Source organism: Mustela lutreola, chromosome 8 (genome assembly GCF_030435805.1).
Source record: "Mustela lutreola isolate mMusLut2 chromosome 8, mMusLut2.pri, whole genome shotgun sequence".
In the NCBI taxonomy this organism is placed as follows: domain Eukaryota; kingdom Metazoa; phylum Chordata; class Mammalia; order Carnivora; family Mustelidae; genus Mustela; species Mustela lutreola.
In genome coordinates, this window is record NC_081297.1 from 87,396,563 (window position 1) to 87,468,051 (window position 71,489).

General features: G+C 43.9%; 2 protein-coding genes across 4 annotated transcripts; both read left to right on the top strand.

Annotated features, from left to right (window-relative positions):
• Positions 1-3,483: 3,483 nt before the first annotated feature.
• Positions 3,484-5,443, top strand: LOC131838972 (cationic amino acid transporter 3-like). The gene is made up of 2 exons (XM_059185900.1): positions 3,484-4,839; positions 4,936-5,443. Exons 1-2 carry the CDS (start codon positions 3,484-3,486, stop codon positions 5,347-5,349), a joined length of 1,770 nt encoding a protein of 589 aa, XP_059041883.1. The 3' UTR covers positions 5,350-5,443.
• Positions 5,444-19,237: 13,794 nt separating this feature from the next.
• On the top strand, positions 19,238-58,957 carry LOC131838970 (cationic amino acid transporter 3-like). 3 transcript variants are annotated; one of them, XM_059185896.1, is made up of 3 exons: positions 19,238-19,350; positions 21,398-21,480; positions 56,597-58,957. In XM_059185896.1, the coding sequence occupies exon 3, from the start codon at positions 56,784-56,786 to the stop codon at positions 58,647-58,649; it is 1,866 nt and encodes a 621-aa protein (XP_059041879.1). In that variant the 5' UTR covers positions 19,238-19,350; positions 21,398-21,480; positions 56,597-56,783; the 3' UTR covers positions 58,650-58,957. The 3 variants fall into 3 exon arrangements, with proteins under 3 accessions (XP_059041879.1, XP_059041880.1, XP_059041881.1); XM_059185897.1 differs by having other exon boundaries at positions 21,402-21,480; XM_059185898.1 differs by lacking the exons at positions 19,238-19,350; positions 21,398-21,480 and adding an exon at positions 30,944-31,037.
• Positions 58,958-71,489: the final 12,532 nt, after the last annotated feature.

Consider the following 71,489-nt stretch of genomic DNA (forward strand, 5'->3'; position numbering starts at 1 on the left):
AGCTTGCATTCCCACCAACAGTGTAGGAGGGTTCCCCTTTCTCCACATCCTCGCCGGCATCTGTCATTTTCTGACTTGTTGATTTTAGCCATTCTGACTGGTGTGAGGTGATATCGCATTGTGGTTTTGATTTGTATTTCCCTGATGGCTAAAGATGGGGAACATATTTTCATGTGTTTGTTGGCCATTTGTGTGTTTTCTTTGGAGAAGTGTCTATTCATGTCTTCTGCCCATTTTTTGATGTGATTATCTGTTTTTTGAGCATTGAGTTTGAAGAGTTCTTTATAGATCTTGGATATCAGCCCTTTGTCTTTAGTGTCATTTGAAACTATCTTAATTCCACTAAGATTGTGCTTCAGGATGGTGCCCCAGTGACACTCCCACCAGGAGTGTGTGATAATTTATATATTCTTATGGAATTCTCATGTTGATCCAGTGAGGGAAGTCAAGTGAGGATCCTAGTGGATGAGAAGATGGAGGCTTAGAGTTTAAGCAAATTACCCAAGTTCCTGTCATCACAAGGAAGGGTCAGGGCTCACATCCAGCATTTTAAACCAATGCTTATTGTTCTTATCTCTATAGTACCCAGATGAGGCATCTTTAGAAAAAGATCTTATTATTGTTATTGTATTGAGTCTTGCATTTCTAGATGCCTGGTCTAACTCAGTAAGCCTAGGAACCACCATGTGTTAGCAACAGCTTGAATGAGGGTGTCTAATTATAGTCCTAACATTTCAGTGTGAATCATATGGGATAAAATTGTTTGTTTGCATTGTCTCATGAAGGGTAGAAGTTTTAGTGGATGATTTTGAGTGTGCATCTTTATAAAGACTGACTTATTTTCAGTGTTTTGTTTACTTTGGACCGTTTTCAGTATTAAGTACTAGGTAGAAGATACTAAGTCTACATTATTTGTTAGGCACTGAGCTACATACTTACAGACATCATTTCACTTACTTCTCACAGCTGCCTGTGAGAGATTTGTTTTTACTCCCATTTGACTCTTGTGGAAACTACAGCTTAGTGAGGAAAACTAATTTTTCCAGAGTCACCGGGTGTGAGATTGAGGTATGATTTGAACCTGTATAGTCTACCTGCAGAACCTTACTCTTCACTAATCAACTCTGCTGCCTTTCTGTGAAGGAAGGTTTTAGAATCTCTTCCCCTTGAACTAGAGGACAATTTTTTGTCAGTTGGGTGGTTGAGAGCAGTCACAGAAAGTACAGGGTTTGTAGACAAGTCTCCAGAGGGAGAGAATCTAACATTTGAAAGTGTCCCCAGATATATACATTATGGGAGATACATACAAAGGGAGCTTTGTCCCCCAGAGTGAGAAACTCTGACTTAGGATATCCTATATGGATTGTTGGGCCTGAGCATGATGCCTTCAAAAAGTAGGGATTCTCTGACTGGGTGTGGGTGGTTGGTTGCCCATAACTCCAGGCAGCCTGATTTTTTTTAAAAATGATTTTATTTATTTATTTGAGAGAGAGAGAGAGAGAGAGAGAGAGATCACAAGGAGACAGAGAGGCAGGCAGAGAGAGAGGGAGAAGCAGGCTCCCTGCTGAGCAGAGAGCCTTACGCAGGGCTCCATCCCAGGATCCTGAGATCATGACCTGAGTCAGAGGCAGAGGCTTGGGGTGCCTGGGTGGCTCAGTGGGTTAAAGCCTCTGCCTTTGGCTCAGGTCATGATCTCATGGTCCTGGAATCAAGCCCAGCATTGGGCTCTCCACTCAGCGGGAAGCTTGCTTCCTCCTCTCTCTGTCTCACTCTCTGCCCGCCTCTCTGTCTGCTTGTGATTTATCTGTCAAATAAATAAATAAAAGTCTTAAAAAAAAAAAAGGCAGAGGCTTAACCCACTAAGCCACCCAAGTGCCCCTGGCCTGATATTTTTAAACAAGCATCCTCAAAGGCAAATGATTCTTTATCACCCTGTGTGACTCATACCTGCCATGAATTGTGTGCAGTCAAGGTTTTATCACAGTTGGTTTTCCCTTCACACTATCCATTTTGCTTACCTTCCACAAGGAAGGTAATACCATGTATATCTCTACCTAAGCCTGAATTATAAAGATTGCTTGGCTACAAATTATGTACCTCAATGTCCACTAGATCATAATTCTGGATTATGGCCTCTTTCAGCTTTCTTTTCTCAGCATGGTCATTTGTTCAACAAACATTCATTGAGTATTTACTTTACAGTCTGATGGAGGAGACTAGCAGCTAACCTAGAATTCTGACACATTAGGATCAATGGCACATGGGGGAAACCTAGTGCTAGGAGAGCACATAGAAAGGGCACCATAAACACCAGGGAAGGCTTCCTGAGGAAGCAACTGCTGATCTGTGAACTGAAAGAGAAGTGGGGTAGCTACATGAAGGGGCCAAAAAGGCAGTAGAGGCAAGGGAACATTGTGAGTGTCAAATTCCACAGCTGGAGCAGGAATTGGGCAGGGGATGAGGCTGGAGGAATTAGTGCAGGTCATATTATGAACAAAGGAAGAACTATGAAGGAAGGACAGTGTGGAACCATGGAATGGTATGAAGCCTGATTGTGGGTTGGGGACACCTCACATAGTGTAGAAAGATTCCGTAAATTAAGAATTGACACTCATTATCCATCTCCTGTGCTTGTTGGTAAATCATAGCATTGGAACTGGTGAGTAGCGAATAAGGAGTCTAGATGGATTTGTAGACAGAAAGTCTGGCCCATAACCCAGGAGTTCTTTCTCATCATCCATAAAGTAGACTTTCCAATTTTGACTTGATATTTCTGCCTTTAAAAACTTCTGAGAGCATGTCTTAAAACCCTCTTAAAATTGAAGCCTAAGTAGGGAGGAGAATGGGGCCTGCCTGAGTTTGTTTTCTCTCTTCTCCTCTTTTCATTTCCTGGGCATTGCTGTGAATTTTTCATCCAGAGCCTTGCTCCCCTTGTGGAGGGAGCCATTTGAAGAGAAGAAGTGGGGGAGGGGTAAGAGGGAATCACACAAACTGTTTCACAAACAACTCATTCAAACTGTTGTCTGAATGCTTTCTTAATGAAGGAATTCAGTGTGTGGGTTGGGGACACCTCAAATAGTGTAGAAAGATTCCATAACTTAAGAATTGATAGTCATTACCTATCTCCTGTTCTTGTTGGTAAATCATACAACAAGCACACAATCCTGTGTGTGATTCCCTCTTACCCCTGGTGTAAGTTTCTATGATTTTTGGGATGCGACAAGTTACATGTGGCCTTTGATTTTCGGTTGTTTGGTTGAACACCATTGTTCAGTAAATATGTATTGTTTTCATAGGCATTCTGAAATGATAGCATGTACCGAAAGAAATAGGAAGCAGCAGCTTTGAAGCCTGAGCAACGGACCTCGGCAACCCCAATCCAACTTGGCTTAACTCAGCCTCACTGATCCAGATCCAACACTCTTGGCTCCAGGGGCTTTCTAAAGCTCCCTAATCCTTAGAATCTTCTTCAATTCCTCTAGAATGCTGCGTCAGGCACTTCGCAGGTTTGGTCAAAAGCTGGTAAGCAGACGTCAACTGGAGAAAGAAGTGTATGAGTTTGAAACTGACAAAAAACTAAGGACTCTGGATTTAGTGGCCCTGGGTGTGGGCAATACAGTGCGTGTTGGTATGTACTTCCTGGCTAATGAGGTGGCCAGGAATCAAGCAGGACCATCCATTGTGATCTGCATTTTGGTGGCAGGTTTAACATCACTGTTGCCTGGGCTGTGCTATGCGGAGTTTAGTGTCCGGATTCCCCATTCTGGCTCTGCATATCTCTACAGCTACATCACTGTAGGTGAACTCTGGGCTTTCATCACTGGCTGGAATTTCATCCTCTCCTTTATTGCTCATGCATTCATTGTGGCCCAGGTCTGGATCTTAACTTTTGACATCTTCGTTGGGAACCGGATCTCTGAGACCCAGCAAGAGACCATCTCACAGTATGTTCCCCAAGTCATTGCAGAAAATCTACGCTACTTTTTTGTCATCTTTCTGGTTTTGTTCATGGAACTGCAATCTATGAGTTGGAGTGGGTTCGTCATAATTTTCAAAGTGTTCACATTGGTGAAGGTTTTGGTTCTCAGCTTTTTCATCATCTCAGGCTTCATTAAGGGAGATCTGCACAACTGGAAACTTACAGAAGAGAACTACATACATGCTGGATTCAATGGCACCTCTAGCTTGGGCCCTCTGGGCTCTGGAGGATTTGTCCCTTTTGGCTTTGTGGGCATTCTCCGTGGATCAGCTACCTGTTTCTATGCATTTACAGGTTTTGGCATTATTGTTACCAGAGTCAAAGGATCACACAATCCCCAGCGTTCCATACCCATGGGCATTGTGATTTCACAGCTCATCTGCTTCTTGCTGTATTTTGGTATCTCTGTGGCACTTACACTCATGGTTCCTTATTACCAGCTTCAACCTGGGAGCACCTTGCCTGAGGCATTTCTCCATATTGGCTGGGTCCCTGCCTATTATGTTGTAGCTTTTGCAATTTTCTGTAGTATTCTTGACGACACCTATTTGGGCTTTATATTCCCAATATATTGGATGATACGCATGATGGCAGAGGACAACATCTTGTTCCCTTTTCTTGCCAGGATCCATACTGGCACATATGCCCGTATCATATCCACTGTGATCTTTGGCATTATTGCGACAATCATGGTATTCTACTTTGGACTCACTAATCTTCTGGACTTCAGGTCATTTGGGGCCTTGATATCTTATTCGCTGGTAGCTCTTTGTGTTCTTATCATCAGGTATCAGCCTGAGAGGAGGAAGGAGGAAAATCAACCAGAAGTGCAGGAAGAGAATGGGCAAACTGAAACAAAAGTACAGGAAGAGAATGAGGAAAATGAAACAGAGGTGCAGCAGGAGAATGGGGGAAATGAAATACAGGTGCAGGGGAAAACTGCACATGCAATAGAGAAGCTGACTCTCAGAAGACTATTTTTTCCAGGCAGCTCCACCCCCACTCCACTCTCTGGCCAGATTGTCTATGTTTGCTCCTCACTGCTTGTTCTGCTGCTGATTCTCCTCTGCCTGGTGCTGGCCCACTGGCCAAGTCTGCTTTCTGGAGACCCAGTGCCGGTTACCATGGTTGTGCTGCTCCTGGTGCTCATCACTGGGATCACTGGGGTCATCTGGAGACAGCCACAGAGCTCCACTCGCCTTCAATTTAAGGTCCCTGCTGTGCCTCTCCTCCCACTCTTGAGCATCTTTGTGAATGTTTGCCTTATGATGCAGATGTCAGCTGTCACCTGGGCCTGGTTTGGTGTCTGGATGCTGATTGGGTTTGCTCTCTACTTTGGCTATGGGATCCAGCAAAGCCTGGTTACTTGATCCCACTTAAAGGCCCAAACTGTAGGCTCAACAGTGAACTCAGAAGTACCAGTACATATTTGGCTTGACATCATCACCGGTGAATGCAGACTGGCTCCCCTAGCACATGGAAAGCTAGGGATCCTATGAGATACTGGTGGGGGAACACTAACAGAGCTTTGTATTTATGATATAGTAAAGGATGTGTCTTTGGTCTTCCCCCTCCTTTTTTTTACATTCTACTTAAAAAAATAATTTATTTATTGATCTGATAGAGAGAGACACAGCTATAGAGGGAGCATAAGCAGGGGACATAGCAGGCAGAGGGAGAAGCAGGCTTCCCACAGAGCAGAGAGCCTAATGCAGGGATCAAGCCCATGACCTGGGATCATGAACTGAACTGAAGGCAGATGCTTAACTAACTGAGCCAACCAGGCACCTGTAATTTCTACTTTGCCTTTGTGTCCATAGTTGCTCACTGGCTCTTACAAAAGTATTATTAAAAGAAACTTGAAACACATGTTTTCATTTTCCTTGGTTAAATATCCACAGGGAAGGAGGTGGCTAGCTGGCTTAATCAGTAGAGTATGCCTCTTGCTCTGAGGCTGGTGAGTTTGAGCTCCTTATTGGCTGTAGAGATCAGTTAAGAAAATATTCAGTAGCAGAATTACTGGATCATAAGGTAGTGCTGTGTTAAATTTTTTGAGGACTCTCCACACTGTTTCCCACAATGCCTGCTCCAATTGACTGCCACCAGCAGTGAATGGGGATTTCCTTTTCTCCATAACTTTGGCAACACTTGTTATTCTTGTCTTTTTGATTTTAGCCATCTTGACAGGTATAATGTCAAATCTGGTTGCACTTTTAAAAAAGAGTTTAATAGGTTTAATTTTTTAATGTTCAGTTAGCTAACATATAGTACATTTCTATTTCCCTGATGATTAGTAATACTAAGCGTCTTTTCATGTGTCTGTTGGCCATCTGTATATCTCCTTCAGAAAAGTATCTATTCAGGTCCTCTGCTCATTTTTTAATCAGATTTTTTGTTTTTTGGTTTTGAGTTGTGTATATTCTTTACATACTTTGAGTATTAACCCCTTACTGTAAATCATTCGCAAATATCTTCTCCTATTCAGTAGGTTGCCTTTTTTTGTTATTGATGGTTTCCTTTTCTGTACAAAAGCATTTTTGTTTCATGAGTTTGAAAAGACATATGCACCCCATGTTTATTGCAGCATTATTTCCAATAGCCAGGATATGGAAGCCACCCAAAGTTGCACTAATAGATGAATGGATAAAGAAGATGTGGTCTATATGTATATCCAATGGACTATTACTCAGCCATAAAGAGGAATGGAATCTTGCCATTTATAACAACATGGATGGACTGGATGGGTATAATGCTTATTGAAATATGTCAGTCTGAGAAAAGCAAATGCCGTATGTTTTCACTCTTATGTAGAATTAAAGAAATAAGAAAATTAAGATGAAAAAGGAAAAAGGACAAATAGCAATACCAAAATACAAACAAACCAAAACCACAACAACCTAGTTCCCTAAATAAAGGGAACAAACTCATGGTTGCCAAAAGGGAGATGGGTTGGGGAATGAGTGATTTAAATAAAGGGAATTAAGAGTACACTAATCTTGATGAGTCCTGAGAAATGTGTGGAATTGTTGAACCATTGTATTGTGCACCTGTGAGTAATAATATATCAACATTGCATGTTCATTATACTTACATTTAAAAAAAAGAAACTAGAAAAAGATACCCCCCAAATAGATGAAATATGACCCCTGCCCTTAAGATGCTTATATTGGAATACAAGGGGTAAAGCATAGCTGTCACACAAAGTAGAATGTTGTCATAGGTAATATACAAATAGAGTGTCTTGGGAATTCAGAGTGGAGGATGATCAGTGTGGCTGGCACAGAAGTGAGAGTTGATGGTAAAATCAGAGAACACTTTATAGAGGAATGGCTATTGAGTTGGGATTTGCCACATCTGGGCAGCAGGGAGAGATTGTAGGCAGTGAGAACACCAGGATGAAAAGCACAGGAAAATGAAGCTGTGTTCAGAGCACACTGAGTAGGCTGTGTAGCTGGAGTCTTGGCTGTGTGAGGGGACAACAGAGCATACACAGGTGGATTGGAAACCAGAGCTTTCCCCTGAGCACAGTGCACTTAGGGTGCTGAAAATGGAATGCAGAAAAAGTATTTTGATACTTCTTTTAGCAACTTCTACATTCTTGGACTTTAAAGTTTCTCTACTGTTGTCTGCTTAGTCCACCTGCTCAGAGAGTACACAGCTGAGAGCCACGTCCTGGATTCTCATCCTGTTTCCACCACTAAGTAACAACGTGACCTTGAACAAGGTGCTCAGGTTTTTTTCTAGGCTCTGCTTCTTTATGTGTAGCGGGAGAGGTCACAGCTTGTTATTTCTCATGTTCCCATTCCTTAAACAATTGTAAGGATTTCCTCTGGTTCTTCTGTCCTGTTATTCTCTTAACTAGGTCTCCTTACTGCATATGATCCAAACCAGCATCCTGCCTACTTTTCACTACAACCCATTGTTGGAGCTGTAGAGGTTCAATAAATAACATCCGATCTCCCTCTCCTGTGTTTGGAACTTATTGATAATCATGACATCAGTGACATAGCTGATTAAACCATCAGCTGTAGATGTGCAGCTTACTTGGCTTGCTAATGTGTCATCACTGCCTTTGACAGTCTTCTCATCACAAGAAGTGCTGAGTATCCCTGGTATACCACCACAGGAAAGAGTCTGTTTTATTAATTCTCCTGTATGAGCATGCTGGATTGCGTGTGTCCAGTGGGCAGGTTCATTGTGGACAAAAAAAGAAAACCAACAAAATATTGGAAGAAGGTAACCAGGTATGCTCAGTGTTATGTCTTCACTTCAATAAGCATTCATTAATCATTAATCATTCATTAATCATATCAAGGTCCCAGTTAGAGAGAGCCCTGTGGAGAGTGGACAGGAATAGTACTCTGCTCAGAGGTGCTCAAACCTCAGGGGATGCCATGACACCCATAGGGCTTGTGGAGACAGATTGCTGGGCACCGTCCCCAGTGTTTGGAATTCAGGAGGTCTGGGTGGGGCCCAGAACTTGAACTTCTAACAAGTTCCCAGGTGATGCTGATACTGCTGGTCCAGGGACCACCCGTTGAAAACCAGAGCTCCAGCTAAAACTCTTCACGTGTAAAGCTGAAGTGAGGGAAACAAAGGCACCCTTTGTACACTCACCTTCATTTAATGAAGATTTAGATTAAAATACCATTGTTAATACTGTCATAGTGGGGAAATCATAATGAATCATTTCATAATTATATGTATAGCGAATTCACACCATGTGCACTTAAATATCTTACAATTTTTATGACAATTTTCCCTCAGTAATTATGAAATTTAAATAGCATATCACAGTTAACTGTGTCTTTTTTTTTTTTTTTGCTCCCGATTATAGACCCTAGGCAAGTAGTGTATCTTGTTCACTCCCAGAGCCTCCAGCCAGGGGCCAGGCATCTATTGAGCATTTAATAAACTCACGTTAAATTGAATTGAGACTGACGTATTTCCTTGGTTCAGAAAATTCTGCTTTTCTTCAGGCTAACAGCGTACTATTCCTTTAAAACTCTTTTTTGGAAGATGTCCTCAACAGACAGCATTTCTCTTTTATCCATAAAGCTGCCTGCATCCAGCATCTAAAACTTTGCCCAGGCATTTCTAGTTTTGCCATTGGGTGGCTACGCTTGAATGCTGATGCCTGTCCTGTCTGTTCCATCCCTGTGGGAATAGGTTCTACATTTTTCTCTTGATCCAATAGTAAGAACAGTGTTGTTCATTTAAAGAGCAACAGAGAAATTACATCTCTGGGGCAGGAGAATGCATGACATGACCCGCCCTGGCCCTGCTCCATCTCTTGCCATAGAATGTGGGGAGGGGATGGAAGGAGTGAAATCGATAGAAGGCCCAACCAGCTCTACCTAATTCCAGGGAATCCCTAAAGATAGACTGGCTCCAGTGAGGGCACAAGAGGCATCCTTCTCGATGCAGTCAGTTTTATGTTTTGGTATAGGAGGGTCAGTGTTTTTCTACTGTAATTATACATGAGCCTGACCTGGGAGGGAGAGAGGGAAGATACTATTTTACTTGGTGGATTTCTCATCTTCCCAAAGGATGCAGGTGGCTCCAGGGAAGCCTGCCAGAGGCAAGATTCCCCATATACTTACCCATTCATTTAGATGCTTTTTTGAGGGACTGGTACAAAAACCTTCTGAAAGCACCTACAATTCTTTGGGGAGAGAGAATTGATACCCTTACATGGGGAGGAAAATGGACTGAAATAGGAGGATTCATAACTGGATTGAAATTGAGGCATTGTTATTCTGGAAGAGAAGGTATGAGTTGAAACTGAGAAAGAGGTATTTATCAAGAAACACTTCCTGGAGAAGGTTGTCTATGGAGGAATTTGGGAAATAAAAGACAGGTGTGCTGGAAAAGAAATGGGACAGTAATTCTAGGCACATGGAACTTTAAGAGTTGTGAAAGAATGAGACTCTTATGAAGCAGGTGTTTATACATTTGAAGGGAAGTTAAGAGTCCAGTTTGTATTATGTGTTGCATATTGTGCCACAGAGTGACATTCTTGAATCAGCAAGTGATAAGATAGGATTCTCATTGTCACTAGAAGATAGAAGGGTGTGGACAGATGTACTCTTCCTGGGAGACAGTCGTAGCACCTGCTGCAGTCATCTATACATGCTCTTCAAAGTGTGGTCCATGGATCAGCAGCCAGGATGTCCCCTGGGAACTTCTTAGAAATGCAGACTCCTAAGCCCCCATACAATGTGCTGAATCAGAATCTGCATTTTTAACAGGCTCCAAGTGATTGGTAAGGTCTTTTAGGTTTGAGAAATATCTACAGGTGTCTGGCCTCAGATGGGCACTATGGAAGGTGTAAGAACTTTGGAACTGGGAACACAAGAGAAAGGGCCTATGCTGGGGAGTTGAATTTGGGGAAGTTGGAGAAGTGTGGGGTCTGAATGCCTGCCTGTCTCCAGGAATCCCATACCAGTCACTATGGCAGGGTTTAGCACTCTGCCCACTGTGGATAAAAAGCTTGTGGTGCCGTCAATCACGTCTGCCTGGTTCTCAGGTCTCCTCTGGGGCAAACATTGGGTGGGTGGTGACTGCTGCCAATTCTACCTCCCCTCCTTCATATGATGGCCTGAAAGGGCCTAGGGAGATCATATTAGTCATGCTCTGACTCACAGTTGTACTGTCCCTTAATCAAATGAGTGATAACCTGATGATACTAATTGAGGAGGCTGTGGAGGTTGGGGGATGAAGTATGAATTCCTAACTATCTGTCCCAGAAATTAAGCAACTTTCATCTTTCAAAAGATTTCAGGAGAGACAAGATGTTTACATAAGGGGCTATACCATACTAGGGACAAAATTATTCTTTTTAAGGGATCATTGATGATTTTTAATCGGTTAATAACAAAGTATATGAGATCAGTAATTCCAGACACCTGGATTAATGGGCAGTAGAACAATGTTACCAGGTAGGCATTGGAGAATTTTCTTTTCTTCTTTTAATTTTTTTTTTTTTTTTTGATAGAGAGAAAACAAACAAGTTGGGGGCGAAGGGTCAGAGAGGGAGAAGCAGACCTCCCACTGAGCATGGAGCCCGATGTGGGTCTCAGTCCCAGGACCCCATGATCATGACCTGAACCAAAACCAGTTGACTGAACCACCCAGGTGCCTCCACTGGAGAATTTTCTTAGCCTTTCAAGGGTTTGTGTACCTCATCCCCAAAAAGAAGAGGCCAGTATTAATAATAATAAACAATAAAAAAATAATAATAAAAATAATGAATAATAAATAAATAATAATAAACAGAAGCCAGTATTAAAGGAAAATAGATGGAGATTGAACATAAGGAAGAATTTTCTGAGATCAGAGGGTGATGGGGGACATGGGAGGGCTCAGGCTCTGTGGCCTTGTGCATGGCTGTCTCACTTGGTTGTGGAATGCCTCTGATGGGCTCCTGCCCAGAAACAGGGAACTAGACACAATGAATCTCAAAATCTTTGTTATCCCACAAATTATCCAGTCAACTTCTTAAATGAGAGAATGGGGTAGATGTGTAGAGTATGTAGGTGGTGAAACATGGGGGTGATGAATGACAGAAGAAAAAACACAGTCTTCTTAGAATACTGAATTCTGCCACCAGTTCTCCTAACACTCCTAAAGAATATATTGAACATTAGGACTCAAACAGACTTTGAGGGTTACCGGTCCTTCCTCTCTCCCTGTATTCATCTTGTGTCATAGGAGATTGTAAAAGCTCCTAAGGGTAAGGAACATCTCTCTCATGCATTACTTCTTCTATGTCCACAGCCCCAGAGTGATGATGATGATTATATAGCTACAATTTGCTGAGTACTCCAAGCACTTTATGTAATTACTTATTTTATACAATGTTGAATGACATGAGTAGTGTTGTGCTCATTCTACAAAAGTTGAAACTAAGGCTCAGAGAGGTTCAGTCATTTGTGCAAAGTGAATAGTGAAGCTTGGATTTGTACAAAATTTGAGCAAAGTCTTGTACCTGCAATCCCTGAGCTATACTCTGCATGGAGTATCAGCTCAGTGAGGGCTTGCTGATCGCTGAAACTTGATGGCATAGAGGTAACTGAAAGACTGTGGATAATTCCCAATAGTGAATAATGAGAAAACAATCTCTATGTGTTTTGTGGCATGTAGTCAGAGAAACATTTGGTGACACATGCAGCTCATACTCAGACAATCTCTCCTGTGCCCGCCCCTGTGGTCAGGAGCCTGGAAAGGGGACAATGCTGGGTACATATCATCATAAATTTCCTCATTGAAAGTCATGTTTGTGCCAACTATGTGGACATTTTTGTTTGAAATTTGAGTAGAAATATGCATCAAGGAGTGGGTATGTTTTTCTTGGTATGTCTATAGATATGAGCATATTTTTAGACTTAGTGAGTATCATGAGTGTGTGTGTGTGTAGATGTGTGTATGTGTGTTTGTGCAGGTACACAAACCCTGAAGGTTCAACCAGCACTAAGGAACCAGGAGTCTTCCAACCCTGGCCATGCTTGGTGTGTTTCTCCCAAACCCTGATATTTATTTTCCATCACCTCTCAAGGAAACCCCAATAAGTTTCCTTCTGAGAAGTTCATGGCTAAGATGCTGGGTTACTGTGGAGCCCTAACCATTTGCTACAGTTAGAAGAGGTTCATAGAGAAAGCGCAATAGCAACCGCAAGGAAACCGCTCCTGTGTTTTACCCTTTAACTTCATACACAGCTGCAGTTACAGGCACACTCCCCACATGAACACCTCCTCTCCCCTACAACTTCCTCAGGGAAAGTCCTGGGAGAAGCCACTGTATTTACCTCTTCCCTTCCAAATGGGACTCTCTCTTGGAGCCACACCAGGAAGAGGACAATTAAAAATTGTGCTCATTAAGGAATAGAGTGGAGATTCTGAGAAACTGGTCATTTGTGGAGCTAATTTCATAAAATGCAGTGAGCTCCGACAGAAACAATGACAGTAAGAGGAGTTGAATGTCTCTGTTTCCTTCTTGAGAAACCTGAAGCAAAGCTCCTAGAAGCAGGAGGCAGGACCTGCATGTGGTTTGAAGGCAGACACAGCCCAAGAAGCCCCTCCTCCACCTGCCCCCACCAGTGCTTGGCAGATTGTTTTGTGAGCGATTTTTATGACAAACTTTACTTTATATCCTACACTCTTGTCCAGAGAAGGAGGAAATATAGATATTTATGGACATCTTGTGTCAGAAGATCTAGGAAAATTGACTATGAAGATGGAAGGAGGAGGGGTGTCTCCTTTTCCCTGGGTATGCAAATTACTTAAGTTAATTTGTGTAGCATGTGCTTTTCTGTGCTTTGTGCTCTTCTCAGGAATGAGATTAAGAAATCCTTTCATTCTTACTAAAGAAGTCAGTGGGGGGAAAGAGGAGATGAAAGTTATATAGATGGAGGCATAATGGGTACCCTCTTCTATCTGAACCATTGCTCCTTCAGTAAGATCAGGTGCAAGAGAAGTGAGGAGATATGGACCCTGAGCTGGGACCCAGGTCCTGCCTCCTCTCTTCTATATTCAAAGCCTCCAGATCCTGTAGTTTTATCTTAAGTTTCACGGATCCTTGCATTTCACTCTCTCATGATAAACAGAAGTTTAATATCAACTGATGCCCAAAGTCAAGAAATCCTTCTCAGTAGCAATGTCTTTCTTTGGAATTCTGTCCTCCCAATCTCTGACTACTGAAATCATCAATCATCAATCAGTCTTCAAGGTCCACTATAAATGTTACCTCTGCCTACGCCTTCCTGGATTATCTGCCTCCGAAAAAATTTATTACTTTTGATTTCTCCTACTCCTTTGTGTCACTCTCACCATAGTGGTCTCTCTGCACATTGTGTTCAGCTGTAGTTACCCTGCATCTTCTCTTTCTCCCTGACTCACCTGTAAGCTTCTGGAGTGGGGAGACTGTGCCCTGTATATTTTTATATTCTCTCCATTCAGCGTAACACATACCTATAGAATTACTAAATAACTTTCAGGTATGGCATAAAATGGGGAAAGTGCCCATGAAGGGATGTGTGGAAGGAGAGGTACTATGAAAACTGAGAAAGGATAATTACTGTGACTGTAGGTCCGCACATGATGCTTTCAGGTATGGATCATCTTATTAGGAATATGTTATGTGGGATTTATTCCCACATAACAGATTTAGTCCTTGTTCATTCTTTCTCCCATTGAAATATAGAGCTTTTCCCAGAGGGATATAGACAGTAAGCTAGAAAACAAATATAATGTTCAATAATTCCAGAGTGTGATAAACCCTCAAAGGAAATCAACAGGGCCTCGTGAACAAGAGTAACAGGGAATTTTGTTTAGACAGTGAGGCTAGGACCATCCTTTATAGTCACTGTCATGTATTTACCCTACTATGATTATGAGTTAATTCAGTTTCTAACCCGAAGAACAATAACAATAAAATCTGAAGGAGAATAAAAGCCCTCCCACCAGGGTGTGTATTTGTCAACCCAATCTTAGGATTGGTTCCTTCTTTGGTCCAACTCCCAACCTCTCCCTTGTTTTGGGAAGAGAGGAAGTCAGGGCCTTCCCCTTGCCTCAGGATGGACCCTGTCCCCTCTTCTCCAGCCTAGGAGTCTGCAGACAAAACAGGCGTTAAGGGGTTTGGTCTTGCTGGAGACTTGGAGACAGATCAAGATAGAGGCCTCTAAAATAATGCCCCAGGATGCGAGGAGCTGGGCAAGAGATGGAGGCAGAAGTTCACAAAGAGACTAACTGTTGTCACAGAGACTCCCTCTCACCTCCCAGCACAGTCTCAGTGGGTTCTGGGCTCTGTTCTTGGGGAGCTGCTCAGGCTTTTGGGCTTGACTTTAGAGACCACCTGACCCTGGTCATCCCTGGTTCCCTGTTCCAAGGCTGAAGTCAACCCAGGCTGTGAGGAGCAGACAGTCCCCCAGTATCCCAGCAACCTCAGCTAACTCGTTCATTATCTGCGGCTGAGGTGTAAGGGACAGAGACTTAAATAAAATTGGTTAGATTAAGGGGTCAAGAAGCCATATTTATCTGATGTCTTCCCTTAACAATATCCTAATTATAAGGAATCACTGGCAAGTGGGAGAAGATTCATCTGTGGATATGGGCATCCACAAGTGCATCCTCTATCCATTCATAAGGAAAGTGCTGCCATCCACTACTTCCACAAGTTCATAGTTAACCTCATGCAATGGGATATGCTCCAGCTTTTAAGGGGTGATTTTAGTATCCCAGCCCCTAACATGTTGTAGAACAGCATGTTAAAGGTGACAGTTGAATTATACAATTATTGGGGAGTCCTGACTATTGTTCAGTCTACGGCCATACCACCCTGAACACGCCCGATCTCGTCTGACTATTGTTCAGTTGGTCAAGTAATCAGATGCCCTTGGGGTCCTGTTACCATCCCCGTATTGTGTCAAGCAAGAAGATTGTCTATACATGAGCTATAGGGGCAAATTCTCTAAAGGTTACCTCAAATTGTCTAGCTAAGCAAACTACAAGCATTCAAAGGCAATTAACCAGGACTAGAATATAGCATCCACATATGAGTGTTATGGAAGCATAATTTTTCTCTCTAAAATCACCCTAATTTCCAAAGAGAACCAAATCAGGACCAATTCACTTAAGAAAACAGCTCCAATTTTAGCAGAGTTTCCCTACATATTTATATAAGCTCAGGAAGAATAGTGGTTGACCTTATAACTTTAGAACTTAAAGTTACTTTGTTGGAATGAACTTTTAATAGCCTCTTTAGGCCAGAAACCACCCAATACCAGCCATTAGAGTTGCTTGTAATACCTGTAGATTTGGGTGAATTCCTCTTCTCCAGGTCCCCCAAATATCCTGAGGTATCTTGTACCTCACAGGAAGTGACATTCTTTACTTTATTCTTTACTGGTAAGGCTGCTGGGAACTCTGTAAGCAAGGGATCGGGCCAACATTTTCAATGGGTTTTATTAGCCCCATAAAGTCTACCTTAGTTCCTCAAAGTTATATGGTCCTATCTGAGTCTCTATCAAACATGACATTCAAGTGAAAGCCTTGGCCAAATAACCAATGTTTCCAGCTGTGTCCTGTGACAAGGAAAACAGATGCTTACTGAACTTGTGAAAACAACCAAAATTGCCATGAAGGAAAGAATGCTCTCACTGACAGTAGTTTCTGAATCTGGATGGTTCAGTAAGAGGGGAAAGTTAAATGTTCCTATTTGTTCACAAAGCAATATTTCATCATGTTTTTGTAGGCCATAGATATCATAAGAGAAAGTTTCCTTAAATCTGGAAGAGCCAACATAAGAAAGCCGGCAAAGTTGCAAAGAAGAGTCATAAAAGTATAATCATGTCCCTCCATTCATTCAGATCCCTGTTAGTCATTCATGTTTCTGTTTGAATGAACCTTTTTCATTCATTCCAGAAATTCTTACCCAGTTTAGTTTTCTTCTTTTAAAGATATCTAAACCCTGTATTTGTCAAAAGTCCTTTCCATGAATCTCCTTGGAGATGAGTCATATTTTGCAAGAACATCAGAGTAATCATCTGTAAAAGATGAAGACTCCAGAATGGTCATGGCTCAAGATCTGATGAGAATTCACTCTAATGCAGTTGACAAGGAAAACTTGTTATTTCTGTGACCTATAGCACTCCAGTAATGAGAGTGTCAAGTGATGACCCTATATCAGGACATATTAAAACTTTGGGAATTTCTTCTGTTTCCTAGAAGAGTTATAGCATGTATCCCTGCAGAACGAACTGAGAAAGTTTATCATCATCGTGTTTGATAACACTTCCCATGTAATTTATCATACCAACTACACAAGCCTAATTAGTGAAAAATATTTTATTGAGAATTCAAATCTTGGGAATTTTGTTCAAAACCTTAGAAAATTCTTGAGAACACATTTAAATAGGATTTAGATATTTAATTACCTATTTAACCAAGCTGGTAGTAAGATATTCTACAGAAGGTTGTATAGTTGTTATTAAAAGTTAGCTCTTTTATTTATTTTTTAAAGATTTTTAAAATTTATTTGATAGAGAGAGTGTGTGTTTGCATGACGGGTAGGGGGCCGATAGAGAGCGGGGACCAGACTCCCCAGTGAGCAGCAAGCACAGCCTGCGGCTGGATGCCAGGACCCCGAAATCATGATCTGAGCCACAGGCAGATGTTTAACTGACAGAACCGCTCAGGCACCTGAACTTAGCTTTTTCACTATTGAAAACTTAGTTCTCTTAAGTAATCGATGACCAGATAAAGACAAAACATAGAAACTTTGGTTTCTGGAAAGACAAAACAATAGCAACAACAACAAACAAATGAAGAAACAAACCAAAACATTCCTTGAAAAGCCAATACTCAGGAGACAAGTTTTGATTGGACAGGAAGCCTGCCAACTGGGGAGAAGCAGACTCTTGTCCAAGGGCCAACTCCCAGGTTTCTGCCTGGCGGGGGGTCAGGGCGAGGGTGTTAAGGGAGCTTAGGGCAGTTCATCAGTAAAGGGAGTCCAGAGGCCCCTAACATTTCGTGATTACATCCAGACTCCAAGGTACCAGCTACAGACATTATCTCCGTTCTGGGAGGTTGTATAATGGGATCTGGTTCCTTGCTGCAGGGTAGGGGCATGTGCAGGAGTCTGTGGATTCTCTTTTCATTATGTGCAGGAGGACTCTGTTCTGTTCTAGGTAAACATGCATGATCTACAGAAATACAAAGAAAGGTTAATCAGTCTTGTGGGCTCAGGGTGCTGGCTAAAACTGAAAGACTAAGAGGCTGATTTTCTCTGACATGGCTCCCTGGGGGTGATTAGCACTCCTGTCCATCTCATGCTCAGGCTTAGGGCTCCGTTGCGAATATTTGGGCCATGGTCAACTGCATTACTGTTACTTTGGAAAACTCAGTCTACAAATGGGTGAGAAGTATGATGGATCTGAAGGGGCAGGGATTGGGGAAGGGGAGTCCTGTGTAGTCAGCTAATCAGAGATCAAATTTCCCCAGGTGTGCACAACAGAGGGTCTAAGGCTGAAGGAGACTGGGTTTCTGTTTTAGGAACAGCAGGACTGGAAGGGTATTGGGGAGATACTCACTACAGGGGCTGTTAAGTAGAAGGGGTCACTTCCCATGGGTGGACATTGCTCCTGGAAACTTTACCTGTCTTTTAATCCTCACATAATTATTAGGTCCATTTTTAAACATCATTAATAGTGATGAAACTGAGGCTTAGAGAGGTTATGTCAGGGGCCCAAAGTAACACAACATATGAAAAGACAAAAGTAGGATTTGAACTCAGGTCTTTGACTTATGAGTTCTGGCTCTTTGCACCACACCATAAGAGTCTTACTCTTTTTTTAAAAAAATTTTTTAATGATTTCACTTATTTAAGGACACCTGCATGGTTCAGTGGGTTAACCATTGCCTTCAGTTCAGGTCATGATCTCAGGGCCCTGAGATGGGGCCCACATTGGCTCCTTGCTCAGGAGTGAGTCTGCTTCTCCTTTTCCCTCTGCCTGTAGCTCCAGGCTTGTGCTTTCTCTTGCACTCTCTGTATCAATTAAATAAATTCTTTAAGAAAGTATTTTACTTATTTGAGAGAGAGAAGGAGAAAGAGAGAGAGAGAGAGAGAAGAGGGAGGAAGGGAAGGGGGAGAGACCAAGAGGGAGATGCAGACTCCCCACTGAGCAGGGAACCTGATGGGGGGCTAGAGTCTGAGACCATGACCTGAGCCAAAGGCAGATGCTTAACCAACTGAGGCACGAATCTTCCCTGAGTTCTTTCTCCTTCTTGTGTCTGCCTCAGCCGCAGGCCTCTGGGTGGGGCCAGGGTGGGGGATGGCAGGTAGGTGCTCTAAAATGTTTCTTGTGTGAAGGACTGAGTTATCTCTGCAGGTGGCACTCCCACAGTGTGGGTCACAGTCCTAAAGACCCTGGTGGCAGGAGGAGAGATAGAGTAGAGGGGCTCCAGTGTGGGCCACGAAAACGGAAATAGCATTTCTATGGGTTTCCCTGCTTTCCCCGACGTTTTAGATCTCTAGGATCTAGAGGACTGGGCTCTGGATCCTTAGAAGAAAGGACTAGAGTGGTGTGTATGCGTGCACAAGTGTGTTTGATGAGTGTGTGAGAGTGTTTAAGTCTGGGTTTGCATGTCTGTCTGTCAATGAGTTTGTCTGTGTCTTTGTGTTGCATACACATAAGAATGTTTGGACGAGGGGAGGAGTCAAGATGGCGGAGAAGTAGCAGGCTGAGACTACTTGAGCTAGCCGGAGATCAGCTAGATAGCTTATCTAAAGATTGCAAACACCTGAAAATCCATCGGCAGATCAAAGAGAAGAAGAACAGCAATTCTGGAAACAGAAAAACAATCACTTTCTGAAAGGTAGGACTGGTGGAGACGTGAATCCAAAGCAACGGGAAGATAGACCCCGGGGGGAGGGGCCGGCTCCCGGCAAAAATCAGGACTTTTAGAAGTCTGTTCCGCTGAGGGACATCGCTCCAGAGGCTAAACCGGGGCGAAGCCCACGCGGGGTCAGCGTGGCCTCAGGTCCCGCAGGGTCACAGAAGGATGGGGGTGTCTGAGTGTCGCAGAGCTTGCGGGTATTGGAACCGGAAAGCCGGCTACAGAGACAGAGCCGACAGTAAGCTCGCAGCTCGGTGTTACCTTGAACCGGTCGCAGGCTCGGTGAGCTCGCAGCGCGGCCCGGAGGTCAGGCAGATGGGAGTAACTGGGCGCTGTTTTCTGAGGGCACACTGAGGAGTGGGGCCCTGGGCTCTCGGCTCCTCCGGGCCGGAGACCAGGAGGCCGCCATTTGTATTCCCGTCCTCCGGAACTCTACGGAAAGCGCTCAGGGAACAAAAGCTCCTGAAAGCAAACCCGAGCAGATTACTCACCCCGGCCCCGGGTAAGGGCGGTGCAATTCCGCCTGGGGCAAAGACACTTGAGAATCACTACACCAGGCCCCTCCCCCAGAAGATCAACAAGAAATCCAGCCAAGACCAAGTTCACCTACTAAGGAGTGCGGTTTCAATACCAAGGAGAGCAGCAGAATTCCAGAGGAGAAGAAAGCAAAGCACAGAACTCATGGCTTTTTCCCTGTGATGTTTTTTAGTCTTGCAGTTAATTTAATTTAATTTTTTTCTTTTTCATTTTTTGTTTTTTTTCTCGCCTTCTGGTAAAAATTTTTTTTAACTTTTACCTTTTTCTTTTTTAACGTTTTTTAACCCGTTAATCTAATATATATATATTTTTTCTTTTTTATATTTTTCTTATTTGTTTTCTTTTTTTTAAAATTCTTTTCTTTTTTTTTTTCTTTCTTTTTTCTTTTTTTTTTTCTTTCTTCCTTTTTGAACCTCTTTTTATCCCCTTTCTCCCCCCTCACGATTTGGGATCTCTTCTAATTTGGTTAAAGCATATTTTCCTGGGGTTGTTGCCACCCTTTTAGTATTTTACTTGCTCCTTCATATACTCTTATCTGGACAAAATGACAAGAAGGAAAAATTCAACACAAAAAAAAAAAGAACAAGAGGCAGTACCGAAGGCTAGGGACCTAATCAATACAGACATTGGTAATATGTCAGAACTAGAGTTCAGAAGAATGTTTGGACGAATGGGTGTGTATGTGTATATTTTGAGGGCATGTGTCTGTGTTTGTATGAGTGTGAGTGTGTGTGTATGAGTGTGAGTGTGCATGTGTGTGCTGTCCCAGGTGTGAGCATGTGTACGTGTGTGAGTTTGCGTGTGTGCACACGTGCACTGTCTCAGCGGAGCCTGAAGACCCATAGTGGCAGATGTCTTTGAGTTGTGCACATTTCCAGCATGTTCCAGGCTGTGGGGATGGGAGGAGGGAGGGAGCCAGGAGAGGAAGGCTGTTAGTGCTGGGGTGTGGGGGATGAGGAGCCTGAGCAGTGAGTGTCTCTGCCCTGCCAGCTCACAGCGGGATGGCAGCAGGGTCCTTGGTCAGAGGCTGGGTGGAGCCTGGGTCCTGAGGCCTGCTCTCAGGGCTGCACTGCAGGAGCTCAGAGGTCCTGCTCTGACCAGAGAGGGTGATGTAAAGGTGGGGCCAGCGTGGGAGGGAGGCCAGACTGTGTAGTGTTTGGCCTGCATTCCCCAGCTCCACCCCAGGATTCAGGAATGTTGTAAGCAGGCTGCAGTTCCTAACTCTAGGCGCCACCCATTCTGCCTGAGGTCCTGAGAGTCCCCATAAGTCCCTGTGTGCCCCCTGCTGAGGCTGGCATGACCAGAGTCACACTGACAACCTCTGTCTCTAGTTGGGATTACCCAGACACGTCCAGAACAAGTCCTTGTCTCCTGGAGGTGTCTGGTGAGGCCATGGGTGCATTCTTACTGAAGGTCACAGTGGCTGAGGCTCTCAGACCCCTTGTACTGGAAAGTTCTGACTGCTTCTAACTCATTCCTTTTGTTGCAGTTAGTGCCCAAGCCCAGGCTGAGTTTGTGAAGTTGGAGTCATGCTCCCCCTCCCCCAAGGATGGAAGTGTTTCTTCTGGATAGGTAAGTGGGTCAGTGGGTCCTTTAGGGCAGGCCCAGTGTTCTCTGAGGCTGGAGAAGGTGTTGAGGACCCTGCTGAGAAGCACTATTACCAGAGGAAAACCAGGTAGATATGGGAAGACACAATGGAGGTCCTGCTTCCTCCTGCATGGTTCTAAAGGTCATTATAAAGGTAACACTTGTAGCCTGTGACAGAAAGGACCTTCTTTGTGGCTGTGGCAGTCCCAGTGTCATTTTTCTGTGTGTTTGTTACAACCAGGTAGCAGAATGCCCAGGAACATGCCCAGCTTGGTGCTGGTGGGGGAGGGCTGGCATTTGCCTGAAATACTGGGTCAAGGGGTCCTGCCCTTGGGGAGCTGACAGTCCCCCTCCCTGCCCATTCCTATGCAGAGTAACCTGGTGACACTTACCCAGCACACACCCACAGGTGTTTAGGACCAGGAAAATTTCAGAATCAGAGCCAGTGAGTTCATCAGGGAAGGCTGCCTGGAGGAAGAGAGTCAGGAGGGGGTGTAGAAGGAGAAACCCAGCAGGGCAGGGATGGAGGACAAGAGGAGGAGAAGCTCTCTGTGTTGTTTCTGAAGCAGGATGGGCCAACCCTACGCTAGGCAGGAGATAGCTGAGCTGGGCGAGAATCAGCAGCTGGACTGGGGCACCAGCAGGTAGGGGAGAGGAGGGAGGCAGATACTCACTGCCAGGCTGGGGATCTGAAGTTGCTGGAATTGGAACTGAGCCACTGGAGGGAGCCCTGAGATGTGTCAGGCAGTGATGTGTGTGTGCACAGTCCTCTGGAGAAGTGGGTGTCCAAGTGTGCATATTCCCTGTGTGTGTATGTGTGTGTGTGTGTGTGTGTGTGTCTACATTTGTTGAGGCAAGTGAGGGGCACATCCAGGGAGCTTTGTGTGTCCAGGCTGTTGTGTGTCCATCTGTGTGGGTGATGGCCTATTGGTCTGTCTGAACGCCTGTGTGCACTTGTGTGTCTCATGAGTGAGTGGTGTCTTGGCTGCTTTTGTGTACTTCATTTGGCTGCATGGGGTGGAAGGCAGCATGTGTGTGTGTGCACGCGCGCATGTACTTTGTCTGTTGTGTGTGTGTGCCCTACCTTCACTCATTCCCCAGCCTTGCCACCCTACCCGCCTTTTGGCCAGACTCCAGCTCCCCCTCTCAGTGCACCCTGCCTCTGACCCTGGGCTCCTCCATTGGCCTCAGGCCCACATCTCCTCCACAGGCTCCCTCCCTCCCTCCTGTTTCCATCCTTTCCCCTGGCCTTTATCTTTCCTCCCCATGCCGACCCTCTGCAGCAGGCCTGGTGCCTCCACATCGTTGCCCTTCTGCTCTGCCCACACCCGCCTTGGCCTCCCCTGAAAATTCTCCTTTTACCCTCCCAGGCTCTGCCCTTGGCTGCTGCCCCCTCTAGGCTCCTCCCTGCCCTCTGTGTGTTTCTGCCCAGGTTCTCTTATCCAGCTGGGTTACAGGTGTGCTCCCCGGGCTTTGCCCTCACCCCTGCCATGGGGCTCTTCTGCCCCTGCCCCTGAGATGCAGTGTGGCCTGTTTCCTCCCCTCCCTTCCTGTCCTGAAGCTGCAGGCAGTGCCTTCTGGTTCCCGGGCTCTGCCAGGACTTCCCTGGTGGTGGGGGGCAGTGGGGAAACAGAAAATTTAGGCTAATTTGGATCCCAGCCCTGTTCCTCCCCGTGTAGCCTCCTCACCTGGACTCACTCACCTGTACCAGGTGGGGAATGCCTGTTGGGGCTGCGGGAAATCCTTCATGGGGCTGTGGTGGGACGGCCACAGCCTCGGCACCCAGTGTGTGCCAGTGTCTATGAGCTCTTCGTGTCTGCCCTTCCTCACTCCGCTCCCCTGGCCCTTCGCCGGGAGGTAAAATAAAATGTTTAGAAAAGACAATAACTAAAGGAACAGATTGAGTAAGAAAATATTAACTATCAGGAATTCCATATAGTTCAGCCTAAATTATGGTCTAAGCTCTGAACACAGGAGATGCTGTGCGTGTGGACAAGAGGGTAAGATGAGCCTGGATTGAACTGCAGGACCCAGGAAACCATGTGAATGAGCCAACTCACACCCAGAGCGGAAGGAGGCATTGCCCAAAGTCCAACCTGGATCCATCCTGCGGTGGCCGCGCTGGCTGCCCTCTGTCCCTGTGGTCATGGGACCTTGTGTGTGGGAGCAGCAGGGGGTCTGGGACTCCCCAGTCCCCCAGGACTCTCCTCTCCAAACAGGACCTGCACTCCTGGAGCCTCAGACCCACAGCCTCCTCTTCCCTCCCTGTGTGTCAGGTATACACACACACACACACACACACACACACACACACACACACACGCAGGTGTCCTGGGGTTTCTAAAGGAAAGCAGTGCCCCCTAGACTTGGATTCCCTCCAGCCCCTGCTGCCCTGACACTGAGCTCGCAGGGCCGTGCAGGCTCAGGTGCTGTCCCCGCTTGGGCTCCTTTCTCAGTTCCCTCCTTTCTCCCTGGGAGCAGAAGCAGTGAGCCCCACACTCCACCCTGTCTGTGTGTGCTGGACACCCGCGGGAGGCCCAGATGGAGGACCAGGGGCCCTGGCCTAGGGGAGCTCCCTGACATTGGAGAAGAGGAGGCTGACTGCAGGACAGACAGACACAGTGCTCTGGGCTCTCCCTCAGCAAATGTATGTGAGCTGAGTGCATCAAGGGCAGCTGGACTGGACCCCATGAGTCAGATGATGGGAGACTGACAATGACCACAGGAGCGAATGTGGAGAAAGACACAGAAGTCTAGACGGTTTCCTAGGAGACAAGGAGAATGAGAGTAAGAGAGAGGAGAGAATCTGAGAATTCAGAGCTCTTACTAAGTAGATGACCTTGAGGGAGGGAATGTGAACCCAGGAGACAGATGCGGAGGGAATGTGTACACACGTGTGTGTGTGTGTGTGTGTGTGTGTATGTGTGTGTGTGTGTTGGGAATGTGAGGGAGGCAAGGGGATGGGAGAGGCAGGGTCTGCTGGATGCAGGGCCTCAAAGTAAAATGTGCCAGGGTTGTAGCTCCACAGTGAGCCTGGGCTAGGAATGCTGGGAACAGGGCTGACTGCTGGTCTTGATGTCTCCTGCTAGGTTGTGAGGATGATAAGCCTGGACCACATAGCCTAGGGAGCCATGGCTGGGGGATTCAGCAAGCAGGGCCTGGACAGGTGGGGAGGAGGCCCTGAGACTCAGGAGATAGGAAGAGGAAAAGGGAGACAGGGGTGGGGTGGGGAGGGGTCGTGGGAAGACTGAAGGCTCTGAGACCTATCTCCAGGCTCTCCCCTCCCCCCATCCCTTCCATGGATGGAATTCTGTGTTTAAAGTTCGAAGATCTTCCATAAATGATGTGGTTCAGGCCCTCATCTGCAGAGGGTTAGATATTCCTCCCCCCCTACCCAGCTGAGGTCTAAACATGGCAGAGCACTCCTGGGCAGGACAAGCTCAGAAGGGCCCCAAGAAGCAGGTCTTTGGTCCTCTGGGGAGTCCCTTCTCCCTTCCCCACCTGGGCCCTGAGCCTGGCTGCTTCCCAGGGCAGAGTCTGCAGGAGGGCCACACTGTGCAGCCATGTGGTTCTCTGCTCTGCCCCTCACCTGTTCTGTGACTTGAGGGCTGTTAATTAGCCTCGCTGTGCCTTAGTTTTATTATCTCTAAAATAGCAGCATTAATACCTGCTTCTGTAGCCTCTTGTCTTCCAACCCTTAGCACCCCCAGCCTCTCAATGTGCGTGTCCTTCCCTCTGATCTTGCTTAACGTTCTCCATCTCTGCGCCCATCCTCCTTTCCACAGTCAGCACTGGAGGACCTGGCTAAAAACTCTTAGTGCATGCCTTTATTTTTTTAACTTCATGTTTCTTGTGTTCTCTCTTCTCACATCCTATAGAACAGGGCCCTGTCTTCTCTTCCCTTGGGGTACAGGAACTCCAAGAGAGGGAGGCCTTGGGAGACAGGACAGCAAACTGGACATTTGCATGTGGGGTCTTCCCTCCGGGCTGTGTCATGCTTCCTCAGAATGTTTGTCATGACGGGGGGAGGGCAACAGTTATCTCCACTCTAGAGCTCAGGGTCAGAGGGGAATTTATTTCTCCCCGTTATAGATACTGCATTATGTTTTCTGGTGTGGGAAAAGTCATCCGGACTCCCATCCCACAGGCAAATAAATAGCAGTCAATGAAGGCTTTCCTTTCCTGTTCACGTGTGGTAAGAGTGTGTGTGGCTGTGTATTTCTCTGGTTATAACATTTACCAAACATGCTCTAAGGAAATCTTTTCTAATGTGTGCTCGAAATGTTATTGCTAAAATTAAATCTATTTCTTTAGTTGAGGCAGTGTCTGAAGTCCCGAGTCTGGTGCCATGTGTTTCATAAAAGATGTGTGTCCATGGGCGACAAGGAGAGTAGCTGGTAGAACTTGGAGAAGAAATGTAATTACCAGCTCCTGGATTTAATTACATGGAAGCCCTGGACATTCTGAACTTTATTACACTTCTCTGTGCCCGTGGGAGTGGGATGAACCTGGTAGGATTTGATCCCAGGTCGTCTCTGCTGAACTTCTCTGGAAGGTTCCCTCTCCACCCTCCCTCCTGCTGCTACAGAGACTCCTTGGGCTCTAGGTGTCACCAGACATTGGCCTCTGGGACCTTCAAATATTGCTGCAGCGAAGGGGGTGGGTGAACAATCCCTTTTAGATTGCTTGAGTTAATGTTCTTAGGGTCTCCCCTGCCCAGAGAGGAGCTGGGGGAGCTGGTCTTTGCAGAATACCAAGAAAGCCTGGGGGAAAAGGCAGAGTCCAGCTTCACATGCTAAGTCTTAGGTCTATGCACTTGGCTGATTTCTCCATCACTGGTCCCTTAAAACCTAGATTTAAGCATGTACACTGATCTCAAGGTCACTATTCGCTGCCTCAGTTTATCCTTTTGTGGACTTCATATGTGTATTTGTGGGGGCCCTTTAGTGAGGAGCTGCTTGAGGTCATGGATGATGACTGCTCAGAAGGCGGTCTACAATGTTTTCTACACTGTTGACTCCAAATTAATGGACAGTCACTAGTAAGGTTATTTGCTCATACTGTGCGTGGTCCTTCAGCTCTCCATGCAGACCCAGTCCCAGACCTCCACCTCTCCTCCCTCTCCTCCATGGTTTCCCTAACCAGTCTGTCCCAGCACCATCTCCAGACCTTGTCAGCCTCCCTTGCCTGCCTCAGTTTCTCTTTCTCCTTAGCCCCCACTCCCCTGGGAGTGTCAGGCTGCATGAACCCTGAGAAATGAGGGCTGAGCTCAGGCCTCTTAGCATGGCAGCACTGGATGGGGGGGTTACTCGGGGTCCATACTCATGCAGAGCCTCTGGGACCCCAGGTGGACACTGGGAGGCAGCCCCACCCAATTAGCTTTCTGGACCCTTCCAGCAGCAGCAGCAGCAGCAGCACCTGAGAGGGGCCAGGGCTTGGAATGAGCCAGGTGAGAGGAAAGAGGCTCCTCGAGTATCTATGCAGCCCCCTCCCTGTCTGGCTTCTCACCTCCTGCTGACCCCCTGCCTCCTACTCTCTCTCTGCTCCTCCCACCCTCCTCCCTGCAGCCCTGTCTGCTTCCTTCCAGCTTGGCCTCCTTCACCTTCACCCCATCAGCACGTCTGTCTGTCTGGTCCTGTTTGTCTGTCTGTCTGACTGCAGATATTCTGTGGTCTGAGATGTCCCAGGACTGGGTCTGGCCTCAGCTCTCCCTTCTGGCTGTCCCTCTCCCCGCATCCCTTCCTCAGAGTCTGAGGGTCTCTCTTCCCATCACATCTGTCTGAGTCTCACCCTGTGAGCTTCAGTGTCTGCCCTGCATCTCCTCTTGTCTGTGTCCTGTGCTGCCCCCGCCCCTCTGGTCCCTCTCTGCTCTGCCTCCCATTTCTCTCCCTGCTTCTCCTATCTCTGTGACTCTCAGCCTCTCCCCCTGTCTCTGCCTCACATCCCTGCCTCTTCTCCTCTTTCCTCCTCCCCTCCTGAAGGTGCAGACACTTCCTGTGACATCATCTGGTTGGGCTCCACCTGCAAGTTCCCCCCATTCTGCCCCCCATGGAGAGACTTCGGGCCCCACCTCTGATTCCTCTGCATTCCCCCAACCCTGGACCAGTTATTGTAATAGGTCCATGCAATCAGAGAGAAGAGAGGGAACATGCAGGGCACACCGGAACAAGGTGACTTGGCCAGGGCCACAGCTTGTCTCCTGTGAGAACTGGATGAAAAGAAGTGGTCAGGGATGGAGTTTGGGGGACAAGGGATGGGGGTCACTGCGGGTCTAGTCCATCCACTTCCAGGATATCCTATAGTGACTGGTTCCCTTGGTTACCCTGCTGCCTTAAAATTACATCTCTTATCCTGCCTCTGGCTCTGGCGGTTCCTTATTTTTCTCCCATGACTTGTTTTACCCTGATGGATCTTAAGTAGGATGATGTTTAGAGCCTGAACCCAAACATCCCCACCTTGTGAAGGTTGTACCCTTGTGTTCCCTGCTTCTCTCCTTCTCTAATCTTACCCCTTCCCCACTTTGGGTAGACTTTTTGATTCCCCTCTTTCTTCCCCTGTCTCCCCCTGGTAAAAAACAAATACAGTAATGGGGGGCGATGTATTGAGGAACCACAGACAGTAGTGGGAGGGGTGAGGAAGGAGGGGAGCAAGGAGCATCGTGGAGAAGGCTCACAGACCTGGAAGGGCAGGGCAGAGGTACAGAGAAGAGGTCACTGTGGAGCATGACTGCTGAAGGGATCTTGAGAAGGAAGCTCTGGCCACATTGGGAGCAGCTGTAGGTCTTGTGCACTGTGCCTCCTGTCCTGAGCACATGCGGTAGCTTATGGGGTCCTTGTGCTTGCCGCGTCGCAGGCACACCGGGCAAGGGCAGGGCTCCTAGTCCCAGCGGCACAGCTCCTCTAGATTCAGATGGAAGACACCATGGAAGGCCTTGCTGCACCTCACAGGTGTGCTACCCAAGGTGCACCCTCCTGAGATGGTCCCTGTCCCCTGCCACCAGCTACCTGTGGTCCTGTACCCCTGCGGCCTCTCTGCCCCCTCAACTGCTTCTGCCCCTCCCCTAGTGGCTCCACTCAGCTGGGGATGCTCAGGAGGTCAGGGGCACCACAGTGGGCATCTCCATAGCACGTGGGGGACTTCGACAGCCTTGGCTCCTGTGCAGATGGCCTCTGCCTCCTGAGTTTGTAGCTGTTCTGGAACTCCTTGGTGCTCAGGGCACACATGTAGGACCCCTTGTTCTTCGTCTTCTTCTCCCAGATGGATGACACCCAGTCATGGCCACCATTGAAGTTGTCGTTACTACGGCAGCAGTGGTGGCCGCAGAGATGGTGGTGGCAGAGGTGGACGCGGCCTATGCACTGGGCGACACCACCAATGGGGGTGGCAGGGGGTACTACAGAGCCGCTGTGTCCTCTGTTGGCATGGCTGGGCAGAGGCACAGCAGCAAGGGCAGCAGAGGTCGCGTTGAACTCTTGGGGTACAGCAGGAAGAGGGAGCAAGTCCACCTCGATGGGCAGGGCCGGGGGCTGGAGCATGGCTAAGGGCTCTGGCACCAGCTGGAATGGACACTGGGAGGCAAAGAAGGGGAATGCAGCTTAGGCTGGACTTGCACGGGGTCGGGGCCTGACCTGGAAGTGGCTAGAAGGAGTTCAGGGGGCTTCCCTCTCCACTGGGCAAGTAGGGTGGACAGTAGCATACAAGGGAACAGAGGGAACATAGCCTCGTCCATGATGGGGTATCTGGAGACAACAGGGGCTGGAGGCACGAGGCCTGTAGTGGCCAGGCTCAAGGTACCACCCCTGAACCTTTGGGCTGGGCCATGCCTAATGCAAGGCCCTAGGGCCTCCAGGCTGCCAGCCCACAGCAGCTGGCCAGAGGGAGATAGGGAAAGAAGGGCCTGAGCCAGTTCTTTTCCTTACCTGGGGGCCCTGGGCTTCCCCCTAGCGTCCCACCCTCTACCCAGCAGACAGCGAATTGCATGGAGAGAAAGGAGTTGCTCTGGGGACAAGATGTACAGATAGACAGACCCTCCCCTGCACCTGCCCTTCCTGTACTCAAGCAGGTGCCCATCTGGGGAAATCCCTGCTAAGGCAGGGGAGACAGCCCAGGACTGCTGGAATAGACATAGATCAAACATCCAGATGCCTCTTCCCTACTCTTATATCATGATAGCCATCCTTCCAGTCCTACCTGCCCTTTTGCCTCTAGGAATTCTGGCTCTGTAGTCTTGGTTGGGCCACTCCTCTCCTACCCAGCAAAGCATCTGGAACACAAGAGGTGCTCAGTTAGTGTCCTTGGCCCATGCCTCCTGCAGATGTGTTAGGGCAGGACCAGTGTGATTCGTAGGAGGTTCTTCCTGAGATCTGGAGCAATTCTTTCTGCTCCAAGTTCAGTGCTCTATCTTAGTATAGACTCAGTCTCTTTAGGGACCTACTGTTACCTTCCTCTTTCCTCGCTCCACCTCCACCCCAAGTCCTTAAGGCACATAATTGAGGGTTTAGAGGCATGTCAGCAGTACTAAGTAGAGGCAGTGGTGCTCATTTTCCTTGTGACCCATGGCTTGTGGAGCCATCACTTGTGCATTCAGCTCTGGGTCTCAAAGCACTTAGGTCCCACCTTCTCCTCCTCTGAGAAGTCTTGCCTTTGTTTGAAGATTAATGTTCTGGGAAGATCAAGTCACCTTCTTTTGGTCACTGTTTCAGAGCCTTGGAAGTGCTACATTTTGAATGTCTAGAATAGGAAGCTCTATAACTAAGCACCATATCCTTACTTCCTCCAGCACAAGGCTCAATGCTCATTCAGTCAGAATATGCTGTGAACACTGAGTGACTGTCTCAGGAAATCCCTTGTGATAAAGCTTGAACCAGTTCCCTTTTAGTTTTGTTCCTGGCATGATTGGAAATATGGTTGAGGGCCAGGATGGATGGTGGTGGTGGAGGAACCTGTAGAAGATTCTGGAATAGGCAGCTGAGTGAGGGTGGTGCTTCTGTCCTTGGTTACAGGACTGCTGAGTGGGCTCTTTCACTGGATCTGGGATTGGCCTCCAAATGCCACAGCCTGAGCTCTACTAGGCTCCCCACACTCTCCTCCTACCAGCTAGACCTCCTTCATACCCAGGACCTTGGAAAGCTTGTTTACATCTAAATTCACCTCTTGCTCCCAACAAAGTCTCAGCAAAGCCCCATTTGAGCCCTTGGTCACCTCCTCACCCATGCAGGGCCCCACTGGTCTTCCATTGCCCACCTTTATCCTTCCTCCAGAATTCCAGCTAAATTATCTCCTTCCTACTGTCACATCCTTCCTAGGCCACTTCTGAAGTGCTTTGGTCCCAATTTCCCGGGGCCCAGCCTTATCAGTACTCACACTCCCGAGGCTCCTACTCCAGGAGGGCCCCACATATCCAGGACCTCAATATCCTGAGGGCACCTTGTTAGATCCACTCCTACTCCTGACTCTGTCTGGTCCAGCTCCTTCCCTCTTCCTGGGTTTGGCTTGCCCTTCCTTCTTAAGTGTTTCTCCTCTGAGGCAGAAGAAGCCCATTGGTAAGTGATTTCTCCTGTTTGTAGAGTTGGCAGGAAAGTTGAGACAGAGCCGGGAAGAAAGAAGACTGGGCTTGGAATGTCTCCAGCTATCGAAGCTGTGTGGGGTTGGAGTGCAGGGTTCTTCATCGTACCAGAGCTAGACCTTGGCTTGGGGATGTAGACTAGTACCTTGTGAGTTTGGGAAGGGCAGGTAGGTTTACTGGGGTCAGAGTGATATGGAGGTCTACACTCTGTTCTCCTCCCGCCCAGAAAGGTTCTCAGCTCTGATGAGCAAACTATGAGTTAGGGGAGGTTATTCCTTGCAGCTTCTCCTCTGGGGTCCTCCCCACTTCTAGGCCCTGTCCTCCTGCCTAGTCTTTCCTTTCTGAGCTGGTGCAGAGCTTGCTTTCTTCATCCTTGTCTTTCCCACAGGCTTACACGTGTTTCTGGAATGAATGAAGATTTTTTCCACGGGGCTTTGCTGCCTCCTTCATGTTTTGCCTCATTTCTCAGTGGAGAGTTTGAAAGTGTCTGTGGGTAGACATCGATGTGCACTTTGCAGAATAGCAGATCCAATGTGATGAGGGGGTTCCCATCACCAAAGAGGATTTGCGGTCTTCTCTCTCTAGGCTCAAGGAACTAAATATCTATTTTTATAACCGCTGAAGGTGTATCTTCCCGCCTTTCTTATCTAATTTAAAAATGTTATGGTGGGGATTCATTATAGGCCAGGTCATGCTGTAGGAGGAAAGATACCATGGTCTCCAGGGGTGTGGCTGCCTGGTGGTCATTAAAATGCTAAGTTACCAAGAGGCAGTTTGCTGTTATCACAAAACACATTTATTGTGTTTAATTTGGAAGGCCCTTCACCCTTAAGCTGTTCTCTATCCTGTCCACCTCCCTACTGCCATGGATACTCTGGGTAGCACCCCAACACCAGAAGCCCAGACAACTCTTATCCATGCAGGACACCTGTTTTTTTTTTTGATTACATGTGGCAAATGTTGATTTCTAGGTTGTCTTTCTCCTGCCCTCTAGCAGTTCTTGGTCTAGTTCTCTTCATTATCAAGTGATATGTGTTATGTGCCTCCAGAGGGCAGATTCATTTTCACTTTAGTCGAAACAAAACACTTGGAAAGGCCAATTTCTTCACTAAGTATATTCCAAATTGATAAATATGATTTTTGGTTAATATTCATTTAGTTTATCCTTGTCCCTTTTTTTCTTTGATTGTTATAGAAATTGCAAAAAAAGAGTGGTGATGAGAAAGAACTAGGAAGAGGGATACAAGAGTGTCCCTTAAAAAGAAGAGGAGGTTGGAGGGATGGGGCAGCTGGGGGATAGACACTAGGGAGGGTATGTGCTATGGTGAGAGCTGTGAATTGTGTAATACTGATGAATCACAGACCTGTACCCCGAAGGAAATAATACATTATATTTTAATTTAAAAAAAGTAGTGGCAGAGATTCTTCCTTGTAGATTATGTTGCCTGAGCTGGGGTGAGGCAGGTGTATCTTGGCAGAGAAGTTGTATGGATCTATTTGGAGAAGAGCTCAGGACTTTGAGGCAGGATACAACTTTCATATGACTGAGATCATCTGGTATCTTTCCTGCAACAAAACAAAACAATTAACTTTCCAGGGGAGATGGTGGTGTGGAGCAGCCACCGAGGGCTATTTCAGGGACCAAGCCAAGCCTGGTGATATAGGATGGAGAGACAGAGATGGGTGAGTTTTTTCACAATAGGTTAGAAGGACACGTTGAAGGTATGAAGGAAGATATCCAGAGAGACAGTTGGCCTTTCCTAAGTCACCTTGTATGCAGTGTATTACTGAGGGGGTGTATTGGGAGAAGCTATATGAAGGAAGGAGCCATGGGCACTGACCACACATAACCACTAGTCTCAAAGTACAGACAGAATATAGTGATTGATGGGACAACTGGATGGATTTCTGGATTCTGTTCTTACAAAGAAAGGAAGGATTTGGGGGAAAAAATCTGTTTAGTAAGGCTTCTTGGAAAAAAAAGACTGTATCAGTACTCTCCTACATTATAGTTATAGTTTGGAAAATGAGATGGGCACACGATGGATTATGTTCTACTGCTTTCTCCTGAGGACTTTTGTTAGGTGCTCTGTGTTAGCAAGATTCAGGATTGAGAAAACGGAGCAGAGAATCATAGGAGGAAATAGAAAAGATAGAGATTTTCACTGTTGATATCCATGTATCCCATCACTTTCTAATCCCTTAATTGAATGCCCTTCCTGGCTTTCCCAGCTCTTTCTGCTTGGAAAATCTCATTCTGGTTCTTGCTGGTAACCCGTCTAGTTTCTGAAGACCTCTAGAAGCAGCAGCTCAGGCTCATCTGATTTGTCAATTTGGTCTCTTGTTTTGGCCTGATGGAAATGTGAAGAATTTCCAGAACTGGATTCTGACTGAAACTAATCCTGTAAATGTATCAAATCATGAATGAGGAACACTACTTTTCACTCTGTCTTTTCTGATGCTATCCCAGAAGGACTAAGAAAAGGTACCTGTTCATAACATCCCAGAATGATATTGGATAATATGAAGTCTACAGAGCCTCTAGAGAACTTCTGGCTATCTGACTGCTTACTCACATAATGGTGCAATGATACCAGCCTACTGTTGCTGCCAGCAGAGCCTTCATATGATTTTGTAGGCTGGAGGTAAAATGTTTGTGTCTACACCTACATTGATTTGGGTCTACATTGGGGTGGATGGATTTAGTGTGCATACAGTTGGTGTGGAGCATGTTAGTCTCCCTCGTGATGGGTTTTCAGTGACTTGGCATTCAGCTTCTGCCAGCCTGGGTGGGATTTGAGATGTGTAGGGGTGGTACAGGTTAGGGTTGTACAGTTCGTGGGGGTGGTAAGGTAGGTAGGTGAGTTGGAGGAAGTGGCCGTGTTTCCTCTTGGTCTAATGCATTGGCAGACAGTTTGGGGGCTGCCATGCCTTCAGGTTCAAGTCTTGGTTGCCCCTAGTAAGTATTACTTGCAGAATTTGGGTTTCTGGCCTCATGGAGAGAACATGAAGCAGGTTCTAACCTAAGGAGTTTTTACTTTAGAGAGGGAGACAAAGGATTCTTCCAAGTAACATGGAAACAGAATATAGTACAAAGTAGGGTCCTAGGTGGGAGGGTGCCTGGTAAGTGAGGTTGTTTTTAGAAGACTCCTGAGAGGTAAGTTGGGATATTTATTTTCTTTAGCATGGGTTGAATTTGGTTACTTTAGCTTTTTTTCATCTGTTCTGGAAAATTATCTGACCTTTACTTCTTTTTTGCTAGGAAGGAAGTTACACATTTATTATTATTGCAGTGGTTCATATCTTCCTTTTGTGCACATACCTGAACTGAGAATTATTAATATTATCATTATTATTAATATTATATCTTAGGATCTTGATCTGTATTAGTATGTGTAGCAAATACTTACCTGGATCCATCTAGTTGGCAAACTGTATTTACTGGCTTAAGGTGTGGTGGAGTTTTGTGATTTTGGTGAGGGGCATGGAAAGAAGGCTTAAAGAGGCTCTATTTATTGGATCATGGCCAAGATGAAGACCTGATGTTTTCTGAGGAAACAGTTATACACAATGTCTCAATGGGGTAATTCCTGCCTCTTCCACGCAGACTTCTCAGGCTGACCCATGATGCACAGAAGATTCTCACTGGTCTTGCCAACACTGGAGAATGCTGTCCTTAGTACTTTTACTTTTCATCAGCTAGTAAGCCATGTAGGATCTTGAGGTGCCCTTGTCTTGACTGATCATTTATTACTTAGGAATATTTGTCCTGGTTTACAGTTTGTGTATCTTTTACTTATTTTGGCAGGTGGAGAGATATTCATGCAGCACTAAATTTTAAGTTCCCAGAGAGGAGAATTCTGTATATGCCACCATTGTCTTGCACTGTGTATAACTGAGTCTGTGATGATTTGGGAGTAATGGTGGTGATGTTGATATATTGAGGGAAGAGAAATGGTGCTTTTGCTTGAATTGTTTTGCACAAAGAATCTCTGTAGTTCCTGAATTTTCCTTTGTATACATTTATACTTAGTTGAAACCTGAATTTTAACAGATTGAGTCCAGTCTTTCTCACTTAGAAACTTGTGTGGTTTCTACTTGAGAGGCCATCCAATTTCTCCTTAGACTGTTATTTACATACAGTAGGCAAAATGATAGCAAATACAGAAACAACTTTTCTCTGGGAGTTTACACTACAAGGATACTTCCCTATCCTCCTGAAACAAGTGAAATCCTATTCTATACAGCATTACTAATAAAGTAAAGCAGTAGAAGGAATAAAACTCTGCATTGTCTATCTGTTCAGTTGTCACACATGAAGGGAATGATAAGGAGAAAATCATAAATGTCACAGATAGTGCACTTTGAGCTGTTCTGGGTTACTTCCCTTATACTTTCAGTTTGTTGTGGTGAAAGAGTCTTGGACTTCAGTTCTTGTGTCAGACTCTGACTTTGTCAATCTGGCCTATAAACCCTGGGTGTACTTCCCTGGCTGTGGCCAGTTAATTCTTTGTACCTCAGGCTTCAGATGGGGAGGGAGAGGGAAGCTGGAAGCATCCTCAGACAGAAACTCTGCTCCTTGGTGCTTAAACAATGAATCTTGGAACACTGAAAAAATAAAATAAAATTATATTTAAAAAAAAAAAAGCTCTTTTTCTGGGCTTCACCTCACTACCTACTACTTCTACCCTACTGTCTAACTGGGATTTCTGCCAGTGCAGAGTTCTAGGCCTTGAGTTCTGCCACTGGACATTAATGAGGGGAGAGCTGGGGCAAGGGGAGCATACTGGAGAGATCTGATACCTATCTGTAGGTGTGGCCAGCCATTTCTGGAAGTAGGGTCATGTTGAACAGGGTTTGGAAAAAGCATTTTAGGGAGAGAGAGAAGTCTGTGTGAGGGTTAATGTAATGCCAGCAAGATGTGCACATGTGGGGAAAGATTTGCCCTGTTGAAGCAGGAGCCACAGAAAAGGTTAATAGTTAGGAAAGTGGTAAAAACAGTGAAAAGAAAAACTTAGAAATATGATCTTAGAAGTTTGGATTTGATAGAGTGCAAGAAACTGCCTGTTTGGAGGTGGTTATATGTGAGTGTGTGTCTGTGTGTGTCTTTTTGAGACTTGAGCAAAGTGTCATCTTCAGAAGGTCAGTAGAGAGTTCTCCCATTTCAGTTGTGTGGGGTAATGTAGCAGTCAGGAAGAATGTGATAGGGCTTTATCATTGCCTTCAAGGAAGGGCAACCCTCTCTGATGGCTACTTGGTGAATCTGAGTGGGAGGTGAGAGCATGTTGTTGTTAGTTACCAATGTTATGGGCCAGGAGGGTGGGCCAAATAGTATATAGCAGGAGGCTGGCCCTGGATATTCAGTATTTGCAAACCACAGGAACCTACTAGGTAGAAGAAGTATGAACAATGTGCCAAGAGTTTATGTGACTTCATGTCAGCTGAATTGAACTGAGGGCTAAGCTGGTGATCTCCAAATATCTGAAACCAATGACTTCAGGTGGAATTCCTTAGATTTATTCAAAGCTTTTATGTAGTTTCTTGGAATGAAGTCCTTAGAGGTTGCTTTGCAATCCCCTTGTTTCCAGAAACAACTTTGGGTTTTCTTTGTTTGAAACTAAAATAGAAATGCAATTTATCTAATCTATTGAGCTTCCTATACGAATAGCATGTTCACAATAGCCATTGTTCCTTATGTTTAGTCCATATTTGTTAATAACTTTAAAAATGTGAAGTGATCCAAAAATAGAAAAAGAGGTATAATGGTGCCTGATATCCATTGGTCCTTATGATTATTTCTATGAGTGATCAATTAATATTTTTAAACATTTTTTATTTAATTTCAATTGATTAACAGATAATGTGTTATTGGTTTCAGAGGTACAGGCCTATGATTCATCAGTCTTTATATATAACATCCTGTGTTCATTACATCACATGCCCTCCTTACTGTCCATCACGCAATTACCCCATCACTCCATCCCTCTCCCCTCCAGCAACCTTCAGTTTGTTTCCTATGATTTAGAGTCTCATATGGTTTGTGTCCCTCTCTGGATTTATCTTGTTCCATTTTTTCCTTTCTTCCCATATGATCCTCCATTTTGTTTCTTAAATTCCACATATGAGTGAGATCATATGATAATCGTGTTTCTCTGATTGACTTATTTCTCTTAGCAGAAAACCTTCTAGTTTCTAGATAAGATTTCTGATGCCTGTGCAATACTCCATTTTGTGTGTGTGTGTGTGTGTGTGTGTGTATACACATACATATATACCACATCTTCTTTATCCATTCAAGTGTCAGTGGATATCTGGAATCTTTCCATTATTTGGCTATTGTGGACATTGCTGCTATGAACACTGGGGTGCAGGTGTCCCTTTTGATCACTACACTTATATCTTTGTGGTAAATACCCAGTAGTGCAATTGCTAGGTCATAGGGTAGCTCTATTTTCAACTTTTTGAGGAACCTCCATGCTCTTTCTAGAGTGACTGCAGCAGCTTGCATTCCTACCAACAGTAGAGGAGGATTCCCCTTTCTCCACATCCTCAACATCTGTTGGTTCCTGACTTGTTAATTTTAGCCATTCTGACTGCTGTGTGGTGGTATCTCATTGTGGTTTTGATTTCTATTTCTCTGATGATGAGTGATTTTGAGCAGTTTTTCATGTGTCTGTTGGCCATCTGTATGTCTTCTTTGGAGAAATGTCTGTTCTGACCATTTCTTGATTGGATTATTTGTACTTTGGGTGTTGAGTTTGATAAGGTCTTCATAGATTTTGGATACTACCTCTTTACCTGATATGTCATATGCAAGTATCTTCTGCCATTCTCTCAGTTGTTTTTGGTTTTGTCAACTCTTTCCTTTGCTGTACAAAAGCTTTTATCCTTTTTTAAAAAAGATTTTGTTTATTTATTTGACACAGAGAGAGAGATCCAAAGTAGGCAGAGAGGCAGGGAGAGGGGGGGGGGAGGCAGGCTCCCTAATGAGCAGAGAGCTTGATGCTGGGCTGGATCCCAGGACCCTGAAACCATGACCTGAGCTGAAGGCAGAGGCTTAACCCACTGAGCCACCCAGGTGCCCCCAAATTTTTATCTTGATGAGGTCTCAACAGTTCCTTTTTGCCTTTGTTTCCCTGCCTTTGGAGAAATCTCTATCAAGAACTTGCCACAGCCAAGGACACATAGGTTGCTGCCTGTGTTCTCCTCAAAGATTTTGATGGACTCCTGTCTCACATTGAGGTCTTTCATCCATTTTGAGTCTATTTTTGTGGATGGTATAAGGAAAAGGTCCAGTTTCATTCTTCTACATGTGGCTGTCCAATTTCCCAGCACCATTTGTTGAAGGAACTGTGTTTTTTCCATTGGATATTCTTTCCTGCTTTGTCAAAGATTGGTTGGCCATAGAGTCAAGAGTTTATTTCTGGGTTCTCTATTTTCTCTCATTGATCTATGTGTCTATTTTTGTGCTGGTACCATACTGTCTTGATGATTACTGCTTTGTAACAGAGCTTGAAGTCCAAGACTGTGATGACACCAAGTTTGGCTTTCTTTTTCAACATTGCTTTCACTATTCAGGGTCTTTTCTGTTTCTGAACAAATTTTAGGATTATTTGTTCCAGTTCTGTGAAAAACGTTGATGATATTTTGCTAGGGGTTGCATTGAATGTGTAGATTGTTTTAGGTAGCATAGGCATTTTAACAATGTATGTTCTTCCAATTCATGAGTGCGTAATATTTTTCCATTTCTTTGTGTCTTCCTCAATTTCTTTCCTGAGTGTTCTATAGTTTTCTGAGTACAGATCCTTTGCCTCTTTGGTTAGGTTTACTCCTAGGTATCTTATGGTTTGGGGTGCAATTGTAAATGGGATCAACTCCTTAATTTCTCTTTCTCCTGTCTCATTGTTTCTATATAGGAATGCTACTGATTTCTCTGCATTGATTTTATATCCTGCCACTTTGTTAAATTCCTGTATGAGTTCTAGCAATTTGGGGATGGAGTCTTTGGGTTTTCCACATAAGGTATTATGTCATTTGCTCAGATTGAGAGTTTGACTTCTTCTTTGTCAATTAGGATGGATTTTATTTCTTTTCAATGTCTGATTGCTGAGGCTAGGACTTCTAGTACTATGTTCAATAGTGGTGCTGATAGTGGACATTCTTGCTGTGTTCTTGACCTTGGGGGAAAAGCTCTCAATTTTTCCCCAGTGAGAATGATATTCACTCTGGGCTTTACATAGATGGCATTTATGACACTGAGGCATGTTCCTTCTATCACTACACTGTGAAGAGTTTTAATTAAGAAAGAATGCTGTAGGGCACCTGGGTGGCTCAGTGGGTTAAGCCACTGCCTTCGGCTCAGGTCATGATCTCAGGATCCTGGGATAGAGTCCCGCATTGGGCTCTCTGCTCAGCGGGGAGCCTGCTTTCCCCCTCTGTCTCTGTCTACTTGTGATCTCTCTCTCTGTGTCAAATAAATAAAAATAAAATCTTAAAAAAAAAAGAATGCAGTACTTTGTCAAATGCTTTTTCTGCACCTATTGAGAGATTATATGGTTCTTGTCCTTTCTTTTATTTATGTAGTGTATCGCATTGATTGATTTGTGGTTATTGAACCATCCTTGCAGCCCAGGAATAAATCTTGCTTGGTCATGGTAAATAATCTTTTTATCATACTGTTGGATCCCATTGGCTAATATTTTGGTGAGAATTCTTGCATCCATGTTTATCAGTGATATTGGTCTTTAATGCTCCATTTTTGGTGGGGTCTTTGTCTGGTATTGGGATCAAGGTAATGCTGGACTCCTAAAAACAGCTTGGAAGTTTTTCTTCCATTTCTATTTATTGGAAACAGCTTCAGAAGAATATATATTATTTCTTCTTTAAATGTATAGTAGAATTTCCCTGGGAAGCCATCTGGCCCTGGACTCCTGTTTGTTTCAGAGATTTTTGATGACTGCTTTCATTTCCTGGCCAGTTATGGGTCTGTTTGGGTTTTCTATTTCTTCCTGGTTCAGTGTAGGTAGTTCATACATCTCTAAGAATGCATCCATTTCTTTCAGATTGCCTAATTTGTTGGCATATAGTTCTCATGATGTGTTCTTATAATTGTTTTATTTCTTTGGTGTTGGTTGTGATCACTCTTCTTTCATTCATGGTTTTATTTATTTGGGTCCTTTCTCTTTTCCTTTTGATAATTCTGGGCAGTGTTTTACCAATCTTTTTATGTTCTTTCAAAGAACCATCTCCTACTTTTGTTGATCTGTTCTACTGCTCTTTTGGTTTTATTTCATGGTTTCTGCTCTAAATTTGATTATTTCTTTTCTCCTTCTGGGTTTAGGCTTTATTTGGTGTTCTTTCTCCAGCTCCTTTAGGTGTGAGGTTGGGTTGTGTAATTGAGAACTTTCTTGTTTCTTGAGGGAGTCTTTTATGTTATATACTTCCCTCTAGGAGTGCCTTTGCTGCATCCCTAAGATTTTGAACAGTTGTGTTTTTATTTTCATTTGTTTCCATGAATTTTTTCAATTCTTCTTTAATTTCCTGGTTGACCCATTCAATCTTTAGTTGCTCTTTAGCCTCCATGTATTTGAATTCTTTCCAACTTGCCTCTTGTGATTTTCAGTTCAAAACATTGTGGTCTGAAAATATACAGGGAATTATCCCAATCTTTTGGTACCAGTTGAGACCTGATTTGTGACCAAGTATGTGGTGTATTCTGGAGAAGAGTGTGTATTCTTTTGCTTTAGAATGGAATGTTCTGAATATACCTGTGAAGTCCACCTGATCCAGTTTGTCATTCAAAGCCCTTATTTCCTGTTGATCTACTTAGATGATCTGTCCATTGCAGTGAGGGGAGTGTTAAAGTCTTAAACTATTATTATGTTATTTTTGATGTCTTTCTTTGATTTTGTTATTAATTGGCTTATGTATTTGGCTGTTCCCATGTTGGGGGCATAAATATTTACAATTTTCAGATCTTTTTGTTGGATAGACTGTTTAACTATGTTATAGTTGGTTTAACATCTAATTTTTTTTAATGTAAGGATTGCCTCCTCAGCTTCCCTTTGATGTCCATTAGCATATTGGACACCCCCTCACTTTCTTTCTTTCTTTTTTTTTTTTTAAAGATTTCATTTATTTATTTGACAGAGATCACAAGTAGGCAGAGAGGCAGGCAGAGAGAGAGGAAAGGAAGCAGGTTCCCTGCTGAGCAGAGAGCCCGACACGGGTCTCAATCCCAGAACCCTGGGATCATGACCTGAGCCAAAGGCCTTAACCCACTGAGCCACCCAGGCGCCCCAGCAGCTCACTTTCAATCTGGAGGTGTCTTTGGGTCTAAAATAAGTATCTTGCAGACAGCATATCAAGGGATCTTGGTGTTTTTGTTGTTGTTTTAAATCCAGTCTGATACCCTGTGTCTTTTGATTAGGGCATTTAGCCCAATTGCATTCAGAATAACTATCAAAAGATATGAATTTAGTGCCATTTTATTACCTGTAAGTTGACTCTTACTGTATATTGTCTTTGTTCCTTTCTGGTCTATGTTACTTTTGGGCTCTCTCTTTGCTTAGTGGACCCCTTTCAATATTTCTGGTGGGGCTGGTTTGGTGATCACAAATTCTTTAATTTCTGATTGTCCTGGAAGGTTTTTTATCACTCATTCTATTTTGAATGAAATTTTAGCTGGATAAAGTATTCTTGGCTGGATCTTTTTCTCATTTAGCATCCTGATTATATCATGCCAGTCATTTCATGCCTGCCACTTCTCTGTGAGTAGCTTTGTTACCAATCTATTGCTTCTACACTTTTAGGTTACTGACCTCATGTCCCAAGCTGCTCTCAGGATTTTCTCTTTGTCTCTGAGATTTGTAAATGTCACTATTATATTTTGGAGTGGTGACCTATTTTAATTGATTTTGAGGGGAGTTCCCTGTGCCTTCTAGATTTTGATGCCCTTTTCGTTCTTCCTATTAGGGAAGTTCTCTATTGTAATTTGCTTCAATAAACGTTCTGCTTCTTTCTCTCTTTCCTCGTCTTCTGGGGTCCCAATCATTCTAATATTGTTTCATCTTATGGTATCACTTATCTCTCAAATTCTCCCCCTGTAATCCAGTACTTGTTTCTCTTTTTCTCAGCTTCTTTATTCTCCATCATTTGGTCTTCTACATCCCTAATTCTCTCTTCTGCCCTACTTATCCTAGCTGGTAGAGCCTCCATTTTTAATTGTATCTCATTAGTAGTCTTTTTTATTTTGATTTGGTTAGATTTTAGTTCTTTTATTTCCCCAGAAAGGGATTCCCTAATATCTTTTATACTTTTCAAGCCCAACTACTATCTTTATAACCATTATTCTGAACTCTAGTTCAAACATATTATGTGTGTGTCTATATTGATTAGGTCACTGGCTGTCAGTATTTCCTCTTGTTCTCTTTTTTCATGTGTTTTCCTTCTTTTCATTCTTTCCAGAGTATAATAGATGAACAAGAGAACAATGTATTAAAAGTGGCAACAACTATGCCAGAGGATTATACACTAAGCAAATAAGACAGGATCTGAAACAGGGGAAAAGAAAAAAAGAGAGTGAATATAATCAAACTGGTGAGCAGAATAGAGCAATATGCTGAATTCTGTGTGTATTTTGTTTTGGCTTTTAGAAAACTAGATCCCCAAATTGTAAAGAAAGGAAAAAAATATACATGTGTAGAAAGTAACTGTAAAACTGGATATTAAAAGACAAGAAAATAAGTCAAGCAGAGAAAGTCAATTATCATGCAGTTTAACTTACTTGTGGAGCATAAGGAATAACACAGAGGACATGGGGAGTTGGAGAGGAGAAGTAAGTTGGGGGAAATTGGAGGGGGAGATGAACCATGAGAGACTGTGGACTCTGAGAAACATATTAAGGATTTTGGAAGGGAAGGATAGGGAAGATGGGTGAGCCTGGTGATGGGTCTTAAGGAGGGAATGTATTGCATGGAGCCCTGGGTGTGATGCATAAACAATGAATCTTGGGACACTGAAAAAATAAAATTTAATTAAGAAAAATAAAACCCAGTTTGGCTGATATTAAAAAAAGACAAGAAAAAAATAAACAACAACAACAAAGGAAGGGATATAAACAGGAGAACTGAAGAGAGGAATACACTATGATCTGAGTGTATTTTGGTCAGTTTGTTAGAAGAAACTACATCTCAAAATTGTAAGGAAAGAAAAACTTCTATATACAAAAATAAAATGAAATACATTGAAAGGATAGACTATAACTATAAAGATGAAAATTGAGGTTCCCAGTTGGCTCAGTGGATAAGCCTCTCCCTTCAGCTTGGGCCCTGATCTCAGGGTCCTGGGATCAAGCCCCATAATGGATTCTCTACTCAGCAGGGAGACTGCTTCATCCTCTCTCTCTGACTGCCTCTCTAACTACTCGTGATCTCTGTCTCTGTCAAATAAATAAATAAAATCTTTTTAAAAAGATGAATATTAAAAAAGACTTTGATAAAATAAAACAAGGAAAAAATTTTAAAAAGGAAGAAGAACAAGAAAAAAAAAAGAAAAAAAGAAAAACAACAACAAGAAGAAAGAGAATCTGGTAAGACAGTGAATAGAACCAGAACCATACACTATATTTTGAGTGTATTTTGTTCTGTTAGAAGGAACTGCATCTCAAAATTGTAAAGAAATATAAAATAAGATTAAATACAATGAAAGGATAGAGTGTAACTGTAAAAATGAAAATTAAAAAAGACTTAAAAATTAGTTGATAAAATAAGAAATTGGTTGAAAAGGGAAATAAAAAATAAAAAAAATTAAAGTTGAAACATGAAAGAATCATTGGGAAAAAAGCCATAAATTCTATGTGTTGAATTCTGCTAGTGCTAGAGTTTTGCAGTTCTCATTGATTGGTAAACTTGATCTTGGCTGCATCTTCTTGCTGATCTTCTTGGGGGAGGGCCCCCTTGCTTTGATTCTCAGGAGTCTTGGCCCAGGTGGAATTGTACTGCCTTTGTGAGGGGGGCAGTCTAAGTAATCTTCTCTGTTTGCTCTCTGTGGCTTTTGTTTACCTGCTTTAGAGGATGAGAATGAAAATGGTGGCCTCCCAATCTCTGGCTTGGTGCCAAAAGTTCAGGATCCCAATCCTCCATGAGCCCCCAGAGAAAAGCAGTCAGTCACTCCTCTCTCCCTGGTCTCTGGCTGCACTCCATACTCGCCCAGCCTGTGACTGAGCATTTCTATCTCAGTCACAGGACCATGTTTCAAGTCTCCAAACCCTGTAGACTTCTTTTGGGTCTCACACTACTCCCAGGGAAGCAAGGTGGGTCTTGCCAGCCCTGTTGCTTTTTGGTCCCCTGTAAGGAGCAATTGGACGGCTCTGCTACAGTTTGAGGTTTATGTGAACCGCAAGCTGAGATCCCACTCTTTGAAGATGACTTCCTTGCTCCAACACCTGGGATCTCTGCTGCACTCAGACACTCCTGGTCTTCCTGTGACCCCAGGGATCCTGGGTCCATACTGTTCCAGCAAGGGTTCCCTTGCTTAGCAACCTGAGAGATGTTGTTCCCCAGAGCAGATTTCTAAAATTTCTGATTTTGTGATCCTCTGCTCTGTCACTTGGTGGTAGCCAGCTCATGGAGGCTCCCTCCCCTCCATGGTGTGTCTTCCTATATATTGCCTTGGATTCACTTTTCCTTACCTCCTACCTTGCAGAAAGTGGTCACTTTTCTATTTGTAGAGTTGCAGCTATTCTTTTCTTAGATCTCCAGCTGAGTTCCAGGGGTTCAGAGTGATTTGATAGTTATCTAGCTGAATTCCTAGGACCAGATGAAATTAAGTTCTCTTATCCCTCTACCATCTTGGACTCTCCTCTTTGATCAATAAATCTTAATAATGCTCTAGGTGCTATGTGCTCAGTACTGGTCACAGACATTGGTCACAATGGGGAACACTAATGCCCATTTTTGGTCCAGGAGGATGTCTTTTATTTGGCATCTGGAGACCTATAATCTTATATTTCTTTTTTTTTTTATTTTTTTATTTTTTTAATTTTTTTTATTTTTAAAGATTTTATTTATTTATTTGACAGAGAGAAATCACAAGTAGATAGAGAGGCAGGCAGAGAGAGAGAGAGAGGGAAGCAGGCTCTCCGCTGAGCGGAGAGCGCGATGCAGGACTCGATCCCAGGACTCTGAGATCATGACCTGAGCCGAAGGCAGCGGCTTAACCCACTGAGCCACCCAGGCGCCCCTATAATCTTATATTTCAACTAAAAACCAAGCAAAGGGAAATGGTCTCCAGTTTTGGGCAGGAATTACAATTAGCTATAAAATTCTATCTGGGGACTATTGTAATAGGTACAGGGATGCTTTAAAATCTTCCTTGGCATCTAAAAGGATGGTCTGAAGACATTGTGGTCCCATATTTGGTTTAGACCTTAGCAGGATATGGTTTAGATGGAGCTTTCAGATTTCATGAACCCGGTACATCTAGTTCTGGCCGATCACTATGTATGTGGGAAGAAAGGAAAGACACTGACTGATGGTGGCCTGGTCACAAAGAGAACTGGCTCAAATTCTCCTTTATTAGCCATGTCCTGGAGTCTTGACTCTTTGTGGAGATAGGGTACTGCAGGAGAAAGAACATGGCCTTTGATGTAACAAAGAACCAATGTCAAATTCCAGCTCTTCTTTTTACTGGCTGTAGGAACTTCAAACTTTTGTCTAACTTCTGAATTTGTAAAGTAGAATAATAATACTTATGTCATTGGGTTGTTATGGAGGTTAAGTGAAATATTTGTGCATTACTTGGAGCTCATAAATTCTGGTTCTCAGGACACCTGGGTGGCTCAGTGGGTTAAGCCTCTGCCTTTGGCTCGGGTCATGATCTCAGGGTTCTGGGATCGAGCCCCACTTCGGGCTCTCTGCTCAGCAGGGAGCCTGCTTCCTCCTCTCTCTCTGCCTGCCTGTCTGCCTGCTTGTGATCTCTGTCAAATAAATGAATAAAATCTTTGAAAAAAAGTAAATTCTGGTTCTTTCAGCCCTCTATCCATGGAGGCCTCAATGTTGCACATATTCCTGGTACCCCTATTTGCCAGATACAATTTTTCTCTGCCTCCAGCCTCTGCACATGTTCCCCAGTGCCTCCAGAGTCCAAGTCCTGGACCCTGGTGTATTAGTTTGTGTTGTCTAACAAATTATAATAATATCATAGAGTTTTTATATATTTTAATTTTTTAGAAGAGTTTATTTAAGACAGGGAGAGAGAGAGAGAGCGTGTGCAAGAATCTAATTAGGGGCAGGGAGAGAGGGAACCCAACACAGGTCTGGGTCCCAGGAACCTGAGATGATGACCTGAGCCAAAAGCAGACCCTTAACTAAGTGATCCACCCAGGTGCCCCAAGGATAGAAATTTTATAACTATACTAAGATGAGCCATGGTTGTAATTTCTTTCCAGGAATGTTTGCTTGCTGATAAATTTGGTTGTAAGTCAAAGACAAGGGAGTCCTATCTTCTCACCCACTCTTCTGATCTAATGTTCCTGATTTGGAGCTAAATCATTCTGGGTGGGATTTAGTTCCAACCAAACATAATGGCATGCTTGTTTATAAAGGACACTTAGGGAAGAAGAAACCATAACCTTTACTACTGGGATATTGTTGTTTTCTTATTACTTTTTCATTTTGACAAATATCAAACCTACAGAAAGTTGCAAGAAGAGTAGCATTAACACCCCTTTATCTTTCAATGAGGTTGAGCAGTTATTAATATTTTGGTACATTTTCTTGCTTTTTCCAGTGTGTGTGTATGTGTGTGAAATATGGTCCATATGCAAAGTTTACTAATTATTCTTCTGATCAAGGTGCACCTATTCTCCCTGATCCCTGATGCAGGGTACTGCATTGCATCTCATTGCCATGTCTCTTTATTCTCCTTTACTCTGCAGCAGTTCCTCAGCCTGCCATTCCTGACAATGACAGTTTTGAACATACAGGTCAGGGTTTTCTTTTTTTTTTAACATTTTAAAAAAGATTTTATTTATTTATTTGACAGACAGAGATCACAAGTAGGCAGAGAGGCAGGCAGAGAGAGAGGAGGAAGCAGGCTCCCTGCTAGGCAGAGAGTGTGATGCAGGGCTCGATCCCAGGACCCTGGAATCATGACCTGAGCAGAAGGCAGAGGCTTTAACCCTCTGAGCCACCCAGGCGCCCCCAGGTCAGTTGTTTTATAGAAAGTCAACTTTCTGTGGATAACTGTTTTATAGGCTGATCATTTTTTAAACCTCAAGTTTTTATTTAGATTCTAGTTAGTTAAGACATATGGTAAAATTGAGTTCAGGTGTAGAGTTTAATGATTCATCCCTTGCATCTGACACCCACTGCTCATCCTAAGTGCCCTCCTTAAACCCATCATCCATTTAGCCCATTCCCCCACCCACCTTCCTCCAGCAACCCTCAGTTTGTTTTCTGTCATTAAGAGTCTTGTATGGTTTGCCCCTCTCTCTCTGTTTCCATCTTATTTTATTTTTCTTTCCCTCCCCCTATGTACATCTGTATTGTTTGTTAAATCCTACATATGAGTGAAATCATATGGTCTCTTTCTGTGACTGACTTATTTCTCTTAGGATGGTAAGCTCTAGATCCATCCACATCATTGAAAATGGCAAGATTCCTGCTTTTTGATGTAGGAGTAATAGTCCATTGTACACACACACACACACACACACACCTCCATCTTCTTTATGCATTCATCAGTTGATGAATATATACATGAGTGAATGATGATTATGAAAGAATGATGTAATTCATTCTATGAATCAATGATGTGATTATGATATATGAATGAATGATGTGCAGAGGATGGAGGAAGGAAAAATCGTATGTGGCAGTGAAAGAATGATAAATATGTAGATATATAGATATATAGAATAAGGAAGATGAATATATATATGTATACATATATATATATCAGTTGATGGAAATCTGGCTATTGTTAATAATGTTGGTATAAACATCAGGTGTGCATTCCCTTTTGAATCAGTATTTTTGTATCCTTTGGGTAAATACTTAGTAATAAAATTGCAGGATCAAAGGGTAGTTCTCATTTATTTATTTATTTATTTTTTAGGAGCCTCCATATTGTTCTTCAGAGTGGCTGCACCAGTTTGCTTTCCTACCAAGTATAAGAGGGTTCCCCTTTCTCCACGTCCTCACCAACACCTGTTCTTTTCTGTTGTTAATTTTAGGTATATTGGTAGGTCTGAGGTGGTATGTCATCATGGTTTTGATTTGTATTTCTTTGAGGATGAGGGATACTGAGCATCTTTTCATGCATCTGTTACCCCTTCTGATGTCTTCTTTGGAAAAAATGTCTGTTCATGTCTTCTGCCCAATTCTTAATTGGATTATTTATTTCTGGGGTGTTCAGTTTGAGAAGTTCTTTATAGGTTTTGGGTACCAACCCTTTATATGACATGTCCTTTGCAAATATCTTCTACCATTCTGTAAGTTTTCTTTAATTTTGTTGATTGTTTCTTTTGCTGTGCAAAAGCTCTTTATCCTGATGAACCCCAAGTAATTCATTTTTGTTTTTTTCCCTTTGCTTTTGGAGATGTGTCTGTAAGATTTTGCTATGCCTGAAGTCAAAGAGATTACTACCTGTGTTCTTCTCTAGGACTTTGGTGGTTTTCTGTCTCTCATTTAGGTCCTTCACCCATTCTGAATTTATTTTTTGTGTGTGGAGGAAGAAAGTGGTCTGGTTTCACTCTTCTGCATGTTCCTGTCCAGTATCCCTAAAGCAATTTGTTGAAGAGACTGTCTTTTTTTCCATTGGATCTTCTTTCCTGCTTTGTTGAAGATTAGTTGATGATAAAGTTGTGGGTCCATTTCTGGGTTTTCTATTCCGTCCCACTGATCTAGGTGTCTGTTTCTGCACCAGTACCATACTCTCTTGGTGACTATGGCTTTACAATATAGTTTGAAGTCCAGAATTGTGATGCCTCCAGCTTTGCTTTTTTGTTTTCAAGACTACTTTGACTCTTTGGGGTCTTTTCTGGTTCCCTACAAATTTTACGATTCTTTGTTCTAGCTCTGTGAAAAATGCTGGTGGCCTTTTGATAGGGATTGCCTCAAGTGTGTAGATGGCTTTGGGTAGTATAGACATTTTAACAATGTTCTTCCAATCCATGAGAATGGACTATTTTTCCTTTTCTTTCTATCCTCTTCAATTTCTTTCATAAGTGTTTTATGGTTTTCAGAGTACTGGTGTTCAAAAACTGTAAGATACCTAGGAATAAACCTAGACTCATCGATTTTTATCATTAGATTCAGGTTACACATTTTGGGCAGGAATATTACATTAGAACATTGTCAAATAGAATTAGTACCATGTAGGCAGGGAACACATCTTTTTCCTCTCTGTTGTATACATAGCATCAAGCACTAAGATTGGCATTTAGAAAGTGCTTAATATTTATTGAAAGAATGAATGATGAATGACATTAGACTTTCACTGCTACTTGGGTCTATAATTTTTTACTTGAGGAAAGGAGAATGAGCAGCCTTTCCTATATTACACTCCCATTTTTATAATACCTGTTTGAAGCTTGAAGGTAACCCAAGACATCTATAGAGAGCCCACAGAAAAGGGAAATAAGATGGGGAATATGATGTGAAGCAAACTGTGGAGTCTCTTTACCCTGGGGGTGTGTTGTGATCATACTATGTTGAGAGTGGAGGATGAAAAAAGTGGTCCTCAATTGGAAAGAAACAGCACACAGAAATCAGGAGTCCATAGCCTATCATCTTAGCATATCTAACTAAGAAATTAGTTATTTTGGTTTCTAGATTTTACTATTCTTCCCTCCCCTAACCCACATTTGAATCCTAAGTATGCCACAGTGAAAATTGACTTTGTCTGTCTTCCTTTCCCAATTGGGACAGCCCATGATTCTGTCCTTCTCTACCCTCCATCTCCCACCACCTCCCTCCACACACATAAGCATATATTTTCTAACATTCATATTTAGTGCTTGGGCAGCCATTCACTCCAGAGTATTTGTTGTTGAGCAACTGTATACACTCCTTGGACTTCTATTTGGATGTGGAAACTTTCATCTCTGTTGCCCAGGGGAAGTGAGTTTATGTGAGGTATTTTTTTGCTTCACAGAAAAGTATTTTCAGGCTTCCCTTTGAGGATCTGTTTCTGTCTAGCTCTGAATATTTCAGACATTTCTGACAGTCCTTCCTGAGGCATCTGGGGCTTGGATCTGGAATCATTTATTTAATTCTGCACTTATGAGTGCCTGATTCACATGGTTTTCTGTCCCCTTTCTGAGAGTCTACCTATTCATGCCTTTGCAGTCCTTAATTTCACCAAATTCCAGGAAAAAAGCACTGTTTATCTCCATGTCAGCTCTTGATTATCCACAATACTAGTGGACATAACCTAAAGTAGTGGATAATACTAAAATGACTTTTGTTTGATTTTCAAGTGATGGAGTCCTGCCCAGAGATAATCCAGACAGTGAAAGGCTTCAGTGAAAGCAATTTGTCATGTTACTGTCCCATGGCTGGCTATATGGCATTTCTTCTTTGGCATCTAGGGAGGGAAGCAGATATAAGCACAGGTTTGTTCAGTCGTCATTGTGTGGTCAGAAGCACCAGACATCTACTAAGAGTTCTGTGTAACTTGTTTCCAAGCCTTCTTTTCAAACTCTGGAGGAGGGCTTTCCTTAGATCCCAATACTTAGTTCAAGGAATATGAAAATTGTTATACAGCATGTGCAACTCTCAGTTTTTCTAGGATTTCCATCATACCCAAAGTAACAGCCAAAGTCCTCACAGTGATTCTCAGACCCTCTGTGAAGGATCTGGGTTCTTGCTTTCTCTCTGACTTCACACCCTACTGCTTTCGCATCACTCACTGTGTCCTGGCCCCACAGGACTCCTTGTTATTTCTCAAAAACAGCCAAGGGCCTTGTCATTCTCATTACAATGGCTGTTATTAAGAAAAGAGAGGATAATGAGTGTTGGTGAGGAGGTGGAGAAAATGGGACACTTGTACTTTGCAGGTTGGAATGTAAAATGGGGCAGCCACTGTAGAAAATCAGTAAGGCGACTTCTCAAAAAATTACATATACAATTACCATGTGATCTGGCAATCCTACTTCTGGGTATATATCTCAAGGAATTGAAGGCAGAGCCTCAAAAAGATATATGTATACCATATTCATAACAGCATTATTCCTAACAGCCAATAGTTAAAATAACTAGCCTACCCATCAGAGGATAAACAGATAACCTGGATGTGAGATACACACACAGTGGAATATTATTCAGTCTTTAAGAGGAAGGATATTTTGACATCAGCTACAATATGAGTGAACCTTAAAGACTTTATGCCAAGTGAAATAACCCTGTCACAAAAGGATGATATTGTATGATTCCACTCACATGAGGTACTTTGATTGGTCAAATTCATAGGGACTCAAAGTAGAATGGTGGTTGACAGGGGCTGTAGAAAGGAATGAATAGGGAACTACTGCTTAATGGATACAGAGTTTTCGCTGAGGAAGATGAACAAGTTCTGGAGATGGATGGTGGAGAGGGTTGCACAATAATGTGAAGAAGAGTGTGTCTTGGACCACCCATTTTAGTTTAGAGTCACAACACCCACTGTGAGCACATCCTAAAATTTGGTTGCTTTCCTTTTCTCTATGCATGCCATATCTGTACATGGTGTTTGAGGACAATGTTTCTCTGTGTTGTTATAGGCTGGACTTGTAGTAGGTTCTCTCAGGATTCCCAGTTATGGGTGTGCTTTCTCTTCTATATATTTGGTTGTTCATTTGTTTGTTCTGTCTGCATCTGTTGGATCAAAACAAACGTGATTACTTAATTCCCAGATGTTTTGTTCTTTGGGTTGCTTCTCTGCTATCTTAATATTTTTTTCTGTAGGCCTACTTTTCCTCATCTTCAGTAAAAAGTGGGAAGAGCACAAGGAACACCCTGCACAATACAATTGAGGGAAACAGCTTTATCAAGTATTACCAGTCTCTGACCCTGCAATTCAGATTATCCTCCTCTGGGATTCCTGCTTTGGATACATGGATGGTTTTCAGAAGTATATATGACTTTTTTTTTTTTTTTTGAAGTGACCAACCTCAGTGAAGTCTGTGATTGAACAAATCTTGAGAACCACTGTTGTGGTCTTTGTTGAGTGGGAGGTGGGATGGTTCCCAAAGAGAAAAACATGGGAGAAGCATCCTTAGTGCCAACTACCAGGAGCCTCGAAAGACAGCTGAAGGGGGTGACTGAGAAGAATTAGGAAAAGGGAAAGTGGTTCAGAGGGAACTAGTAGGAGGGGTGTCCCATCTTTCTTGTTCTCCACCCTCTTTCTAGAAGGTATTCCTTCTTTGTATTCTCCATATCCTGGTGATTACAGAATTCCACTTCTCTTTTCAGTTTAAATCAACTGAATGTCTGCCATTTACCAGGCTCTGTACCAGGTGCTCTAATGATGTTATCTCCTGCAATCCTGTGTTGAACCTGCAGTGCACAGAGTGGAGTGAGTCACTCCTTCAGTCATGGCATGTTCACTTCATTGCTTCCTGTCAGGCCATCTTTCTTTCTTTCTTTTTTTAAAAATTTTAATTTTATTTTTTATTATGTCCAATTAGTCCCCTTTCAATGCATTTTATTATCCTGTTTCATCCTTACCTCTTCTCATTTCCTGTCCTCACTGGAGGTGCTTGCTTTAGTGTATTTAAGAAATGCTCTTCTAGTCCATGTTCTATATTTGTTTTAGGTACATTCTCCATTCAACCACTACAGTGTCCAATTATGTGTGCATTTTAATTTTTATTTTTTTAATTTAATTTTATTTTTTCAGTGCTCCAAGATTGTTTATGCACCACACCCAGTGCTCCATGCAATATGTGCTCTCTTTATACCAACCACCAGGTTCACCTATCCCCCACCCACCTCCCCTCCAAAACTCGCAGTTTGTTTCTCAGAGTCCACAGTCTCTCATGGTTTGTCTCCCCCTCCGATTTCCCCCAATTTTCTTTTCCTTTCCTTCTCCTAATGTCCTCTGTGCTATTCCTTACACAAGTAAGTGAAACCACGTGATAATTGATTCTCTCTGCTTGACTTATTTCACGCAGCATAATCTCCTCCAGTCCCATCCATGCTGATCCAAAAATTGGGTATTCATCCTTTCTGATGGAGGCATAATATTCCATTGTATATATAGACCATATCTTCTTTATCCATTTATCTGTTGAAGGGCATCTTGGCTCTTTCCACAGTTTGGCTGTTGTGGACATTGCTGCCCATGAATCCTGGGGTGAATATGGCCCTTCTTTTCACTACATCTGTAACTTTGGGGGAAACATCAGCAGTGCGGTTGCAGGATAATAGGGTAGCTCTATTTTTAATTTCTTCTGGAATCTCCACACTGCACCAACTTGCATTCCCAGCAACAGTGTAAGAGGGTTTCCCTTTCTCCATATCCTCTCCAACACTTATTTACTGTCTTGTTAATTTTGGCCCTTCTGACTGGTGTAAGGTGGTATCTCAATGTGGTTTTGATTTGAATCTCCCTGATGACTAATGATGGTGAGCGTTTTTTCATGTGTTTGTTGGCCATTTGCATGTCTTCTTTGGAGAAGTGTCTGCTCGTGACTTCTGCCCATTTTTTGACGAGATTATCTGGTTTTTGAGTGTTGAGTTTGAGGAGTTCCTTATAGATCTTGGATATCAGCCCTTTGTAGTGTCATTTATGAATATCTTAATTATGCTAAGATTGTGCGTTAGGGGGTCCCTGGGTGGCTCAGCGGGTTAAAGCCTCTGCTTTCATCTCAGGTCATGATCCTAGGATCCTGGGATGAGCCCCACATCGGGCTCTCTGCTTAGCAGGGAGCCTGCTTCCTCCTCTCTTTCTCTCTGCCTGCCTTTCTGCATACTTGTGACCTCTGTCTGTCAAATAAATAAATAAAATCTTAAAAAAAAAAAGATTGTGCTTCAGGATGGTGCCCCAGTGACACTCCCACCAGCAGTGTGTTAGTTTTTATCTTCTTATGGAATTCTCATGCTGATCAGTGAGGGAAGTCAAGTAAGGATCCTAGTGGATGAGAAGATGGAGGCTTAGAATTTAAGCCAATTACCCAAGTTCCTGTCATCACAAGGAAGGGCCAGGTCTCACATACAGCATTTCTGACCAATGTTTATTGTTCTTATCTCTATAGTATCTAGCACTAACTGTTCCAAATGAGGCATCTGTAGACAAAGATGTTATTATTGTTATTGTCTTGAGTCTTGCATTTCTAGATGCCTGGTCTAACTCAGTAAGCCTAGGAACCACCATGTGTTAGCACCAGCATGAATGAGGGTATCTAATTAGAATCATAGCATGTCAGTGTGAATCATATGGGATAAAATTGTTTGTTTGCATTGTCTCATGAAGGCTAGGAGTTTTAGTGGATGATTTTGAGTGTGCATATTTATAAAGACTAATTTATTTTCAGTGTTTTGGTTACTCGACCATTTTCAATATTAAGTACAAGGTAGATTTGTACTCAACCCACATTGTTTGTTAGGCACTGAGCTACATACTTACAGACATCATTTCACTTACTTCTCACAACTGCCCTGTGAGGGATTTACTTTTACTCCCATTTGACTGTTGTGGAAACTGGAGCTCAGTGAGGAAAACTAATTTTCCCAGAGTCACTGGGTATGAGATTGAGGTATGATTTGAACCTGTATAGTCTACCTGCAGAACCTTACTCCTTACTAATCAACTGTGCTGCCTTTCTGTGAAGGAAGGTTTTAGAATCTCTTCCCCTTGAACTTGAGGACAATTCTTGTCAGTGGATGGTTTAGAGCATCATGGGAAGTGCAGGGCTTGTGGACAAGAAACTCCAGAATAAGAGAATCTAACATTTGAAAGTGTCCCCAGATATATACATTATGTGTCCCTTTGTTCCCCAAGGTGAGAACTTCTGATTTAGGATATCCTACCTGGATTATTGGGCCTGAGCATGATGCCTTCAAAAAGTAGGGATTCTCTGACTAGGTGTGGGTGGTTGGTTGCCCATAACTCTAGGCAGTCTGATATTTTTAAACAAGTATCCTCAAAGGCAAATGATTCTTTATCACCTGTGTGACTCAGACCTGCCATGAATGGTGTGCAGTCAAGGTTTTATCATAGTTAGTTTTCCCTTCACACTATCCATTTTTCTTCCCTTGGTAATACCATGTATATCTCTACCTGAGATATAGGTATAGGTATATCTCTACCTGAGCCTGAATTATAAAGATTGCTACAAATTATGTACCTCAATGTCTACTAGATCATAATTCTGGATTATGGCTTCTTTCAGTTTTCTTTTCTCAGCATGGTCATTTGTCCAACAAATATTCATTGAGTACCTACTTCACAGTCTGATGGAGGAGACCAGCAGCTAACCTGGAATTCTGACACATTAGGATCAATGGCACATGGGGGAAACCCAGTGCTAGGAGAGCACATTGGAAGGGCACCATAAGCATCAGGGAAGGCTTCCTGAGGAAGCCATTGCTGATCTGTGAACTGAAAGAGAAGTGGGGATAGCTACATGAAGGGGCCAAAAAGGCAGTAGAATCAAGGGAACAGTATGATTGTCAAATTCTACAGATGGAGCAGGAACTGGGCATGGGATGGGGCTGGAGGAACAAGCACAGGTCATATTATAAACAAAAGAAGAATATGAAGGAAGGACAGTGTGGAACCATGGATGGTATGAAGCTTGATTGTGGGTTCAGGACACCTCAACTAGTGTAGAAAGATTCCATAAATTAAGAATTGACACTCGTTATCTATCTCCTGTGCTTGTTGGTAAACCATAGCATTGGAACATCGGAACTGGTGAGTAGTGAATAAGGAGTCTAGAAAGATTTGTAGACAGAAGGTCTGGCCCATAACCCAGGGGTTCTTTTTCATCACCTGTAAAGTAGACTTTCCAATTTTAATTTGATGTTTCTGCCTTTAAAAACTTCTGAGAACATTTCTTAAAACTCTCTTAAAACTGAAGCCTGAGTAGGGAGAAGAATGGGGCCTGCCTGAGTTTGTTTTCTCTCTTCTCCACTTTTCATTTCCTGGGCATTGCTGTGAATTGTTCATCCAGAGCCTTGCTCCCCTTGTGGAGGGAGCCATTTGAAGAAAAGAAGTGAGGGAGGGGTAAGAGGGAATCACACAAACTACTTCACAAATAGCTCACTCCAACTGTCGTCTGAATGTTTTCTTAATGAAGGAATTCAGTGTGTGGGTTGGGACACCTCAAATAGTGTAGAAAGATTCCATACGTTAAGAATTGACACTCATTATCTATCTCCTGTTCTTTTTGGTCAATCATATAACAAGCACACAATCCTGTGTGTGATTCCCTCTTACCCCTAGTGTCAGTTTCTATGATTTTTGGGATGCGACAAGTTACACGTGACCTTTGATTTTCGGTTGTTTGGTTGAAGACCATTGTTCAGTAAAAATGTATTGTTTTCATAGGCATTCTGGAAGGATAGCATGTACCCAAAGAAATAGGAAGCAGCGGCTTTGAAACCTGAGCAACGGACCTCGGCAACCCCAATCCAACTTGGCTTAACTCAGCCTCACTGATCCAGATCCGACACTCTTGGCTCCAGGGGCCTGCTACAGCTCCCTAATCCTTAGAATCTTCTTCAGTTCCTCTAGAATGCTGCGTCAGGCACTTCGCAGGTTTGGTCAAAAGCTGGTAAGCAGACGTCCACTGGAGAAAGAAGTATATGAGTTTGAATTTGGCAAAAAGCTAAGGACTCTGGATTTAGTGGCCCTGGGTGTGGGCAACACAGTGGGTGTTGGTATATACTTCCTGGCTAATGAGGTGGCCAGGAATCAAGCAGGACCATCCATTGTGATCTGCTTTTTGGTGGCAGGTCTAACATCACTGTTGGCTGGGCTGTGCTATGCGGAGTTTAGTGCCCGGGTTCCCCATTCTGGCTCTGCATATCTCTACAGCTACATCACTTTAGGTGAACTCTGGGCTTTCATCTCTGGCTGGAATATCATCCTCTCCCTTGTTGTTGATGTATTCATTGTGGTCCAGGCCTGGATCTTAACTTTTGACATCTTCAATGGGAACCACATCTCTGAGACCCAGCAAGAGATCATCTCACAGTATGTTCCCCAAGTCACTGCAGAAAATCTACGCTACTTTTTTGTCATCTTTCTGGTTTTGGTCTTGGAACTGCAATCTACGAGTTGGAGTGGGTTTGTCATAGTTTTCAGACTGTTCACATTGGTGAAGGTTTTGGTTCTCAGCTTTTTCATCATCTCTGGCTTCATGAAGGGGGACTTGCACAACTGGAAACTCACAGAAGAGGACTACATACAGGCTGGACTCAACGGCACCTCTAGCTTGGGCCCTCTGGGCTCTGGAGGATTTGTCCCTTTTGGCTTTGAGGGCATTCTCCGTGGATCAGCTACCTGTTTCTATGCATTTATAGGTTTTGGCATTATTGTTACCAGAGTCAGAAAATCACACAATCCCCAGCGTTCCATCCCCAGAGGCATTGTGATTTCACAGCTCATCTGCTTTTTGCTATATTTTGGTGTCTCTGTGGCACTTACACTCATGGTTCCTTACTACCAGCTTCGACCTGGGAGCACCTTGCCTGAGGCATTTCTTCATATTGGCTGGGTCCCTGCCTATTATGTTCTAGCTTTTGCAATTTTCTGTAGTATTCTTGTCAACACCTATTGGGGCTTTATGTTCCGTATACATCGGAGGATACGCATGATGGCAGAGGACAACATCTTGTTCCCTTTTCTTGCCAGGATCCATACTAACACATATGCCCGTATCATATCCACTGTGACCTTTGGCAGTATTGCAACAATCATGGTATTCTTCTTTGGACTCACTGATCTTCTGCACTTCACATCATTTGAGGCCTTGATATCTTATTCGCTGGTAGCTCTTTGTGTTCTCATCATCAGGTATCAGCCTGAGAGGAGGAAGGAGGAAAATCAACCAGAAGTGCAGGAAGAGAATGGGCAAATTGAAACAAAATTACAGGAAGAGAATGAGGAAAACGAAACAGAGGTGCAACAGGAGAATGGGGGAAATGAAATACAGGTGCAGGGGAAAACTGCACATGCAATAGAGAAGCTGACTCTCAGGAGACTATTTTTTCCAGGCAGCTCCACCCCCACTCCACTCTCTGGCCAGATTGTCTATGTTTGCTCCTCACTGCTTGTTCTGCTGCTGATTCTCCTCTGCCTGGTGCTGGCCCACTGGCCAAGTCTGCTTTCTGGAGACCCAGTGCCGGTTTCCATGGTTGTGCTGCTCCTGGTGCTCATCACTGGGATCACTGGGGTCATCTGGAGACAGCCACAGAGCTCCACTCGCCTTCAATTTAAGGTCCCTGCTGTGCCTCTCCTCCCACTCTTGAGCATCTTTGTGAATGTTTGCCTTATGATGCAGATGTCAGCTGTCACCTGGGCCTGGTTTGGTGTCTGGATGCTGATTGGGTTTGCTCTCTACTTTGGCTATGGGATCCAGCAAAGCCTGGTTACTTGATCCCACTTAAAGGCCCAAACTGTAGGCTCAACAGTGAACTCAGAAGTACCAGTACATATTTGGCTTGACATCATCACCGGTGAATGCAGACTGGCTCCCCTACACAATAATGGGGAGTACTCTTGAGCACATGGAAAGCTAGGGCTCCTATGAGATACTGGTGGGGGAATACTAATAGAGCTTTGTATTTATGATATAGTAAAGGATGTGCCTTTGCTCTTCCCCCCTCCTTTTTTCTTACTTTCTACTTTAAAAAAATATTTTATTTATTGATTTGATAGAGAGAGAGACAGCTATAGAGGGAACATAAGCAGGAGACATGGCAGGCAGAGGGAGAAGCAGGCTTCCCACAGAGCAGAGAGCCTAATGCAGGGATCAAGCCCATGACCTGGGTTCATGACCTGAACTGAAGGCAGATGCTTAACTAACTGAGCCACTCAGGCACCTGTAATTTCTACTTTACCTTTGTGTCCATAGTTGCTCACTGGCTTTTACAAAAGTAGTATTAAAAGAAACTTGAAACACATGTTTTCATTTTCCTTGGTTAAATATCCACAGGGAAGGAGGTGGCTAGCTGGCTTAGTCAGTAGAGTATGCCTCTTGCTCTGAGGCTGGTGAGTTTGAGCTCCTCATTGGCTGTAGAGATCACTTAAGAAAATATTCAGTAGCAGAATTACTGGATCATAAGGTAGTGCTGTGTTAAATTTTTTGAGGACTCTCCACACTGTTTCCCACAATGCCTGCTCCAATTGACTTTGCCACCAACAGTGCATGAGGATTTCCTTTTCTCCATATCTTTGGCAACACTTGTTATTCTTGTCTTTTTGATTTTAGCCATCCTGACAGGTATAAAGCCAAATCTGGTTGCACTGTTAAAAAAGAGTTTAATAGGTTTAATTTTTTAATGTTCAGTTAGCTAACATATAGTACATTTCTATTTCCCTGATGATTAGTAATACCAAGCGTCTTTTCTTGTGTCTGTTGGCCATCTGTATATCTTCTTCAGAAAAGTATCTATTCAGGTCCCCTGCTCATTTTTTAATCGGATTTTTTGTTTTTTGGTATTGAGTTGTGTATATTCTTTACATACTTTGAGTATTAACCCCTTACTGTAAATCATTTGCAAATATCTTCTCCTATTCAGTAGGTTGCCTTTTTTTGTTATTGATGGTTTCCTTTTCTGTGCAAAAGCATTTTTGTTTCATGAATTTGAAAATACATATGCACCCCATGTTTATTGCAGCATTATTTCCAATAGCCACCCAAACGTCCATTAATAGATGAATGGATAAAGAAGATGTGGTCTATATGTATATACAATGGGCTATTACTCAGCCATAAAGAAGAATGGAATCTTTCCATTTGTAACAACATGGATGGACTGGATGGATATAATGCTTATTGAAATATGTCAGTCTGAGAAAAGCAAATGCCGTATATTTTCATTCTTATGTAGAATTAAAGACATAAGAAAATTAAGATGAAAAAGGAAAAAGGACAAACAGCAATACCAAAATACAAACAAACAAATAAACCAAAACCACAACAACCTAGTTCCCTAAATAAAGGGAACAAACTCATGGTTGCCAAAAGGGAGATGGGTTGGGGAATGAGTGATTTAAATAAAGGGAATTAAGAGTACACTAATCTTGATGAGTCCTGAGAAATGTGTAGAATTGTTGAACCATTGTATTGTGCACCTGTGAGTAATAATACCTGCCCTTAAGATGCTTATATTGGAATCAAGGGGTAAAGCATAGCTGTCACACAAAGTAGAATGTTGTCATAGGTAATATACAAATAGAGTGTCTTGGGAATTCAGAGTGGAGGATGATCAGTGTGGCTGGCACAGAAGTGAGAGTTGATGGTAAAATCAGAGAACACTTTATAGAGGAATGGCTATTGAGTTGGGATTTGCCACATCTGGGTGGCAGGGAGAGATTGTAGGCAGTGAGAACACCAGGATGAAAAGCACAGGAAAATGAAGCTGTTTTCAGAGCGCACTGATCAGGCTGTGTAGCTGGAGTCTTGGCTGTGTGAGGGGACAACAGAGCATGCAAAAGTGGATTGGAAACCAGAGCTTTCCCCTGAGCACAGAGCACTTAGCGTATGAGGCCACTGTCATGCTGAAAATGGAATGCAGAAAAAGAATGTTGATACTTCTTTTAGCAACTTCTGCATTCTTGGACTTTAAAGTTTCTCTACTGTTGTCTGCTTTAGTTGACCTGCTCAGAAAGTACACAGCTGAGAGCCACGTGTCCTGGGTTCTCGTCCTGTTTCCACCACTAAGTAGCAACGTGACCTTGAACAAGGTGTTCAGTTTTTTTCTAGGCTCTGCTTCTTTATGTGTAACGGGAGAGGTCACAGCTGGATATTTCTCATGTTCCCTTTCCTTAAAAAATTCTAGGATTTTCTCTGGTTCTTCTGTCCTGTTATTCTCTTAACTAGGTCTCCATACTGCATATGATCCAAACCAGCATCCTGCCTACTTTTCACTACAACCCATTGTTGGAGCTGTAGAGGTTCAATAAATAACACCCGATCTCCCTCTCCTGTGTTTGGAACTTATTGATAATCATGACATCAGTGACATAGCTGATTAAACCATCAGCTGTAGATGTGCAGCTTACTTGGCTTGCTAATGTGTCATCACTGCCTTTGACAGTCTTCTCATCACAAGAAGTGCTGAGTATTCCTGGTCTACCACCACAGGAAAGAGTTTGTTTTATTAATTCTCCTGTATGAGCATGCTGGATTGCGTGTGTCCAGTGGGCAGGTTCATTGTGGACAAAAAAAGAAAACCAACAAAATATTGGAAGAAGGTAACCAGGTATGCTCAGTGTTATGTCTTCACTTCAATAAGCATTCATTAATCATTAATCATTCATTAATCATATCAAGGTCCCAGTGAGAGAGAGCCCTGTGGAGAGTGGACAGGAATAGTACTCTGCTCAGAGGTGCTCAAACCTCAGGGGATGCCATGACACCCATAGGGCTTGTGGAGACAGATTGCTGGGCACCGTCCCCAGTGTTTGGAATTCAGGAGGTCTGGGTGGGGCCCAGAACTTGAACTTCTAACAAGTTCCCAGGTGATGCTGATACTGCTGGTCCAGGGACCACCCGTTGAAAACCAGAGCTCCAGCTAAAACTCTTCACGTGTAAAGCTGAAGTGAGGGAAACAAAGGCACCCTTTGTACACTCACCTTCATTTAATGAAGATTTAGATTAAAATACCATTGTTAATACTGTCATAGTGGGTAAATCATAATGAATCATTTCATAATTATATGTATAGCAAATTCATACCATGTGCACTTAAATATCTTACAATTTTTTATGTCAATTTTCCCTCAATAATTCTGAAATTTAAATAGCATACCACAGTTAATTGTGTCTTTCTTTTCCCTCTTTTTGTTTTTTTTCTTTGCTCCTGATTATAGACCCTAGGCACGTAGTGTATCTTGTTCACTCCCAGAGCCTCCAGCCAGGGGCCAGGCATCTAATGAGCATTTAATAAACTCATGTTAAATTGAATTGAGACTTATGTATTTCCTTGGTTCAGAAAATTCTGCTTTCCTTCAGGCTAACAGTGTGCTCTACCTTTAAAACTCTCTTCTGGAAGATGTCCTCAACAGACAGCATTTCTGTTTTATTCAGAAAGTTGCCTGTATCCAGCATCTAAAACTTTGCCCAGGCATTTCTAGTTTTGCCATTGGGTGGCTACGCTTGAATGCTGATGCCTGTCCTGTCTGTTCCATCCCTGTGGGAATAGATTCTACATTTTCTCTTGATCCAATAGTAAGAACAGTGTTGTTCATTTAAAGCGCAACAGAGAAACTACATCTCTGGGGCAGGAGAATGCATGACATGACCCGCCCTGGCCCTGCTCCATCTCTTGCCATAGAATGTGGGGAGGGGATGGAAGGAGTGAAATTGATAGAAGGCCCAACCAGCTCTACCTAATTCTAGGGAATCCCTAAAGATAGACTGGCTCCAGTGAGGGCACAAGAGGCATCCTTCTCGACGCAGTCAGTTTTATGTTTTGGTATAGGAGGGCCAGCGCTTTTCTACTGTAATTATACATGAGCCTAACCCGGGAAGGAGACAGGGAAGATACTTTTTTACTTGCTGGATTTCTTATCTTCCCAAAGGATGAAGGTGGCTCCAGGGAAGAATGCCAGAGGCAAGATTCCCCATATACTTACCCATTCATTTAGATTCCTTTTTGAGGGACTGGTACAAAAATCTTCTGAAAGCACCTACAATTCTTTGGGGAGAGAGAATTTATACCCCTACATGGGGAGGAAAATAGGCTGAAATCGGAGGATTCATAACTGGATTGAAATTGAGGCATTGTTATTCTGGAAGAGAAGGTATGAGTTGAAACTGAGAAAGAGGTATTTGTCAAGTACACTTCCTGGAGAAGGTTGTCTATGGAGGAATTTGGGAAATAAAAGACAGGTGTGCTGGAAAAGAAATGGGACAGTAATTCTAGGCACATGAAACTTTAAGAGTTGTGAAAGAATGAGACTCTTATGAAGCATGTGTTTATACATTTGAAGGGAATTTAAGAGTCCAGTTTATATTATGTGTTGCATATTGTGCCACAGAGTGACATTCTTTTTTTTTTTTTTTTTTTTTTTTTTTTTTTTTTTTTTTTTTTGACTTTTATAAACATATATTTTTTATATACATATATTTTTATCCCCAGGTCTGTGAATCACCAGGTTTACACACTTCACAGCACTCACCAAATCACATACCCTCCCCAATGTCCATAATCCCACCCCCTTCTCCCCAACCCCCTCCCCCCGGCAACCCTCAGTTTGTTTTGTGAGATTAAGAGTCACTTATGGTTTGTCTCCCTCCCAATCCCATCTTGTTTCATTTATTCTTCTACCCACTTAAGCCTCCATGTTGCATCACCACTTCCTCATATCAGGGAGATCATATGATAGTTGTCTTTCACAGAGTGACATTCTTGAATCAGGAAGTGATAAGATAGGATTCTCATTGTCACTAGAAGATAGAGAGAAGGGTGTGGACAGATGTACTCTTCCTGGGAGACAGTTGTAGCACCTGCTGCAGTCATCTATACCATGCTCTTCAAAGTGTGGTCCGTGGACCTGCAGCCAGGATGTCCCCTGGGAACTTCTTAGAAATGCAGACTCCTAGGCCCCCATGCAACGTGCTGAATCAGAATCTGCATTTTTAACCAGCTCCAAGTGATTGGTAAGGTCTTTTAGGTTTGAGAAATACCTACAGCCATCTGGCCTCAGATGGGCACTATGGAAGGTGTGAGAACTTTGGAACTGGGAACACAAGAGGAGGGGCCTATGCTGGGGAGTTGAATTTGGGGAAGAGGGAGAAGTGTGGGGTCTGACTGCCTGCCTGTCTCCAGGACTCCCATACCAGTCACTATGGCAGGGTTTAGCACTCTGCCCACTGTGGGTAAAAAGCTTGTGGTGCCCTCAATCACGTCTGCCTGGTTCTCAGGTCTCCTCTGGGGCAAACATTGGGTGGGTGGTGACTGCTGCCAATTCTACTTCCCCTCCTTCATATGATGGCCTGAAAGGGCCTAGGGAGATCATATTAGTCATGCTCTGACTCACAGTTGTACTGTCCCTTAATCAAATGAGTGATAACCTGATGATACTGATTGAGGAGGCTGTGGAGGTTGGGGGATAAAAAATGAATTCTTAACTATCTGTCCCAGAAATTAAGCAACTTTCATCTTTCAAAAGATTTCAGGAAAGACAAAATATCTACGTAAGGGGCTATACCATACTAGGGACAAAATTATTCTTTTTAAGGGATCATTGATGATTTTTAATTGGTTAATAACAAAGTATATAGATCAGTAATTCCAGACACCTGGATTGATGGGCAGTAGAACAATGTTACCAGGTGGGCATTGGAGAATTTTCTTTTCTTCTTTTAATTTTTTTTTTTTTGAAAGAGAGAAAACAAAGAAGTTGGGGGAGGAGGGTCAGAGAGAGGGAGAAGCAGATCTCCCACTGAGCATGGAGCCTGATATTGGTCTCAGTCCCAGGATCCCATACCGTGACCCGAAACAACCCCAGTTGACTCAGCCACCCAGGTGCCTCCACTGGAGAATTTTCATAGCCTTTCAAGGGTTTGTGTAACTCATCCCCAATAAGAAGAGGTCAGTATCAATAATAATAAACAATAAATAAATAAATAAATAGAAAATAAATAAATAATAAATAATAATAAACAGAAGCCAGTATTAAAGGAAAATAGATGGAGATTGAACATAAGGAAGAATTTTCTGAGATCAGAGGGTGATGGGGGACATGGGAGGGCTCAGGCTCTGTGGCCTTGTGCATGGCTGTCTCACTTGGTTGTGGAATGCCTCTGATGGGCTCCTGCCCAGAAACAGGGAACTAGACACAATGAATCTCATAATCTTTGTTATCCCACAAATTATCCAGTCAACTTCTTAAATGAGAGAATGGGATGGATGTGTAGAGTATGTAGGTGGTGAAGCATGGGGGTGATGAATGACAGAAGAAAAAACACAGTCTTCTTAGAGCACTGAAATCTGCCACCAGTTCTCCTAACACTCCTAAAGAATATATTGAACATTAGGACTCAAACAGACTTTGAGGGTTACCGGTCCTTCCTCTCTCCCTGTATTCATCTTGTGTCATAGGAGATTGTAAAAGCTCCTAAGGGTAAGGAACATCTCTCTCATGCATTACTTCTTCTATGTCCACAGCCCCAGAGTGATGATGATGATTATATAGCTACAATTTGCTGAGTACTCCAAGCACTTTATGTAATCACCTATTTTATACAATGTTGAATGACATGAGTAGTGTTGTGCTCATTCTACAAAAGCTGAAACTAAGGCTCAGAGAGGTTCAGTCATTTGTGCAAAGTGAATAGTAGTGAAGCTTGGATTTGTACAAAATTTGAGCAAAGTCTTGTACCTGCAACCCCTGAGCTATACTCTGCATGGAGTCTCAGTGAGGGCCTGCTCAGTGAGGGCCTGCTGATCGCTGAAACTTGATGGCATAGAGGTAACTGAAAGACAGTGGATAATTTCCAATAATGAATAATGAGAAAACATTTTCTATGTGTTTTGTGGCATGTAGTCAGAGACATATTTGGTGACACATGCAGCTCATACTCAGATAATCTCTCCTGGGCCCCACCCTGTGGTCAGGAGCCTGGAAAGGGGACAATGCTGGGTACATATCATCATAAATTTCCTCATTGAAAGTCATGTGTATGCCAACTATGTGGACATTTTTGTTTGAAATTTGAGTAGAAATATGCATCAAGGAGTGGGGTATGTTTCTCTTCGTATGTCTATAGACATGAGCATATTTTTAGACTTAGTGGGTATCATGAGTGTGTGTGTGTGTGTGTGTGTGTGTAGATGTGTGTATGTGTGTGTGTGTGTGCAGGTACACAAACCCTGAAGGTTTCAACCAGCACTAAGGAACCAGGAGCCTTCCTACCCTGGCCATGCTTGGTGTGTTTCTCCCAAACCCTGATATTTATTTTCCATCACCTCTCAAGGAAACCCTAATAAGTTTCCTTCTGAGAAGTTCATGGCTAAGATGCTGGGCTGCTATGGAGCCCTAACCATTTGCTACAGTTAGAAGAGGTTCATAGAGAAAGCGCAACAGCAGCCGCAATGAAACCGCTCCTGTGTTTTACCCTTTAACTTCATACACAGCTGCAGTTACAGGCACACCCCCCACATGAACACCTCCTCTCCCCTACAACTTCCTCAGGGAAAGTCCTGGGAGAAGCCACTGTATTTACCTCTTCCCTTCCAAGTGGGACTCTCTCTTGGAGCCACATCAGGAAGAGGACAATTAAAAATTGTGCTCATTAAGGAATAGAGTGGAGATTCTGAGAAACTGGTTATTTGTGGAGCTAATTTCATAAAATGCAGTGAGCTCTGACAGAAACAATGACAGTAAGAGGAGTTGAATGTCTCTGTTTCCTTCTTGAGAAACCTGAAGCAAAGCTCCTAGAAGCAGGAGGCAGGACCTGCATGTGGTTTGAAGGCAGACACAGCCCAAGAAGCCCCTCCTCCACCTGCCCCCACCAGTGCTTGGCAGATTGTTTTGTGAGCGATTTTTATGACAAACTTTACTTTACATCCTACACTCTTGTCCAGAGAAGGAGGAAATATAGATATTTATGGACATCTTGTGTCAGAAGATCTAGGAAAATTGACTATGAAGATGGAAGGAGGAGGGGTGTCTCCTTTTCCCTGGGTATGCAAATTACTTAAGTTAATTTGTGTAGCATGTGCTTTTCTGTGCTTTGTGATCTTCTCAGGAATGAGATTAAGAAATCCTTTCATTCTTGCTAAAGAACTCAGTTGGGACAAGAGGAGATGAAAGTTATATAGATGGAGACATAATGGGTACCCTTTCTATTCTACTTTATTGCCCCTTCAGTAAGATTAGGTGCAAGAGAAGTGAGGAGATATGGACCCTAAGCTGGGACCCAGGTCCTGCCTCCTGTCTTCTGTATTCAAAGCCTCCAGATCCTGTAGTTTTATCTTAAGTTTCACGGATCCTTGCATTTTACTCTCTCATGATGAACAGAAATTTAATATCAAACGATGCCCAAAGTGAAGAAATCCTTCTCAGTAGCAATGCCTTTCCCTGGAATTCTGTCCTCCCAATCTCTGACTACTGAAATCATCAATCATCAATCAGTCTTCAAGGTCCACTATAAATGTTACCTCTGCCTACGCCTTTCTGGATTATCTGCCTCTGAAGAAATTTATTTCCTTTGATCTCTCCTACTCCTTTGTGTCACTCTCACCATAGTGGTCTCTCTGCACTGTGTTCAGCAGTAGTTACCCTGTGTCTTCTCTTTCTCCCTCACTCACCTGTAAGCTTCTGGAGTGGGGAGACTGTGCCCTGTATATTTTTATATTCTCTCCATTCAGCTTAATACATACCTATAGAATTGCTAAATAACTTTCTTGTGTGGTATAAAATGGGGAAAGAGCCCATGAAGAGATGTGTGGAAGGAGAGGTACTATAAAAACTGAGAAAGGATAATTACTGTGACTGTAGGTCTGCACATGATGCTTTCAGGTATGGATCATCTTATTAGGAATATGTTATGTAGGATTTATTCCCACATAACATATTTAGTCATTGTTCATTATTTCTCCCATTGAAATACAGAGCTTTTCCTAGAGGGATATAGACAATAAGCTAGAAAACAAATATAATGTTCAATAATTCCAGAGTGTATAAACCCACAAAGGAAATCAACAGGGCCTCATGAACAAGAGTAACAGGGAATTTTGTTTAGACAGTAAGGCTAGGACCGTCCTTTATAGTCACTGTCATATATTTACCCTACTATGATTATGAGTTAATTCAGTTTCTAACCCGAAGAACAATAACAATAAAATCTGAAGGAGAATAAAAGCCTTCCCACCAGGGTGTGTGTTTGTCAACCCAAGCTTAGGATTGGTTCCTTCTTTGGTCCAACTCCCAACCTCCCCCTTGTTTTGGGAAGAGAGGAAGTCAGGGCCCTCCCCTTGCCTCAGGATGGACCCTGTCCCCCCTTCTCCCGCCTAGGAGTCTGCAGACAAAACAGGGATTAAGAGGTTTGGTCTTGCTGGAGACTTGGAGACAGATCAAGGTAGAGGCCTCTAAAATAATGCCCCAGGATGCGAGGAGCTGGGCAAGAGATGGAGGCAGAAGTTCACAAAGAGACTAACTGTTGTCACAGAGACCCCCTCTCACCTCCCAGCACAGTCTCAGTGTGTTCTGGGCTCTGTTCTCTTTGGGGGAGCTGCTCAGTGCTTTTGGGCTTGACTTTAGAGACCACCTGACCCTGGTCATCCCTGGTTCCTTGCTCCAAGGCTGAAGCCAACCCAGGCTGTGAGGAGCAGACAGTCCCCCAGTATCCCAGCAGCCTCAGCTAACTCGTTCATTGCCTGGGTCTTCCTTCCCTTTCCTCTCCCACTCCTCCAGGGACAGGTTGGAAGTGCTCCTTTCGATCTCTTGCAGAGCAGGGGTTCCATTCAGAAAGGCTTGGTGGGGGGGTTAAAGGTAAGAGGAATCTGAGACCTGAAGCTTTTACAGCCACTAACCCTCTCCTGACCCTGCTTCCTGTTGGGATAACATGTTTTGGGTGTGCAAACTATAGTTATACTAAGAAAGATTAGTAATTATGTGGGCTCAGGGTGCTGGCTGAAGTTTAAAGATGACTAGGTTGACTGCTGGGGCTCAGGAGCTTCAAGAGCCCACTTAGATTTTGCCAGAATGTGGACATTCAGGCTGATTGGTGAGGGGTCCGAGATCTGGGAGTCCTGGCTGAAAAGAAAATGTGTGGTATAGATGGGGTGGGGGAACAGTGACTAGGCTCTTGGGGGTGGGTGTCCTGGTGTCCTGAGCTGGGCTGGGTGGAAGTGGATGGAGAGGAGGACACCCCTTCAGCCTAGGGAGGACTCCAGGTTCAGGGTCTGAATTAGAATACACTCTCTCCAGGTGGCCCAGAGGGGAAGGGAGGAGAATTGGGAGGAGCCATTTCAGACTAGTCCAGCCTCATTTCTCCACCTCACCCTCCCTTACCAACCTAACCGCAGCTCCTCAGTGGGCCATTTCACACTTACTACACACCTGCTGTGTGCACAGAGCTCCAAAGTGTTCTCCTGCCATTCACGCTCTGGTAACCAAGCACGGCCTTCCCCTTGCAGGCCAGGCAGATACTCAGACTCCTGGGCACCTGGGTTGACCCTCAGGTCCAGAAGGCCCCTCTGAAGCCTGGGATCTGGCACCTAGGTATTTTGGACATACCAGGGGAAGCTGAAGAAGTGGGAGCGAAGGGGAAGGTTGGGAAAGAGCCCTACAATTTCTGTGGACAGTCTGGTACCTTACAGCAGGGAGAAGGATTAAAGCCCGAGGAGAGAAAGAACTTCCAGGGAGCAGACAGTGCTGCTTGTTTTCTGAAGCAGAAATCCTGACCCTGATATAGGGAGGGACAGCATGAAGGGACCCACAGAGGGAGATCTTCTCCCCAGGAGTGCTGGGGTTCAGAAAGATGTGGGGGGGGGGGAGAGACTGCACAGAGCAAACAGGCAGAAAATGAGGAGAGACTCTGGGGGGATCTTTGGCTTCTACGTGGAGTATCTAGTCTTGCCCTGCACACACAGGGTCATTACTAACCACGAGCCCTCTGCTGGGCTCTCAGATGCAGTGATCTGTTGGGAGAAAAGAGGCACAGGGTCTTTCTCTTCTGCAAACCTGCGCTGGGAGTGAGGGGGAGTCTCCCTCCACCCAGAGTGGAGGCTGAGGTGGTGGGATCACCTGATGGGGAACAGTCACCATTTGTCTCTGTCCTCTCCTGATACAGAGTGGGTTTGGGGTGACCAGGTCATCAGGCCATTTGGAGGCCCTAGGGCTGCCCAGGGTCCCATTGGACCTGGGGTGGAGACAAGGTATGGGGGGGCTGTTCCCCCCCCCATGCCACTCAAGAGGAAGCTGCGCTTGCTGTAGTGGGTGGGGCTTCCTCATGTGGGAAGGAAGTACCACAGGTATTCCTCTGGTTATCCTGTTCCTCTGCACACTCCTGCCCATCACTTTACTGATGGAGAGATGTCTCTTCAGTCCTCCTTAACACCTGACTGGACTTGGTCTGCTTGCAGGAAGAGAGGAGGGAGGGCAAGCAGAGGGCAGGAGGAGGAAGCATGGGGCAAATGCCCTGCATATGAAGAGGCAAAGGCAGGATTTGAACTCAGGTCCTTGGCTTCTGAGCTCTTGGTCTTTCCCTCACACCAAGGGCAGAAGGCCTTACTCTTCTCTGTGTCTGCCTCAGCTGCAGGCCTAGGGGTGTGGGTGAGCTGGGGGTGGCAGGTAGTTGCTCTGAAGTGTTTGTTCTGTGAAGGACTGAGTTATTTGTGCAGGTGGCACTCCCACAGTGTGGGTCACAGTCCTAGAGACCCTCATGGCAGGAGGGGAGATAAAGCAGAGGAGCTCCGGTGTGGGCCAGGAAACTGGAAATAGCTTTCCTGTGGGTGTCCCTGCTTTCCCCTGGACATTCTAGATCTCTAGGTTCTAGGGGACTGGGCTCTGGATCCTTAGAAGAAAGGACTAGAGTGGCGTGTATGTGTACACAAGTGCGTTTGATGAGTGTGTGAGAGTGTGTAAGTCTGGGTGTGCATGCCTGTCTGTTAATGAGTTTGTGAGTATGTGTCTTTGTGTTGCATATACGTGAGAAAATTTGTGCTGTGTAGGTGTGTATATGTGTATAATTTGAGGGTATGTGTCTGTGGGTATGTATGAGTGTGAATGTGTGTGTCTGTGTGTGTGCGTGTGCTGTCCTAGGGGAGCTTGAAGACCCATAGTGGCAGATGTCTTGGATTTGTGGAAATTTCCAGCAGGTTCCAGGCTGTTGTATAGTTTGGGAGGATGGGGGAGGCCAGGAGAGGAAGGCTGATAGTGCTGGGGTGTGGGGGATGGGGACCCTGAGCAGTGGATGTCTCTGTCCTGCCAGGCACAGGGGGATGGCATCAGTGTCCAGGGTCAGAGGCTGGGTGGAGACATTGGTCCCGAGGCCTGCTCTCAGGGTTGCATTGCAAGAGCTCAGAGACCCTGCTCTGACCAGAGAGGGCCCTAAAAAGGCGGGGCCAAGATGGGAGGGAGGCCAGACAGTGGAGGGTTCAGGCTTGCTTTCCCAGCCCCATTCCCAGGAACTGGGTTGATGTAACCAGGCTGCAGTTCCTAACTCTTGGCTCTACGATTCTGCCAGAGAGTCCCCAGAAGTCCCTGTGTGCCCCCTGCTGAGGCTGGCATGACCAGAGTCACACTGAAAACCAATGTC

Coding starts and splice junctions, on each gene's coding strand:
- LOC131838972 (XM_059185900.1), top strand. CDS start 3,484: ATGCTGCGTCAGGCACTTCGCAGGTTTGGTCAAAAGCTGGTAAGCAGA. Junction 4,840..4,935: donor ATGGGCAAACTGAAACAAAA/GTACAGGAAGAG, acceptor CATGCAATAGAG/AAGCTGACTCTCAGAAGACT.
- LOC131838970 (XM_059185896.1), top strand. CDS start 56,784: ATGCTGCGTCAGGCACTTCGCAGGTTTGGTCAAAAGCTGGTAAGCAGA.